Source organism: Trichosurus vulpecula, chromosome 4 (genome assembly GCF_011100635.1).
Source record: "Trichosurus vulpecula isolate mTriVul1 chromosome 4, mTriVul1.pri, whole genome shotgun sequence".
NCBI classification, from domain to species: Eukaryota; Metazoa; Chordata; class Mammalia; order Diprotodontia; family Phalangeridae; genus Trichosurus; species Trichosurus vulpecula.
In genome coordinates, this window is record NC_050576.1 from 25,441,458 (window position 1) to 25,494,877 (window position 53,420).

General features: G+C 46.5%; 2 protein-coding genes across 2 annotated transcripts; both read left to right on the top strand.

Moving 5' to 3' along the window:
• The first annotated feature begins 6,541 nt into the window (after positions 1 to 6,541).
• TTC22 (tetratricopeptide repeat domain 22) lies at positions 6,542 to 38,501 on the top strand. Its single transcript, XM_036753217.1, has 7 exons — positions 6,542 to 7,183; positions 26,631 to 26,686; positions 28,572 to 28,687; positions 33,737 to 33,855; positions 35,944 to 36,105; positions 36,674 to 36,826; positions 37,971 to 38,501. Exons 1-7 carry the CDS (start codon positions 6,542 to 6,544, stop codon positions 38,499 to 38,501), a joined length of 1,779 nt encoding a protein of 592 aa, XP_036609112.1.
• A 10,287-nt stretch (positions 38,502 to 48,788) lies between these two features.
• Positions 48,789 to 52,802, top strand: PARS2 (prolyl-tRNA synthetase 2, mitochondrial). Its single transcript, XM_036753408.1, has 2 exons — positions 48,789 to 48,837; positions 50,164 to 52,802. Exon 2 carries the CDS (start codon positions 50,191 to 50,193, stop codon positions 51,616 to 51,618), a length of 1,428 nt encoding a protein of 475 aa, XP_036609303.1. The 5' UTR covers positions 48,789 to 48,837; positions 50,164 to 50,190; the 3' UTR covers positions 51,619 to 52,802.
• Positions 52,803 to 53,420: the final 618 nt, after the last annotated feature.

Genomic DNA, 53,420 nt, shown 5'->3' on the forward strand with positions numbered 1-53,420 from the left:
GGAAGTGAGGAAGGAGGAGGACAGAGTGAGAGGAAGGAAGAAAGCGAAGAGGGAGAAACAGGAAGAAGGGTCCATCTGGGCTCCTCTGACTTCCCTTGCCTCCATACTGAGCCTTAACCCCCTGATTGGTGCTGTCCCTCCTCCATAACTCCCTATCCATCCCATTTCAACACTCTATAACTTGAAAATGCCCAACCTCAGCTTGGCTACTGCCAGTGTGCCAGACAGTTGTACTCTTCTCCACACCCCACCTCATCCCCTTCAGTATCCGTTCCAAACACTTGCCACTTTCCTTAAGTTTCTACCTTCAAATATAGATGACTTTTTGCCTGGAGAAGCCTGCGGCTATCAGACAGGAGTGTGCACAGCTTCTCTTGCATCCAAATCTCAGCATCCTCAGTCTTTCTCCTCTTTCCTCTACTTTTCCTTTCAGAGGAAGTTCATCCCTACTTCTCATTAGCACTAATCTTGTACCCCTTGTTCTATTTCCTTTGATCTCCTGGACTTTGGCTTTTTTTTTAAGCATCCTCCATTGTTTTTTTCTCCACTATCTATCTACGGATACATTCTTAAGTATCCACCATCGTCAAAGAACCTTCCCTGGACTCTCATTTGGGGGGGGGGGGGCATGGAACCATATATGTGATTTCATCATCAGAGGGAACTCCCATTGAGAAAGCTTCTTCAACCAGTCTTCTTCCAAGCCCATTGGTTCCTTTCAACATCCCTTCCAACTTTCAGTCTGGAGCCTCTCACCAGGCAGCACCGGTGTCTTTATCATTCATTAGAAGACAAGCCACACCCTTTCTCCACCTCATGGTGTGATTGTGAGCAAGTGACATCCACCCAGGCCTCAGTATCTGTAAAAATCTGTAAAATGAAACGGGCTACATGAGTTGGCCTTGGAGTTCTCCTCCAACTCTAGATGGGTGGTCTTCTGCCTGTGGTCCTAATGTATGCCAGGCACCATGGTGAGCATGTGAAAATGGATATACAATGGGGTGAAAATTTGGAGCTCAAAATCTTGTGGAAGTAAATGTTGAAAACTAAAAATAATACATGAGGAAAAGAAAGAAAACGGATTTGCAGCTACCATGATTTGCTCGAGCCCCCCGATTATCCAGGGAACCAAGAAAAGCTCCATGCAGACTGGCCATATCAGCTAAGATACAGAGTGGCTTGACATACCAACAATCCTTTGTGGTGACCAAGAGTAAAGCCAACCGGACGTGCAGAAAATCAGCAACGCTGAAGCCAATTAAGCTCACACCAGCTTTGAAGCAGACTGAGCCATTTGGCGGTTTATGGACCTTCGAGAGACCTCCTTATCTTCAGAGACTCCCCTAACTGCTGGTTATGGGGCTCTTGGACACATCTGGTTTTATGGTTTGAGGAGACAACCCCTATCTTACTGTTTGTTCTCAAGCCTTAAACTGCCAGGCCTGCTCGTCACCAAGAATGCCTTCTGATTTGTGCTTCAAAAGGCCACAGCTCTCACACCTGGAATTCCTCACTTCCCCTGTCTCGTGGGCTTCCCCTCCCTTTGGGAATGGGGCTGCCTCATTCCTTTCTGGGACCCGACTCATTCCCTGCCTTTCTTTGTTTGAAAAGATGCGGACCCTGCCTCACTGTTCTGGCTTGCAAGCTCCATCTCAGGCAATAAATGCATTTATAATCCGTGAATACTGTGATCAGATTCATTCCAGGCCACCTTCTTGGACCTGGGGGTTCTTCTGTTGTAACAGCTCACAGGGGTTTTTGATTTAGCAAGCACTACAGACAGAGACAAAAATGTCCTCAGGAAGCTTACATTCATTGAGAAAATACATGTGCACATATGAGGAGATATAGAATATAGGGTGTCCCAAAAGTCTTAATGCAGCGTTAGCCTATTAAAGCATAAGGGTAATACAATAAACAGAGCCAGGTGATCAGAGGAGGGATGGATCAGGAGGTGGCCTTTGAAGTGAGCTTTGAAGGAAGGGAAGGATTCTGGGAGGCTGAGGTAAGGAGGGAATGTAGGAGCATCAGGTATGAAGGAGAGAAATGAGGCTGGTTTGTGAAAGAGAATAAGGTGTAGCCAGTCTGGAAGGACAGGCTGGGGACAGATTATGAAGGACACTCAAGGCCAAAGAGAAGATACAATATTTGATTCTAGAGGACATAGGGAGCCATTGCAGCTTTTTGAGGTGGGGAGGTAGAGGTGGCATACCCAGCACTGTGCTCAGGTATGAGTTAGCATCCAGCACTTTTGGAAAGTATCACACAGGTCAGTGTCCGTGCTTCTGCGATTCTAATAGATTAAGGTATAAAACCAGGGGTGCATGAGGTCCACAAAACTCCTGAGTGCAACCAAATCACATTAAAATATCCTTGGGAAATGTTTTACAAAATAAACAAAAATACAATCTAATTTAGATAATGCTAATTTGTAGTTTTCTAAGTCAATATGCCCATGGCCGGGGTCTATTTTTCATTTGAGTTTGATGCCTTAGGACTCTTACATTCTAAGTGTTCTAACATTCTGGGGAAGGTTCTAGGATTCCGTGCATGGAACACCCATGAGATCAAAGACTTTTTCCTCCTCCAGGTGTGTGTTTGTTGATGGAGGGACTAAAGTAAGCTGGTTATTGCCCCCTCTTGGCAGTCAATGCTGGCTGGGAAGACTCTGCCCTAACAACATACTTGGGGTGCTCTCTTTGTAGCCCTCAGTGGGGCTGCCCAAGTGGGTTCCAGCACCCACTCTTGTTTCATCTGCTTCAGAATCCACCTTTTTCATTTGTCAGTCTCTAAAGTGCAGTGTGTGTGTGTGTGTGTGTGTGTGTGTGTGTGTGTGTGTGTGAGCCTAAACAGATTCCCTTTTCTTCGGTGGAGTCATTTCTGTCTCATGATGGGCTTTCTAGCCTCCCAGCTATCTCCCCTTTGGATTATTTATCAGGGGTTCCCTGCACCCCAGCCTCTCTAAGAGATCCCACAGGTATCTGAATCTGGGCCGCCTCCAATGCTCAATGGGGTTGCAGGGAGGCAGGAGGGGGCCTGAGGGGAACAGAGATCAGACAACAACAATCACCATAAGAAGTGATGCTCACAGAGTCTGTAAGGTCCACAAAGCACCCTCTATTCCACCTGCTTCTGGAAGCTTCATGTCCCGGCCCCAGAAGGGGGCTCGGGAGCCTGGCTGAGGGGCGACCCCCATCAGACCGCATTCCCTTTTTCCTCCCCCTACCCCTTTAAAGCCGATGCCTCCTTCGGAGATCCCCCCATTTCTCCTTCTAGCCTTTACCGTCTTGTCTTCACATCTCGTTTGTAACCAGTTGTTTGCGTGTGGTCTCCCCCTCCAAGACTGTGAGCTCCTTGAGGGCAGGGTGCTTAGCGCCATGCCTAGCACAGAGTAGGCACTTCATAAATGCATGTGGTTTTATTTGACTATATTATCTCGTTAAAGCACCTTAGAGACCATCTGGTTTAATTCTATCATTTTGCAGAAGGGGAACGTGAAGCCCAGGGCAGAGACTTGTCCAAGGTCACACTGGGTGGTAAGTGACAGATATCTTGGGGGAGCTAATTAGGAGAAGCGTCTCTCTGGGTAGTGTTGCACAAAGGCTCTGGAGTTGGAGGAAAGCCTCTGAGGGGGCCCTCAGAGATGCCCCTGGAAGGAGTCATTCTATTTTAACCGATTTGGAGGAGACCAGAAGACGGAGCCGGCCTCCTGCTTATATATTTATATATAAAAACATAAGGATCTATAAAATTTTAAAGATTAATCATTCTATAAAGATCAGTTATTATTTTCATAGGATTTAAATCTGGAATGATAACTAAAAGATAACATTTATAAAATGCTTTAAGGTTGGCAAAACACTTTTTTGTGTGTTATTTCTTTTGATCTTCGATAACAAGTCTGGAGGGGCAGCTAGGTGGCGCTACAGTGGATAGTGTGCTGGGCCTAGAGTCAGGGAGACCTGAGTTCAAATGTGGCCTCAGAAACCCACCAACTGTGTGACCCTGGGTGAGTCAGTTCACCCTGTTTGCCTCAGCTTCCTCATCTGTAAAAGGGGCTGGAGAAGGAAATGGCAAACCACTCTAGTGTCTCTGCCAAGAAAACCCCAGATGGAGTCATGGAGAGTCAGACACAACAACCCCGGGAGGTAGGTGTGGCTATTTCTCCCATTTTTCAGTTGAGAAGACTGAAGCAAACAAAGGTTCAGTGACTTGCCCAGGGTCACACAACTAGGAAGCATCTGAGGCCACATTTGAACTCAGATCTCCCTGACTCCAAGCCCTGCATTGTGGCACCTAGCTAGGAATCTCATCCATGCTCATGTTTGGGAAGGTACTGCTAATTCAATGTTGCTGAAATTTCAGGGGACTGGTGAGAGCATGCCAGGGCTCAGAGGCAGGGAATGGGCTCCATGTGAGGGGTACCATGGAAAGAAGATTGGGCTTGGCCAGAGGTGCGCAACACCCAGGGGCAGCATCTGGCCCCGAGTGTAGCCAGAACCAGACTCAAATATAATTGAGAAATATATTTAAAACATAAAATACAATAAAACGTAGATAACACATTTTCAATCTAAGTCAATCTGCAGTGGCAGGGATCTTTGAGTATAGAGTTTCTACTTGAGGTTGACACCACTGCCTTCTAGTCATGAGGACCTGGGTTCAAAACCTGCTCAGACACTTACAAGTTGTGTGGCCCCAGGCCAGTGGCCGAACTGCTGGGTGCCTCAGTTTCCCCATCTGAAAAATGAGACAGTCCAACTTTATGGCCTCAGGTCCTTTCCCAGCTCTAGATCTCTGATCTTGTGATCAGCCCCATTCGCCCCACAGACAAAGCACAGACAAAGCAAACTAGGTAGAGACCCACCCTTCTTCATTGAAGCAATCATCTACAACATGTTGAAAAAGAGAAGAAAGGCTCCTAGTCACTCTCTCAGAACAATCAGGCATCTTTGCTTGCTCCTGTCTATATCTCAGGCCCACTGCAAGTTATTCTCTGGGCATCAGCCATCATTATTGTACTCATGGTACAGAGGAGAAAACAAGGTCTCAGAGAGATCAAATGACCCACGGAGTGGATGTCAGAGTCAAGAGAAGAAGCCAGGACTTCGGCACCACTGTATCTCCAGCCCCTTGTCGAGTGTGCCTGACAGTCACCAAATAAATAAATAAACAAATGAATGACCAAATGAACACATGAATGAATGAATGAATGAACAAACAAATAAACAGGATTTTGGATTCTCAAACCAATGTTCTTCCCAGTTTCCCATTATTTGGCCTCCCTTCCTTATTCCTAGAAGCCAATTCTGTTTTCAGGTAACCTAAGATTCCATTAGGCTTTTTTGGTCTTGCAGTCCGCTAAGACCCTCAGACCTTTTCAAGGTGTACTTCTGTCTGGCTATTCCTTCCACGTATTGTGCTGTCTAGCCATGTCCTTATGAAATGAATTTCTTTTGTTTTCTTTTTTTTTTTTTAACAAAGTGTAAGACCCTCATTTACCCCTATTAAATCCACTACCCCCTTCAGAAGAGGACATTGAGGACACTGCTAATTCAATGTCGCTGAAATTTCAGGGGGCCCATGAGAGGATGCCAGGGCTCAGAGAGGAAAAAGGGTCACACACTGTTAGTGGCAGGACCAGAACTGGACTCCAGCTTGCCCAACAGCCCAGCCCCTGATCTTTCTACTCCCCTCAGCTGTCTCCCCCTCATTTCTCTCTTTCACAACACATCTGGCTTGGCAGGGCTAGTTTTTAATAGTTTGCCGGAACAAAAATCAAAACATGTCTCCTGTTTCCTAACTGTTCAGCCACACCTCCTTCTGCCACTTTGGGAATCACTCCCAGGAGGGTATTGTGGGTGGAGGACAGGGAGGGGAGTCAGCAAGCCAACAGTCAGCTAATCACCCCCAGCCTGGGTATTTTCCCACCCACCAAGCTAGGACTGGGGCTCACGTCTACAGTCTGCTAGTTCCTACTGTGTGACCTTGGGTGAGTGATTTTCCTCCTCTGAGCTTGAGTCCCAATAAGTGAAATGAGGGCGGCAGACTAGTCGAGGCCACCCTCTAGGTCCTCAAGTGCCACAGTTGAGGACCTAGAGGGCCACATGTGTCCTCGAGGCTGCAGGTTCCCAGACCCTGGACTAGACAATTGCCAAGCCAGCCCTCAGCTCTCACCCTTTCTGCTCTGAGGCCCCTCAGAGCACCAGATCCTCTCTGGCTGAGGCAGACGCCCAGCACCCACTGACCTTTACACTGCATTTCCTTTAGGGAGGCCCCTCCCCACCAAGCTCCTCCCCCAGACTTTGACAAACCTGAAGAGCCAGGTAGGAGGGCTTGGCCCTCAGCTAGAGGAGAGGTTGCTCCCTGCTGGAGCTGCAGCAACATAGGAGTGTGGGACCAAAGGCTGGAAGGACCCTTAGAAATTGTCTCCTCCAACCCCACTCATTGTACAGATGGGGACTCGAGCCCAGAGAAGGGAAATCACTCACCCAAGATCACACAGCTAGGAAGCAGCAGTGCTGGGGCCTTCTTCCTCCAGATGGAGGGCTTGCCTCCTGACACCATGCCCCAGGTCCTGCCTGATGCTGGGGCTCTGCCTCTGGGAGACAACATGGGGGAGATGACCGAGGAGGACATCGAAGCCCTCATGGAGGAGATGGATTTCCTCCCTGGCCACTTCCACTTGGACCTGAACCTGAACTTTGAGCCAGGCTCCCGAGCCCCCTTCCAAGGCCGGGACATGAAGCTACAGCGAGAGAGCCTTCGGACGGAGCTCGAGTTTGAGCCTGGGCCCCTGCAGTATGCAGTTAGGAACCTCCTGGGTGTCTTCACCTTCTACCTGGAGGAGCTGGAGCAGGCTCGGGAGCTCTTCCTGCAAGTGACCCAGGAGGCACCAGACAACCTTAATGCCTGGGCCAACCTGGCGTATGTCTATGATCAGCTGGGCCTGGAGCAGGAAGGGGCCCAATGCGCAGAGACGTTGTCCAGCCTCATGGGCCTGGAGGCCCAGGAGGAAGGGATGGCTGATGGAGACCTCAAGCTCCGGGCAGCCCGATGCCTGGCTGAGCAGGGCTATGCCTCGGCCTTCGATGTGGGCTTCATGAGCGAGAGTGACCAGGTCCAGAAGCTGACTGCCGGCATTGCCCTCTACGACAAAGGCCTGGCATACGGGCAGAAGAAGGTTAGTGACCCACCCCGGGTCCCTTCAGGGGGTTCTCTGGGGGATTTGGAGGGATAGTGGGATACAGAGGGGTTTACGAGGCTGAGGAAAAATGGAATCAGTGTTCCAGAGGCAGAGAACAAGCACTGATTAAGCACCAACTGTGTAGACTTAGGTACTCTTACATCTATTCATCCAACACACACAGATTCCTAAGATGGCGAAGCCGAGGGGGATCTTCCGAGCTAGAGCTCCATCGACTGTCAGAGCTGGAAGGACCTTGAACGTAGAAGATTAGAGCCAGGAGGCATCTTGTAGGGCATCTAGCCGAACTTTAGGAGTCCTTTGTATTTCATCTTTTACCAGCATCGTCCAGATGCTGCTTGAAGGAGGAAGGAAGTGATATTCAGCCAATCAGTCAGGAAGCATTTATTAATCACTTACCACATGCGAGACAAAGAGGATACGATGAAAGACGAGTCAGCCCCTGCCCCTAAAAAGCTGACCTTCTCTTGGGGTGTTACAAGATCTAGAGAGAGTAGATGGAGGGAACCTCAGTCTCTCCATCCTCACCTTTATCAGGTTATGTCTAGATGATTGTTCTTGATTCTGGGTGCCTATCATAGGAAGGATATTGACAAGCTATAGGACAACCAGGATGACCGGAGGATGGGAGAACATGTCTTACAGTCTATCTGTTGAAGGAACTGGGCCCAGTTAGCCTGGAGAAGGGGAAACTCCAGAGCCCATGGTCACTGCCTTCAGGTTTGTGGAGCAGACAAAATGTGCTCTCCTTGTCCACAAAAGGCAAAACCAGGAGCCGTGGAGGGGAAGTTTCAGAGAAGCAGATTTAGTCTGGGTGGGGGGAAATACTTCCTGCTGACTCCAGCTGCCCCCAAAGACTTGGGCTACCTCAGAAGGTAGTGAGTTCCTTGTCCCTGTCGGTCTCCAAGCCAAAGCTGTCCTGCTACCCCTCTCCATACACTCTGCAATCTAATGACACTGGTCTCTTTGCTATTTCTCAAAAAATACTCCCTCCATGGCTTGAGCCCATGCATTTTCACAATCAGATAATATAATGACCGTAATAGCTAAAGTGCACACAGCACTTCAAGGTGTACGAAACATTTTCTATTTATTATCCATTTATTGTCCTTCCCCTTCCCTGTTAGTGCCTTTCCTCTGAGCTAATTTGCCATTTACTATATAGATATAGACACACACATGTTTGTATGCATGTATGTGGGTATACATATTTCTATGTATCGTCTATACACAGTTGCTTGCATGTTGTCTTCCCTAGTAGACCATGAGCTCCTTGAGGGGGACCATTGTTTGTGCCTTTCCTTGTATCCACAGTGCTTAGCACAGTGCCTGGCAAACAATAGGAGCTTAATAAATGCTTGTTGACTTGATGACTTGATTCTTAAGCAGGTTCAAGGCTGGACAAGATTGCTATGACATCGCTTCCAGCTCTGAGATGCTTGGGTTCTGTTGGGGGATACATTTCATCCCTGAGGCTGAGATGTTTTGGGTAAAATGATTAACCGTTGGGAAAGGGAGGCAGAAGCATTCTATAAATGTGAAATGCACTATTCCTAGATTATATAGAGTATAGAACCTTCAGTGGCTCCCCATTGCCATTCCCATCAAGTCCAAACTCCCAAGCCTAGAATGCAAAGCCTCCCCACAATCTGGCCCCACCCAACTTGTCCAGCCTTGTATCTCACAATCCCCCTTCATGAGTTGTAAACTGCAGCCCAGTTGGGATGCCCATTGCCCCTTTCTACAGCCCGTGGTCTGCTCCCTGCATGGTACTCATGCATTTCCTCCACAGAGAATGACCTTCCTCTTAGCTCTGCCTGGTGAAGTGTTTTCCATCACTTAAGGCTCAGCCCGGGTGCCTCCTTTTCTGGGGAGCCTGCCTTTGTTCCCCCTAGCCAACAGTGATTTCTTTCCTCCTCAGAAGTCTCACAGTCCTTTGCCTGTCCTCTCTATTGCTCATTTTCAGCAGATGCCCACGGATTGCAGGAAAATCTCTGCTCATCATATGTCCCTGACCAGACTGTAACACCTGAAGGTCTAGGATCCTGGTGCATTTTTCTTTGTATCTCCTCTGCTCTGAATGCAGGGCCTTGAACATGGAAGTAGTCTAAGACATACTCATGGAAATAAATATACTATGTCCTATTTTCATAGTTATAGGGACGAATCTGTGATTTCCCAAGAATAGGGCACTCTCATATGAGGATACTCCTGCTACCGAGGCAGGCTGGAACCTTCTCTCTCTGAAGTGTCTGGTCTTAGAGAATTGCCTGGGGCCTTGACAAGTGAAGTGACTTGCTTATGGTCATATATACAGAGTCTTGCTGACTCAGAAGCCAGCTTCCTATGCGTGGTTCCAAGCTGCCTTTCCATTCTGGGTTCTAACCTTCTCTAGGCTAAGGACCTGAGGAGCACAGCACAGGGCACATAATAACACTTGGTAAATGCCTGTGGCCGCTTATTGGCTCTAGCATCTTATGAGTCTCCTTTATAAATATTAAACAATAGAGAAAGGTGACCCCTCCCATGCACTCTGAAGTCCTCTCCCTTTCCTATGTTCCGCCCACCCCAGCCTGGGTGTCACACTCTCCCTGGGTCAGAATGGCAGGGCTGCAGTTGGCATTTCAGAGGTCACCCAGTCTGACATCCCCCTTTTTACAGATGAGCAAATAGGCCCATTAGGTGAGGGACACTCAGTCAGATAGTCAATCAAGCATTTAGTGAGTACGCGCGTGCACACACACACACACACACACACACACACACACACCCCATCAGCTTCGGGCAAGGGATGATCAGGGCAGGCTACCTGGAGGAGGTGAGGGATAGGGACCACACGGGAGGTCCTGATCTTTGAACTTTTTAGAGGCTGCTCAGTACAGACCTCACATTGGTGGGGAGGGGTGAGGAGGGAGATAGTAGAGAAACCTGTTTGCAATGGGCCCCAGGAAGATACTGGGGAAGTGGACTGAGAACAGCTTAGTGGGGTGTGTTGCCCTGGGGCCCTGAAGGAGGCTGACTCAGGCTGGGTGGAATCCCCAGGAACATCTCATCAAGCTCCCTATCCTTTCTCTGGCCTCTTCAGAAGACCTGGGTTTGAGCCCCGGCTCTGACACTCACTGACAAGGCCCTCAAAGCTCTCTGGGCCTCAGTTTCCTTGTTTGTGAAATGGGCTATAATAATCATAAAGGCCATGGGGGTATTTCTGGGAAACTCCTCTTCAAACTGCAATGTGCCATTGAAATGTGAGTTATTATTTCAGCTGTCTCCATCATTGATCATAAGGGGCCACAGTACTGGAGGAGGAGAGAGGGAGCCCCTTGTCCTTGGCGTGGCGGCCTCTGGCCCCGAGGGACATTACTGCTCCTGCACATTCATTCATTCATTCTGTGTGGGATGAAAGACCCTCACCAATTAAATTTATAATAAGGAGCCATCTCATGGTGGAAACAGAAATAAATTTTATTCAATTCTCAAGAATAGGGCATCCTCTGCTAGAACATATCCAGCAAGAGAGGCACTTTACAAGAGGCAAAGCACCAATAATTATATCTAACACAAGAGAATTCCCGCCCACCTTTGACCCTTCTCACCTTTGGCTGGGAGGTGGGCTTACCATCTGAGCACGAAAGCTAGACAAAGAATCAGGAAATTGAGGCACAGAAACTCCAATTCCCATTCCCTTAGTTAATGATTACAACTGAAGTGACATCTATAAATCTGAAGAAGGAGAATAGGATAAGGGGAGGGGGAGACCCTCTCCATTCTTCTACAGTACTTTTACAGTAAAGGAAAGCAGGTCACAGTGACCCTATTCTTACTGAGCAAATCTTTAAGCCAGAACCAGAAGAAAGAACAAAAAGTTTCAGGGTAAACTTTCCCAGAGGCTGAGCCATCAGACTCTCACGGCCTCAGAATTTTTCTACTTCCCTTTTTTCTTGATTTTAAACATTTCTTAGTATTGAGATAGATACATATTTATACATATCTTCCCTGCAAAGTCTTCACTTTTTATTTACCTCACACGATTCCCACCATTAATTAAAAAGTTCAAAGCTGCCCTCTGTGGCCACTAGTGTCCAATACAAATTCCACTCCTTGGCATTTCTCACAGTCTGGTCAGAGAGACAAGACATGAACAGGGTGACTCATTTCTTATTGAGGATATTACATCCTAGGGAATTGCTTGAGACCAAGAAAGGTTCCATGATTTGTCCATGATCACATGACTAGAGCTTGTCAGAGACAGGATTTGAATTCAGATCTCCCTTCTGCTCTAAGTGTGGCTCCCGAGCTACACCTGGCTTTCTTTTGCAATGGACCAAGGGAGCTAATGTAGAAAATGGACTGTCAGAAGGACATCCAGAGAGAGGCAAACAGTGCTGCAGAGGTCAGAGGATGATGATGATAATGATGACGATGCTGGTGATGACGATGATGGCGGTGGTGATGATGATGATGGTGGTGGTGGTGATGAAGATGAGGATGATGATGGCGATGGTGATGGTGATGACGATGATGACGATGGTGGTGGTGATGATGATGGTGGTGGTGGTGGCGATGATGGTGATGGTGGTGATGACGATGATGATGATGATGGTGGTGGTGGTGATGAAGATGAGGATGATGATGGCGATGGTGATGGTGATGACGATGATGACGATGGTGGTGGTGATGATGATGGTGGTGGTGGTGGCGATGATGGTGATGGTGGTGATGACGATGACGATGATGATGGTGGTGGTGGTATGATGATGATAGCTTTTTTACAGTCTTTTGCAATTTGCAAAGCACTTTACAAATATTATTTCATTTGATCCTTGTAAAAACCCTGAGAAGTAGGAGCTGTTATTATCTCCATTTTACAGTTAAGAAAACTGAGGCAAAACAAGTTAAGTGAATTTTCTAGGGTCACACACTAAGTGTTTGAGGCTGAATTTGAACTCGGATTTTTCAGACTCTAGGTCCAGGGCTCTGTCCACTGCACCACCCAGCTGCGCCAAGAAAGGAAGGAGAGAGCCTCTCTGGCTAGGGGGGTCAACAGGAAAAGTTTCATAGAGGAGGTGGCACCCAAGCTAAACTTGAAGGAGGAGGAGGAGATGAGGGATGAGAGTCAAGCACTCTTGCCTGTGAGACTAGCGTATGCAGAGATATGGAGGTGGAAGAATATGAGTTATTTTCAAGCAGAATGAGTCATGCAGTCTAGAAACTAAGAATGACTGTAGGGAGGAGTGAGAGATAAAGCTGAAAGGCTGGGTTGAGGGCAAATGATGGGACATGAGGCTAAGGAATGTGAACTTCATCCTGGAGACAGTGAGGATTTCTGAGAAGGCAGATTGTAAATTGGTCATCTCTTTGGGTGGGTTAGTGAGGAGAGAAAGAAGGAGACTAGTTAGGGGGCTAGTACCTAGCCTACTGAAGGTTGAGAAGGTTCCATTGGTGTGGATGGAGAGGGATGAATGGGAGATATATCATGCCTACAGTCTGCCAGACCTGGCAACCAATTGGATGTGGGTAAAGAGGAAGGACAGGGAAGAGTTGTGCATGATTCTTAGGAGGCAGAAGTAGGGTGTGTTCTTGGATGCCTTCTCCAGTTGGGCGTTGTTCCTTTCTCTTCCTTTCCCTCTCTCCTCCTACCCTTCTGTTTATTTCCTTTTCAGTAAACATGACAGGTGGCCTGGCATAGAGGATAGAGATTTGGCCTTGGATCCAGGAAGACCTGGGTTCAAGTTCTGACTCTGACACTTATCTGTTGGCTGGGTGACCCCAGGCAGGTCCCTTAACCTCTCAATGCCTCCAGGTCATTCTAAGATTAAAAGTTGCAGGCTTTGAGAGGGGGAATCTCCTGATCTAAGAGTTCCTTATACTAGTGAAATCATAAGCCCAGTCCCTCTGCCCCTCCAAGAATGAAGACTGATACAACATAATGAAGGGGAGGGCACTTGAACTGAGCCCTGAAAGAAAGTAAGAAATCCAAGAGATAAAAATATGGAAGAAGAGCATTCCAGGCATTGGAGGACAGCCCATGCAAAGGGAGATAAGTGGGACATAGATAGAAAATAGGCCAGTTCAGATGAAATGTGTTATAGGTTTGGAAAGGCTACCGACAGGCATTGTAAGAGGGAGTTTCCACACTGGGAATTACTTCCCAGTAAAGCACTTTTAACCAACTACCTGGCATATAGTAGGCACCCAATAAATGTTTGTTTCCTTCCATCCTTCCAAACTCAACCTCCAACACAACTAAGCATAACAGAGAGAGGTAGCCTAGCGTGGTGAATTTCCTAGTGTCAAGGAGACTTGAATCCAAATTCTTTGGACACATACTGTCAGTGTGACCATGGGCAAGTCCCCTAACTTCTCAGTGGACCTGGGCAACTCTCTAAGATGGATAGTTAACATCTTCACTTGACTGATGTCGTGGGATAACTGATCTGGAACTAGAAAGGACCTTACCAGCTGCCCAAGTCAACTCCCTAATTCAACAGATAAGGAAATTTGGGCCTGGAAAGTCACCCAGGTAAATAGAGTCCTCATGTGGAGAGTTTCCCATACTGATCTGAATTTGGACATGAAACAAATAAAAATGGCAAAAATATGAAATTGGCATATTTGAAGATCTTGGCTGGATAGACTGAAATTAGTTTTAAAATTACAGCGTTCTATCTGAAATCAGTTGGCTGAAACTCACCTCATTTTCTTCATCCTTTGAGGGAGCCACAAGGCAAGCCCTACTCACAGCTGTATATCCCAGCCCGTGCAGACCCTTCTCCTCTGTTCTGTTCCTTGACCTTGTCTTCCCGTAAATGCTCTATGAAAAAGCCCCAGCAGGCCCCCAGATTGGCAGCCTGCCCCTGGCTCTTTTAATATCTTATGGACACCACTGCAGTCCTTGGGGTGTTATTGGCACAACTGGCCACCTTCATCTTCTACTCACACATTTCCTCGAGAAGGACTTTTGGTCAGTTTTTCATGAGAGTTACCTCCTCACAGGGAACACCTCTCAGCCTGCTGACACCCACGATACCCTTGGGTCACTTATGGTTTTTAAAAAAAAATTAAAAATTTTATCTTTTCCAATTATACATGAAAACAATTTTTAACCTTTTTAAAAACAATTTTGAGTTCCAAATTCTTTCTCACACACTTTCCTGCCCTCCCTCCTCATTGAGAAGGAAAGCAATTTGATAAACGCTATTATACATGTCCAGTCATGTAAAACTTATTTCCATATTCGTCATGTTGTGAAAGAAAACAGACAAAAACCACAAGAAAAATAAAGTTAAAAACCAGTATTCTTCGATCTGTATTCAGATTCCATCAGTTCTTCCTCTAGAGGTGGTTAGCATTTTTTCATCATAGGCTCTTCAGAATCATCTTGGATCTTTGCATTACTGAGAATAGCTAAATCATTCACAGTTGATCATGTTACAATGTTTCTGTTACTGTGTCCAATGTTCTCTTGGTTCTACTCACTTCACTCAGCATCAGTTCATGTAAGTCTTTCTAGGATTTTTTGAAACCATCCCCCTCATCATTTCTTGTGTCACAAGAGTATTCCATCACAATCATGTACCACAACTTGTTCAGCCATTCCACAATTGATGAGTGCCCCCTCAATTTCTAATTCTTTGCCACCATAGAAAGAGCTGCTATAAATATTTTTGTACATGTGGGTCCTTTCCCCTTTTTAATTATCTCTTTGGGATACAGACCTAGTAGTGGTATTACTGAGTCAAAGGGTATGCACAGATTTATAGCCCCTTGGGCATGGTTCCAAATTGTTCTCCAGAAAGGTTGGATCAGTTCACAAGTCCACAAACAGTGCATTAGTGTCCTGATTTTTCCCCAGCCCCTCCAACATTTATCATTCTCTTTTTCTGTCATATTAGCCAATCTGATAGATATGATGTGGTACCTCAGAGTTGTTTCAATTTGCATTTCTCTAATCAGTAGTGATTTAGAACATTTTTTCACATGACTATAGATAGCTTTGATTTCTTCATCCAAAAACTGCCTATTTATTCCCCATTTATCAATTGGGGAATGACTCGTAATCTTATAAGTTTGACTCAGTTTTCCAAATATTTGAGAAATTAGGACTTTAGCAGAGAAACTTGCTGTAAAATGTTTATCCCAGTTTCCTGCTTTCCTTCTAATCTTGGCTGCATTGGTTTTGTTTGTGCAACAACTTTTAACTTTAATCATTCAAACTTATCCATTTTATATCCCATAATGCTCTCTATCTGTTGTCACCTACAGTTTAGGTTCTTTTGAGAGTTTATACAAGCATGGGCTGAAAGTTGGAAGGCACTTCAGAATTTATTTAGTCTATCTCCTTCATTTTACAGATGAGGAAACTGAGGCCCAGGGAAGTTAGTTGACTTGCCCAAAGTCACACAGGTAGTAAGTGGCAGGGCTGGGATTCAAACCCAGGTCCTCTGACCCTAAATCCAACACACTTTTTTTGTCTCTTCATGTTCAGGTCAGGAATCCTATGAAACAGTTATTTCATTCATACACACACACACACACACACACACACACACACACAGAAACAAATACATAAACCTTCCCCCAAACATATTTACTTGTTTCTTATTTGTGATTAGCCCTTAACTGATTTTCCCCTTCTGTGAGTTAGCAGAACTTAGTTTTGAAAAAAAACCCAAAGCCCTCCTGGCCCCATCTCTGCTAAGAGAATGGCTCAGACCCTATTCCTGTCAGAGGATGAGTCCTGAAGATGAAAATCAGACTCTCCCCATTATTAGGGTCAGCAGACTAGAAAGGGGAGGAGGGCTGGAGAGCAAGAAGGAGCTGTTTGTTGGATTCTCAACTTTGCCTCTGGCAGCTGCACAAATAAAGGTGTGGCTGGACCAAACACACTCAGCCTGTTGGGGAAGGCAGAAGTCAACCTCTCAGGGTTAATGTCCCAGTGAGACAGACTCTGAGCCATGGTTGTCAAGGAAGTAGCTTCTGAGCTAGGGGAGAAAAGGTATAACACAGACCTATTGGATATTCAAGGGGGAAGGGAGGAGGGAGAAGGAGGAGAAGGAAGAGAGAGGTGAATAGAAAGGGGATGGTGAGAATAAAGTCACAGGGAATGGTGGGTCCATGGGGTCTTTGGCTTCTAAGACTTTTGAGCTGGGAGAGAGGACCCTCAGAATTCAGAATGTTGTAGATATCAAGTCTGTCCCCCACCCCATTCCTGACCAAGAATCCCCTCCAAGACCCTGTGGACAAACCTACAGTTGAAGGACCTCACTATTCCAGTGGGGAGCCAGCCTACTTTGGAGTAGCCTTGATTGCTAGCTCCAATTTACTGCCACCAGCCAAACATTCGATTCATCTCAGCACCAAGCATACCCAAGCTGCTTAAAACGCTCATTGTGGATCTCAGTTGTCAAGTGACCTTCCCTCTCCTCAAGGATGCTTAGTGACAAGGAACTCACTACCATTTGTTCCATGGTTGGACAACTCCAATCAGTAGGGTATGTAGCCTCTCTGTGGCTTTCACTCTCTCCCACCTGCCATCCCCATCATTTCTGGTTCTCCCCTTTGGGGCCAAACAAGACTGTGGTCTCTTAGCCTCAGCTTCCTCATATGTATTATGATGGAGCATGACAGAATGATATCCAAGGTCTCTTCCAGATCTAAAACTATGATCATGAACATGTCTGACTCTAGGTGACCCTATAGACTTTGTCCATGGGGTTTCTCGGCAAAGATACTGGACTGATTTGTTATTTCCTTCTCCACTGTTTCCCCATTTTACAGATGAAGAACTGAGGCAAATAGAAGTTAAATGCCTTGCCCAGGGTCACACAGCTAGTAAGTGTCCGAGGCTGGATTTGAACTCAGATCTTCCTGACTCCAGGACCCATGGTCTATCCACTGCACCACCTTCTTGCTCAATTATCCACATGACAATCCTTGAAACATTGATCTGTACCACCCTCCTGCCAGTCTTTTTTCTCCAGGCTAAAAGACCCCACATCCTTCAGTGAATCCCTGCATGGCATTGTTTCAAGTCTGTGCATCATCAGTCAGTCATTTAGTCAGTGAGCATTTATTAAGCGCCTACTATGTGGCCATCAAAGTTGCCCTGCTTATCAGTATCCTTCCATTCAAAATGGATCAGATCTGACCATATTATTCCAGATACAGTCTGGCCAGGGCAAAGGACAGGGGGAGTGTCACCTTGGTGGTCCAAGACATCACACCTTTCTCAGATGTCATTTCCTTTTCAGGCTGCCATATTGATTTATACTGACTTTGCAGTCCACCAGAACTCCCAGATTCTGTTCAGATGAGCTGCTTTCTAGCCATGCCACCCTATTTATGAATAGGTGCCCTTTAATAGGTAAGGAAACTGAGGCCCACATTTGGGCCATCATATATTTTAAAGATTGGTTTTATGGAGCTTTAGATTTATCATTATAAAAATCACCAAACCAGGAAGCCTTCGGGGGAATGCAGAGAAGAAGAAGAGGGCTTCCCATAGTATTCCAATGGGGCTGGGAAGGTGGCTGGTGGTTTCCAGAGCTGAGTGAATTAGGACAATTTCCCAGTGAGAGCTTTGGGGATCCCAAGTCTTTTTCTGAGAAAGTTTTGCTACTTTCTTCTTCCTCTATTGTCCTCCTCTGTGGATGCACGTGTGCGCACACGCATACACACACACACATCATTTTCCATGCTGACCCTGGTCCTTCAGTGGCCAATGAAATTCGGAAGAGTGGAGCCATTCACAGTTGGCCAACTCAGAATGCTGGCAGATCACAGGTTCGATATTTTCCTTGGCTGGCATACTTAACTGAGGCTTAGAAGCATCATCAGTGGGTACCCAAGAGGCCAGCTGGATTTAGTGGTGGTCTTTCCAGAGGGAGAACTGAAAGCTGGAAGGGATCCTAGAGGTCTCCTAGTCCAGCCCCTTCCTTTCACAAGTAAGAAAACGGGGGCCCAGATGTGGAAAGGTATCGCCCAAGGTCACACAGGCAGCAAGGAGCAGAATCAGGATCGGAACCCATTTCTTCTGACCCAGTTCAGTTCAGTTCACCAAACCTGTATTAAGCACTTATTATGACCTAGGTCCTGAGTGTACTATGACAAAAATGGAATGATCCCTGCCCTCATGGAGCTTACATTCTACCAGAGGGGAAACATACACACGTAAATACCCACATATTCAAAGTCAATGCAAATTAATTTTGAGGGAGACGGTGGGGAGCAGGGGGCAATCTGGGAGGCTTTATGGAGCAAGGGGCATTTGAGCTGAGCCTTGAAAGATTTCAGAGAGGCAGAGATGAGGAGGGAGACTGACATGGGCTTGGGGGAGAAAGAATGTGGCTTTGCTTGCAAATGGTGAGGAGATATTTCCATCTTCCTAGTTTGTGTCTTGAGCATTCCTTGCTCCATATGTCGTCATCATCCCTGTTTTCTTATCTTTACTCATTTTTCTGGCCTTACTTCCCAGATTGGGACTCCTTGTCATGGCCAGGCTCTGTGTACTTCTAGAAGGGATGGGGTGGGGGCTTCTTTGATACAGATCTGTATGATCTGGGCTCTGGGGAACGAGGTAATGTTCTTTGAGGATCTCAGCGGAACCTGCAATCAGGGGACAGCATCTGTCCTCCCTGAGCAGGCTTTTCCGGCTGAACCTCTCCCCTAGTGTCCCCAGGCTTCTCTTGTGCTGACCTAGGCTGACAAATGTGCTTACTGGCATTTTTCTTTGCATTCCTAGATCATTTCTCAGCCTGGTGCTCTTTCTATCCTTGCTGGAGGAGTGGTTTTGAGGGAGCTCAGCTATTCTCCTCTATGTATTCTGTTCTGTTTCTTCTTTGCCATCTTAGGGAAGAGAGTTGAGAGATAAGGCATGTGCAAAGGCATGGGAAATAGAATGTCATGTATGGAGAGCTAAAAATAGATAACTTTGGCTGGAGCCCCCAGTGGAAGGGAATGATGTGGAAAGTTGGACAGGTGAGTTGGAGTCCAGTTGTGAAAGGTTCTAGATACCAAACAGGAGAGTGTGTATTTTATTGTATTGTATCACTTGGGGTAATAGGGAGCCCCTCAGATTTTGAGGAGGAAAGCAACATGGTTAGACTTATTCTTTAGGAATGTCAGTTATCGGTGTGGAGGATGGACTGCACAGCCAGGAATTAATCACCAAGGGGCTAGCTTCCGGGGGTGGGGGGGAGCCTCCCTGGGCTTAGTTAAGCTGAACCTTGAAGATCAGATGACACTGGTCACTAGACCCACACTCAAACTTGTTCCAGTATGGTAGAGCCTGCTTTTCCGTACTGGCAGAACGGGGTAATCTTCATAGAATAACGGGGCATCATATAGCAAGAGCAAAGGATAACCATGGATGGTCAGAGAGCATCCCTGGAATCTTTACCATGCCCAGAGAAGACGACCAAGGTGCTCACCATGTTGAATGAGCCTGTGGTGAACTCGTGGGTATGACATGAATGAGAGTTACATAAGACGTTGGCAGGCTGCAATCTGCGTCAGTGCCCACGCCAATGAGCTCACAGACCCATTGGCATCTCTGGAGTATTTGACTGGAGGAGAAACCAGAGAGGAAAGAGACTCGAGGCCAAGAGGCCTGTTAGGAGGCTATCACAGTATTCCAGGTGAGAGGAGATGACCAGAGAACCAGAGAATTATGGAGTTAGATGTAATAGGGATCTCAGAGTCTAGCCCCCTCATTTTACAGATGAGGAATCCAAAGCATAGAGAGGTGAGGGTTGCACAGTGACTAAGGTGGGACTTGAACCCAAGTTCTCTTGACTCCAGATCCAGCACTCTGCCCGTTTTTCTTCTCATAAAAAAGGGAGGTGGCCATTCAAAAAGCCATGAGAGTCCAGAGTAGGGCAGGGGCCCTGCGAGTGGAGAGAAGGGGATGGAAAGAGAGATGTTTCAGAGACAGAGATGAGGAGGTTTGGTGAATGAGAGTGGGGTGTCACGTTTGACACTGAGGCGATGAACACGACTGCCTGGAGGAATGGTGTTTGCATTGAAATTAGGATAAGACAACAAATTCCATTTTGGAAATGTGGGCAGGCAGCAATCTCCAGGTGAGAGCTGAGTGTGTAGATCTGGGTGTCATCTGATCATTGAATGGGTGGGAAGTGATGAGGTTGCCCAAAGAAGGAAAATAAGGGGCCAGAGAGCTGGGGGCTGGAATGTAATAGAGACTGAAAGAAAGAAGAAAAGAAGTTATAAAGCAACCACTATGTGCCAGGTACTATGCTCAGCACTTTTACAAATGTTCTCTCATTTGACCCTAGTGACTCGACAAGGTGCTATTATTATCCCCATTTTACAGTTAGGGAAACTGAGGCAAATAAAGGTTAAGTGACTTGCAAAAAGTCATAAGTGAGGGAGTGCCTGAGGCTGGATTTAAACTCAGATCTTCCTGACGTTGGGCCCAGAACTCTATCGACTACGGACAGAGGGTCAGAAAAGGAAGAGAATAAAGTCAGGAACACTCAGTGAGATGCAGTGTCAAAAGCCAGAGGGAAGAGCGCTGGCCTGGTAGTCAGGAGGACCTGAGTTCAAGTTTGACCTAGCTGTGTGACCCTGGGCAAGTCATTTAACCCTGATTGCCTCAAAAAGAAAAAAGTTGTAGGGTGGTGGTCAAGACAGATGATGCCTGAGAAAGGTCCATTGTGTGTAGCCAATGAGCCATTATTAGCTACCTTAGAAAGAGGAATGACTGAGAACAGAGATTCCAAAGCCATCACTGTCTCCAACATCCAACTCAACGTGTTACAGCTTGTGCTGCTGACTCTCCAAAGCAGGCTGAGCCACGCCTGCTTTCACTCTTCAATGCATTCAATTTGGGCCTGTGTTCCAGGCCAAGGAACTTCTCTTCCTGCTCTAATGAGGTGGAGGCCCCAGTAGACATCTTTTCTTATCTGCCTCACTGGCTTAGGGAGGTGGTATAGTATATGATAAAGTGTATTTACCCTGAAACTGGAGGATCTGGGTTCAAATCCTGCCTCTGACACTTACCTGGGTGACACTGGGCAAATCACCTGACCTCTCCAGGCCTGTTTCTTCATATGTAAAATAAGAACATTAGGCTACATGGCCTCAGAATTCTATTTCAACCTTGTAACTATGATCCTATGAATCTTAAGTGATCAAACCTGCCTGGGTCTCATTTTCTTCATCTGTATGATAAGGGAATTACAGATGATGGCTTCAGAGGTTCCCCCCACCCATTTCTAGAATCCTAGGATCCTAGTACTCCCAGAAACCTTTTGATAAAGCCTTTCTAATGGGATAGAGGCCAAGTCACTAGTCCACCCATCTGAGGCCTCTGGCAGCTTTCTGCTCCCTGCCATTGTCTGGAAATAAGGATCACACCAGCAGCAAAGGCCTCCTTGTGGCTCCATTGTGGCCACTTTCACATCTGGAGCATGCCCAGGTCCTCAGCTGTAATACTGTGTTCAGTCCCAGATACCACATTTTAGGAGATGACATTGACAAGCTAGAACCTGCCCAGAGGGTGGTAACGGGGTGGGAAGGTAAATGGAGACCATCTTGTACAAAGACCAGCTGGTGGAATCCTTCTAGACTGGGTGTGCGGCCAAGAGAAGACTTTGGCACCTCAAAGTATACCGGAAGGGGTGTCATCAGGAAGAGGGAGACGATTGTGCTCTGGCCCCAGAAGGCAGAACTAGCTAGAAACAAGGGGAGCAGTTAAAGAGATGCAGATGTTCACACTGATACTGGCACTCCTTGCCGATTAGTGCTGTCCAGCAATCATTCAACAAGTATTTATTTGGTGCCTACTATGTGCAACAATGGAATAGGCTGCTTCCTAAGGTGGTGAGTTCCCTGTCATTGGAGGTCCTCAAGCTGGGCTCAGATGGCCTCTTAAATTCAACAGTTACAGTAGTAACTGCCCAGTGGATGCAGACCTCTGTGCCTAGTATGGAGTGGAAAACAAAGATTAGATAAGGGAAATGTACTAGGTATAACAATCCTTGCTGTTCTAAAAAGTTGGCATTGGCTGCTCCAGGTGGTTGTGGCTTCTGTTCCACCTCCTTGAAGTCTAACAGAGCCTGAAGAAGTGCTGGTCTAGAATGGCACAGGGACTTCCTGCTGAGTGGGGCTCCATGGCCTCTGGTGACAGAGCACTGGACTTGGCATTAGATGCCATGGGCTCACACTCTGACTCAGTTTCTTTTTCTGTATTTCTTATTCCCCCCCCACACACACACAGTTGCTTCACTTGGTAACTCAATCAGTGAACAAACATTTATTTAGCTCCTACTGTGTGCCAGATTCCAAGACTGTCTGTGCTAGAACTGAGAATACAAGTACAAAGAATGACATACCCCCTCCTTGCAAGGAACATGCACATTAATGGAGAAAAGACAACCTAGAGGCAAGAGGAATAGAACAGTCATAAAGTTCTATGCAAATCAAATTTATTATTGCTATTAAGAAACAAGTTCCACCCCTGCCCCCACCCCGTCCACCCAAACCAGTAGATAAGACTCACAGATGACAGATGCTATTATGATCCCTGTTTTACAGATGAGGAAACTGAGGCAAGCGGAAGTGAAGTGACTTGTTCAGGGTCACACAAAGGTCTGAGGCTGGATTCAAACTCAGGTCTTCCTCACTCAGATTCAGTGCTCTGTATTTGCCACCTAGCTAGCTACCCCTAACTCTAACCCTAATTCAAAGAAAATGTCCCTTTAGAGTACCTCTAATGAAACTCCTAAGGTATGTATATACATACACACATACATATACATATACACACTTACACACACATATATGTATATATGTGTATGTATATATACTGGTATCCTTCCTAGCTAACTCAGCTGTCCTTATTCTTGACTGACTCCTACTTTCAGATAATGGGTTACATTAACCATGAACCTCTGTTAGAATGTAACAAGTAAAAATCATTTTGAATCTTCATGTCAAAGCCTTTGGCAACTTGAGCTTGGCTCCTGGAGATTCGTGTTAACTTGACATCAAAGTCTCTGTGGAACGGTTTCATTCTATTCCTTGACCTTACTCAGGAGAGTGACCTCTGGTCTTTCTTTCTTCCTCCAGCTTTTTTCTCAGATGCCCTCCAGTCATGGGGGGCTTTTCTTTGGCTCCCACTCTAAGAGAAGAGTGAAGCAGTTCCCTCCCATCTCTCCTCTGGTAGAGGTCAATTTCGCTCAGTGGAACCCATAATAGCTCTTTAGTTATGGAATAGCCTTTTCCTGGTTGCTCTTAGCAACAGTTTCAGCAACAGTTTCTGTTACAACCAGAAAGATTTGTAAAGACACAGTCCTACCAGAACAAAAGTTGAGCTTTCAATTAGAATTCTAAGGTATTTCATCCCTGGGACTGAGCCGAGTGGGTAGCAGAGCTTTGCTAATGAGGTTAAAGGCGTGAACCTATATGGTCCCAGACTGTAAAACCCAACCTCAGCCAGCTGCTTAAAGAATCCCAGGACTCTGAACTGCAAGGGACTATTCCCTCTTTTTACAGAAAGGGAGGAGTGTGCCCAAGGTCACACAGCTAATCAGTGGCAGAGTAGGGCTTCATACTTGGGAAATTCATGCTGTTTTGTCCAAAGAGTGAACTGACAGCATGAGTGGGTTTGGGAACTGTCGCGAGACCTTTCCCCTCATCATTCTTACTAACGAAATTGTATTCTTCAAGGGGTAATGCAACCAGTCCTGCAATTTAAGCATGTTGCCACCAGGTGGCAATCAAGCATGCATCATGTAAACCCATCTTCACTTTTATGGAAAAGACTCCAAAAATGCTGTCCTCTCATGGTGATCACGGCAGTCTTTTTGATTCTGATCAACTTAACTCATGTTTACTAAGCGCCTGCCTCATGCCAGGCCCTATGCTAGGGGGCTGGGGATGCTGAGATGAAAACTGGCACTTTTTCCTGCCTTAGAGAATAATACAAGATAATGATTACAGGGAATCTGTGTTGGTAGAAATGCCAACTGATATGTACAGTCATATCGTAAAAAGAAGAGGTGAAGGGACTGTGTCTGTTTAGACTGAAGAAGATACAAGGAGGCGGGAAGACACAATTGTCATCTTTAAGTATCTGAATGAAAGGTTGGCTTGGGGCAGAGAGCAGGGGTCTGTGGGGACCTAGCTGGCTGACATCCATTGTCATCACATCACATGACAGCAGCTACATTTACATAATGCTTAAAGGTTGACTTTTACATTGGTCTTATTTGGTCTTCTTCCTTCTCTGAATCTGATCATAAACCTAGTCCCCTTCAGCGATTTTTCCTGGGCTGATCTGGAGAGAGAGACCTGGGGGTGGCCTAAGTCTTTGATAAGAATGATGCAAAAAAGGTTTTAGTGCTGGGCTTTGTTTTAGAATTGATACTTTTTTTTTAAAAGATTGATGAAGCTTCTCATTCAGCTTAATCCAAAAATTTCAGACTTGGATATTGAGGGAAATGCTTTCTTGATATTTCGAAGAGAGGTGGGGGAGGGGAGGTGGTAAATGGACCTTAGTGTGTGTCCTAAACAAATTTGATGAGCGTGTCATGTGCAGCAGTATACTGGTAAATGTTTAACAACCGGCTCTTTGGGGTAAAAAATGTGTACCCACAGCACACTTTTGAGTTTAATGTGCATAATTATCATTTTACTGCCCCTAAACAATAAACAGAAAAACAAATCAAGCCCTGATTTTTAGTGTTTGCGGATTTCTGAGGCATAAATACACTGAAAATTTAACAATCAGCTCACTGTTTGAGCTGCTTCAGCACATCCCTACATATATTTATTCAAGTCATTGATAAAAATAATCAACAGCTCAGGGACAAGCATAGATCCCAGGGGGAATTCCACTAGAGACTTCCTCCCAAGTTAACATAGAATGACTATTCATCGTTGTCCAGCATCACCATTCAATCAGTTCTGAATCTATCCAATCACTCTGTCATCTAGTCCACTTCTTTCCATACTGTCCACAAGAACAGTTCTGCTACTGTCAATTACTTGATAAAGTCTAGGCAAACTTTATCTCCAGCATTCCTCTGATGTAGCAGGGAGGCAGCAAGGAAAGTAGGAAGAGTCTTGGATCTGAATCAGAGGATCTGGGTTCAAATCCTGGCTCTGCTACTTATGGACTCATAGGACCTTGGACAAATCACTTGAGTTCTCTGGATCCCAGTTCTCTTACCTGTAAAATGAGGGGCCTTGAAGGTCCCTTCTCGCTCTAACTCTATAGTCCTTTGATGCCAGCTGAATAACCCTGTCAAACATAGGTTAATCAGACTAACAAGGTTAGTCTGAAATAATCGGATCTGGACCAAGCCAGACTGGCTCTTTGGCATGGTCCTCTTTCTTTTCCAGAATTTTAATAAAAAGCGTTCAATGTTTCTAGCAATCAAAGTTAGGATCATGAATCTCTTGTCTGCAGATTCTATTTTCTTCTCCTTTTTTGAAAATTGGAACAGCACCTATCTGCCTTTTTTTGCCATCCTGCCTTCCTTCTCCAGAGGCTCTCAGAGGTCACCGATGGGGGCTCAAACATCACATTTACCTATTTTTTTTTTCAGTGACCAGGGAGGCACCTGAGTTTGCCATGATGATGTGAACTCATTTAGGCCAGTTCAGTGCCCTCACTGACTCCTTGCCCACTTTGAGCTTCACTGCTATACTGGGCATTTTTATACTTTCTTGTCCTGCCTATGAAGAAGAGTCTTCTTCATAGAAAAAAAACAGATGAAAAATAAGGGCTGAGCTCTTCCACCCTCTCCTATATCATCCTTGGCCCTGTACAGCTGCACTCTTATAGGGCAGATAAGTCAATCAGTCAGTCACTTAACAACAACAATAGCTGGCATTTATATAAGGTTGGCAAAGTGCTTTACAAATATTATGTCATTTGATCCTCATAACAATCCTGGGAGGGAGATGTAATTATTATTCGCATTTTTCATATGAGGAACTGAGGCAGATGGAGGTTAAGTGACTTGCCCAGGGTGACACAGCTAACATGAGGCAAAATCAGGATTCACATCCAGGGCCTCTGATTCTGAATTCTTTTTGCTATACAATACCTAAGATGAGGAAACTGAGGCCCAGGTGTATGGTAGAGGCTTAATTAATTAATATTTGTTTGATTCACTGATAGGACAAGTAACTTTTCTGGGTCACGCTGAGTATCAGAAACAGGGCTGGGATTTGAACTCAGGTCTTGAGGCTTTAAATGTAGCACTGGATATTGGGGGAGGGGTGAAGAATATAGGAGATAGGTTTGAAAAGGGGGAGGCCCATTGCTTTCTCTTACAATGAGAACAGGGGTACAGGGACATCATTTCCAGGTAGTGAGGAAAAGGAGTGGAGAGATTTCACAGGACCCACAATCTGGGGGATTGTTCCTTTGACCTGCCCTTGTTTGTGCTAGATCCCGCTGGAGGAGAAACGGAGCTGGTACTTCACAATGGCAACGCTGTTCATCAGGTAAGATGGCCAAGGACCAGTGGAGGGAGGAAAGCCTGGAGATGAGGAGGGGGCCTGCATACACACAGGTTTTGGCTATCTCTCAATCACCTTCTGAAGAACTGCAAAGAACAGCAGCCCAGAAAGGGCTATCCCAGGGAGTTGGGCTATCCCAGGGCACAACAAAACATCTTTGCTGTCCTTGATTTTAGTCCAGGGCCCAGCACCGGGGAGGGAGCTTTTAGCAAATGCTTGTTGCTGGATAGATGGATGGATGGATTGGCCAAATGATGGAGGGTGGGGCTGCTGAAGCATTAAGAAAGCTTTGGAGGCCCAGAGCAGAAATTCAGAAAAACAAAACAAGACACACAAACAACAACAAAATGTGGCCATTTAATTTTTTTAAATGTATTTAACAACTATCTATCTTTTTGTACGAAGGTGCTAATTAGGAGGTGTAGAGGACCGAGCATTGGATTTGGAGTTACATTTAGAGTCTGTTACTGTGTGGCTTAGAGCAAGTCCTTTCCCCTCTTGTGGGCCTCAGTTTGCTTGTCTGTAAAATGAGAAGGTTGGATTAGAAGCCCTCTGTGGTCCATTCCAACTTTACAGCTATTACCCTCTTATCAAATCTTATCTTATCTTATTCTATTACTTATCTTATCAAATGAAGCAATATAAGTAAAAAGCCCTTAGCTCAGTACCTAGCGCATAGTAGGCATTTTTTTCTTGTTGTTGTTCAGTCGTTTCAGTCATGTCTGACTCTTCATGACCCCATTTGGGGGTTTCTTGGCAGATACTGAGTTTGCCATTTTCTTCTCCAGCTCATTTTACAGATGAGGAAACTGAGGCAAATAAGGTTAAGTGACTTGCCCAAGGTCACACAGCCATTAAGAGTGTGAGGCCAAATTTGAATTGAGGTCTTCCTGACTCCAGGCTGGTGCTCTGTCCTCTATAGCACCACCTAGTGACCCAGGAGGCACTTGATAAATGTTTATTCCCTTCCCTTATTCCTTTCTACCTTTAAGTCTGTCTTACAATATTTGAAAAGGTTGGACCAGATCAAGATTTCTTAACCTAAGGTTCATGAAATGCTTAAACTACTTGGCTAACCATATTTCCCTATAATTGGTTTCCTTTATAATCCTGTGTATTTTATGTCATTCATTTAAAAAACCTGGAGGGGTTCAGTGGCTCCCCGACTGCCCAGGGCAGGTTTCAGAAGCCCTCCTCCAGAAGTCTCCTGCAATGACAGCATCCTTTCCTCTGAATTCTAGGGGGAAAGTAGAGGGCTCTGAAGAGAGGGATGGCCCCACTTTTGCCTGTGGGGCTGGCTCCTAGTAGCCAATCAGTAAATATTGCTTAACTGAAAGTGAGCCAGGCAAGACCAGGAATGAGTCCTTGGCCCCTAATTGTCCTTTGGGTCTTAGCTGCTCTGGTACCAGCTGGGTCACTCTTGGCAAGTTGCTTTAAACTCTCCAAGCCTCGGTTTCCCCAATTGTAAATTGGAGGTACTGCTACTTGCTCTCTTGTCCTCACAGGGTTGTGTTGCGGAAAGTGCTTTTAAACATCAAAATGCTCACGAAATGGTGTCTTTGATTGTTATTTTAATTTGAGGTCCCTTTGAGCTTGTGACCATAAGGCCTCCCTGCCTCTCATTGGGCTGGATCCCAGGAGCCTACGTCTGGAGCTGGAGTGGCCCTCCATTCTAAACCCCCACTTGACAGATGGGACAACTGTGTTGGGTAGAGAAATGGGTTACTCTCCTCCTAGAAACTGAACCCCAACCCCTAAGAAATAAACTTGGAGGGTCCTAGGGAAGGAGACTCGTTTGTCAGGGAGAAATGTCCTGCTCGACTCCAAGGGAGAGAGGGACTGACCCGCTATATCCTGGTGCCCTCCACAGGCTGGATGGCATCTTACTGAACCAGAGCGCTGAGGAGCAGAGGAGGCTGGCTCCTTTTAACCGCACCCTCAGGCTGCTCCGGGAAGTGGTGAAGTCCTCCAGCACCCACCATCGAGGTAATCAGAGCCTGCCAACCCGTCCAGGCCCAGAGCCCCCACCTCCACAGCCAGTTCCTCCAGCCTCTCATGGCCCCAGCCCTTTCCCTCTTCTGTGCCTCTGCCCCGTCTGTGCCCTAGTCCTTGTTCTCAGTTTCTCTCCTTGTCTCCAACCTTGCCTGTATCTCTGAGATGCCAGCTCTGGCTCTGGAGTGAGATGTTCAGATCCTTCCTCCGGCTGCTGGACAAGACTTCCCGTCCCTCAGCTTCGGTCTCCTCATCTTTACAAAGAGGGGTGTGGGCCATCTGGCCTCTGGGTCCCTTCCTGTGCTAGTGAGAGCTGGGTCCTTTCCTTCATTCGCTCTTTGTTTCCCTTGCTTTCTCTGTCTCTGTTCCCATGACTCGGTCTCTCTCTGTCTTCCTCCCTCCTTAGCCTCTGGTTTTCTCTCTGCCTTCTTCTTTTCTCTCTGTCTCTCTGTTTCTGTCTCTTTGTCTCTGTCCCCTCCGCCCCCACCCCGAGCTTCTACTTTTGGAAAACAGTAAATGTTAGGAAGTTTTCTTTTTGTTTTCCCCCTGATCTTAAGCAGGTAGGGGATACAGTAGTTAGAGCTAGAGGTGAAGTAAGGTAAACCTAAGTTCAAAATCTGCCTCAGACACTTATTAGCCAGCTGCATGACCCTGGGCAAGTCACTTAACCTCCCTCAGCCTCAGTTTCTTGGCTGTAAAATAATAGCATCTACCTCCCGGGGTTGTTGTGAGGATCAAGTGAGATAATAATTGTAAAGCACCTAGTAGGTACTTTAGTAAACCTTTATTGGCTGACTTACTATTAAGCACTGACTGTGTGCCAGACACTGTGCTAAGCTCTGAGGATCCAAAGAAGAGGGGAGATATAGTCCTTGCAATACTCTAATAGGGGAGACAACACGTAAACAAACAGCTCTATACACAGAAGGTATAGACAGTGTAAATAAGAAGGTCATCTCAAAAGGGAGTTCCTGAGGGGAAGAGAGAGATCATCAAAGACCTCTTCAAGGAAGCCAAGGAAACCAACCTAGTGATGTGGAGAATGAAGGCCAACAAGCAGGAGGCAGAGATGAGGAAGGCCAGCATTTCCTGAGGGAGCCAGGGAAAATGCCCAGAGGACGATGAGAGGACCAACCTGGAGGTCAGGGTCGACAATCACAGAACAGCTGTCCAGGAGTAGGGTCTGAGAGGCCTGGAGGGACAGGAAGGGCCAGGGCTGAAGGGCTTTAAAAACCAAACCGAGGATCTCTTTGATCTTGGGTGTAATGGGGAGCCGCTGGAGTTTTTCTGGGAAGGGGAAGTGATGTGGTCAGACTGGATCTTTAGGAAGATGTCAGCTTGAAAAGACATCAAAGCTAGCATCCCAAAGGCCCTTGGCAGGCGAGACCACGAGGCAGAATCAAATAAGATGGAATTTTTTTATCTGATAAATTCTTTTTTAAAGATCATATCTTTTTAAAAGAATTTTAAGCTTAAATACTGAAACTTAAATATACAATAAGAAAAAAAGAAACATATTATAGACTTATATATTAAAGCTTAAATACAAAATAAGAAAAGAACAAAAAAGCATCACCATGGGCACAGCAGAACATGAGAGAGGATTCAAAATATACAGCAATAAATTTCCATTTCAAAAAAGCCTGTAGAATAAATACTATGCATTGCATTGAGAGCTGCCCATCTTTGCTTTGCTTCCTTGTAAGTTTCCTTTTGTTCTCTGCTGTGCACTTTTTACTTTGTTCTTTTTCCCTCTTTCTCTCTGCCCCGCCGAAGGCTACAATTAAGCAGGAATATGTATGCGTGTGTATATATACACATATGCATATACAAACATACATATATACACATACATATACTTAGATATTGATAATCATACTCATATGTAAACATATACATTCTTATGCATCTATGGAAGACCGTACTATACGTACTTGTTCTGTTTCTCTGAGAGTAGATGCCCTCTTCCTTCACAAGTCTGAGTCTTTCCATATTTTTCTAAGTCCACCAACTTGTCATTTCTTACACCACAGCAACATTCCAACTTATACTGTCTAGTTATTTTAGTCTAAAGCAATATTGATTAATATGGCTGTGTATCTCTTATTTCCTATCCCTCCTGACTCCTCTACTTTACTTCTAACTGCTACCTTGCCCTCCTATCACTTAACCTACCTCTCCTCCAAGGATCCCTCCCTTATCCTCCCATTCTCATGAATCTAAACACCCTTCTATACCTTCTTTATCCTATTCCCTCCCCTTCCCCTGTAGAGATCCCTCCCTTATCCTCCCCCATTCCCTTAGCATTTAATTTCTTTCTAACTTTAGAAGACTTTCATACCCTTATATACATACATACATACATACATATATATATATATATATATATATATATATATATATATATATATATATATATATATATATATATATATAGTTCCCTCTTAAACCCATTCCCGATGAAAGTTGGGTTCCAGAACTACCAACCGTCCTTCCCCATCTAATTCCTCTGTGTTAGTTCTTCCTGTCACAACTCATTTGGGTAGGATAATTACTCTTAGAGATACACACAAACATAAAATAAAGATCAGGAGTAGAATTTGTTAGGGAAAAAGGAGCAGGGCTGGTAATCATGATCTCAGACAAAGTTAAAGCTAAAACAGATTTAATCAAAAGAGAAAAATAGGGAAACTATTGCCAGCCATATTTATCAATGTTGTTTTGGACTGTTTAAAACAATCAGATAGTATAAGGTGGGACTATTACTGTGGTGTAGGAAATGACGAGTCGGTGGACTTGGAAAAATATGGAAAGACTTGAACTTATGAAGGAAGAGGTTATACACCTTCAGAGAAACAGAGGATAAACAGGTAGAGTACGGTCTTACATAGATGCATATGAATGTATATGCCTATATATAACTATGATTATCGATATCGGAGTATATGTGTAAGTGTATGTATGTATGGGTAATATGTGCATATGTGTATATATGTATTCTTTGTGTGTATGTCTATGTATGTATGCATGTGTGTGCATGCACACATGCATGTGTGTGTGTGTGTCCCTGCTTAACTGTAGCGTTGGTGGAGGGGAGAAGAAGAGGGAAAAAAGAACAAATGCACAGCAGAGAACAAAAGAAAACTTACAAGGAAGCAAAGAAAAGATGGACAGCTTTCAATACAATGTGTAGTATTTATTTTATAGGCTTTCTTGCAATGGAAATTTATTGCTTTATATTTTGAATCGTCTCCCACATTCTGCTGTGCACATGGTAATACTTTTTTCTTTTCTTATTTTGTGTTATTTTATTTTTGATATTTAAGTTTGTTTCTTTTTCTTTTCTTATTTTTATTGAAGTTTAAAATTAAAAATTTGCATATTAAAAATTTTAAAAAGAAAAAAAGATAATTACTCTTTTTAAGATGGAATTTAGTTGGCTTAAATGTGAAGTCTCACAGTTGGATAATAAAAACCATCTTCCCAAGTACCAGAAGCGGGATACAGGGATAGACATCTGTGTGTCTCCTCTATTTATCCTGTCTATTCCCTGTTCTGGGCAGCTAGGTGGCGGTACAGTGGATAGAGTGCTGGATCTGGAGTCAGAAAGACCTTAGTTCAAATCCAGCCTCAGACACTAACTGTGTGACCATAGGCAAGTCACTTCACCAGTTTGCCTCAGTTTCCTCATCTGCAAAATGAGCTAGAGAAGGAAACGACAAACCACTCCAGTTTCTCTGCCAAGGAAGCCCCAAATGGGGTCATGAAGAGTTGGATAGTACTGAAAATGACTAAACAACAAAATTTTTTGTTTGTATGCAGCCATCTGTATGTTGTCTCTCATATTAGAATAAGATCTTGAAAACAAGGATGGTTTTCCCCTTTCTTTGTATCCTGGGCACCTAGCACAGTTCTTAGTCCATAGCAGGCACTTAATAAATGTTTGTTAGACAACTATCAGGGAAAAAAAAGTCCTGGGGGATTCAGGCCACTGCAAATTCTGCCCTAAGCCATAGTGTCACGTAGTGGCCAAGAAACTTATTGCAGTCTGAAGCTGCTTTTAGAGAGGCTGCATAGTGAAGGGGACCAGGGAGGTGAGGAGGGTCCCACTGTCCCCTCTTTTGGGCAGAGGATGGTGTAAAACTCTGGTCACCAAATGATAGGAAGCTATTTGCTAGACTGGAGAACACCCAGAGGAGGGCAGCCAGAGTGGGGGGGGGGGGGGTCGTGTGTGGCCCAAGGAATTGGGGCTGCTGAGTTCTGAGAAGAGAAGACCTGAGGAGAGAACAGAGGTGAGGGAATGTAAAAGGTGCTTTCAGGCAAGTGAAGTATAGAACCTGCCACATGGAAGTGGGATTAGGTTTATTTAATTTGATCTCAGGTACAGAACCAGGGACCATGGGTAGAAGCTACAAAAAGGCATGTTTAGGCTGGATACCAGGAAGGACTTCCCAAATGACCAGAGCTGTCCTGGAGAGGAAGGACTGCCTAGGGAGGTAGTGAGTTCCCCCTCCCTAAAGGTCTCCAAGCACAGGCAGGCTCCTCATCCCTGAAGGGGCTGCTGCAAAGGGGATTGCTGTACAGGGATGGGTTGGACATCCCATTTCATGATTCTATAAAGCTCCTGGCTGCTGCCTCAGAAACATCTCCTTCCTTCCTTGGGTCTCTTTCATTGTCCCCAAGGATGGAAGAGCAGGGCAGCTGGACAGTCCAGTTCCAGAGGATTCTGAGGGCTTGGCTCCAAGTGAGCAGAGACTGTTTTAACTTATGTCTTTGCTTCTCTACCACCAGGCACAGTGCCTGGCACGTAGTAGGCAATTATAAGAAATGTTTATTTGCTTGATTAATGTGAATGAATGAAAGCATCTATTAAGTGCTTACTGTGTGCCAGGCAGTATGCTGAGTAGGAGAGCAGTTCTTGAGGCCTGAGCTCCCACCTGCCTAAACTTTACGTGGGCCTTTCCCAGATCTTGGAGCCAAGTTCAAGGTCTGGCTGGGGTCTCCTTTGCTCAAGTGTCACTGAAGTCTCTTTCCCCCTTTCAGCTCTGGCCTGGTGCTACCTTGGGATGCTTCTGGAAAGAAAAGACACCTTCTCTATCACCCCTATGGGCGTGCACGACTGTGGTTACTCGGGGACTGACCCTCTGGACTGTTTTGGCAAGGTATGCAGCCTAGACTGCAGGGAGAAATCAGAACCAATCCTCTGAGCCCCTTGAGGGAGAGGCTAACAGAACCAGGATGAAGTCTAGAAACCTTAGCCTGTCTGCCTTCGCAGGGCAGCATTCTCTGGGAAGTTTTGGTGGAGAGATCACTGACTTTAGAGTCAGAAGACCTGAGTATAAATCTTGGCTCTGCTGCCATCTGGATGACCAGGGTCAAGTGGCTTGACTTCTCCAGGTCTCAGCTTCCTCATCTGTAAAGTGAGGAGTGGTCTCCAAGGTCCCTTCCAGCTCTGGGACAGTCTTCTTATTTTCTTCTGCTCTTCCTCATACATTCTTTGCATCAAACACATAGCCCGCAAGCGCATGCATGCAGTCCAAACCAGATTAAAATGTGGTTCCTATCTGGTTTGAATGTGTTGAATTATTGGGGGAAAAAAGCAACAGATAAACACATGGTTTTCTAAGTCAGCACATGGCCCCCCCAAACCTTCTGTACAGTTCAGCAGCCCCCGTTTCCATTTCAGATTGACCCCCCTGCTCGACAAATCAGACCCATACAAGTTGTATCCCTCTTCTCCCTGGGTGTGGAATCCCTTCCTCCCTCATCTCTATTTGTCAAACATTATCTGTCCTCCAAGGCCAAGTAGAAATGGCAACTCCTCCTGGAAACCTTCCCTGATATCCCTGACAGAAGAGAGCTCTCCATCCTCAGGTCTGAGAATCAGAGAATCCTGGATGTGTCAGGATCTTTGAGATATGGAGACTGAGAACCAGAAAGGAAAAGTCCCAGAGAGGTGGCACAGTAGGTAGTGTGCTGGACCTGGAGTTAGGAAGACCTGAGTTCAAATCTGACCTCAGACTTTTACTAGCTGTATGACCCTGGGCAAGTCACTCAGACTTTGTTTGCTTCAGTCACCTCAACTGTAAAATGGGGATGGATAATAACAGCACCTGCCATCATAGGGTTGTTGGGAGGATCAGTTGAGATAATATTGGGAAAGAGCTTGGTACCATGCCTGGCACATAGTAGGCACTTAATATTTGTTTGTTTCCTTCCTTATGGAAATTCTATAATTTCTGGATTTGATCACTTACTGAATTTTACTTTTTATTTAGGGCATATATATCAAGTATTTATTAAGTGCTATATAGAGATCATGTGTATATATCTGTAACTATATGTACACATGCATATATCACTTAATAAGTGCTTGTTGATTGACTGAGTAACCACAAAATAACATTCCTAAGGCACAGATTCCCAAGTCACTCCTCTGCTTGAAAATCTTCAGTGGTTTCCTGTTGACCCTAGGATAAAAATTCCTCATCCTGGCAAATGGGACCCTCCACCATCTGGCTCCCACCCACCTTTCCAGTCTCAGCTCTCACCAGTTCCCTTTACATACTCTCCCTTCCAGTCAAGCTAGACGATGTATGAGTTCTTCCACAAACTCAAAATTCAATCTCCCGCCTTGGTGCATTTGCATGAGCTGGAAAGTCCTCCCTCCCTCCTTCCCCTCTAATCTGCACCATTCAGAGTCCTTATGTTCCATAAAGGCTTCCCTGAAGACCTCCTTGATCTCCTCCCTAATTCATATTTGCTCATCTGTGTACACTCTATGTACCTGCCTGCTGCCTGCTGCTTGTGGGGGTGCAGCCTGACCGGGATGTTCCTCCTCCCCTAGGACAGCACAGCTCTACGCTCCTGACACTGCTCAGAAAACAAGGCATAAGCTCATGGACGGCAGGGACCATTTTGTCTTAGCCCCCCATATCCAGCAATGAGCCATGCAGACAGTAAGCACTTGATAAATGCTTGTTGAAATGAGTTAAACTGAATGGCCATCTCTTATTAGATTATAAGCTCTGTGAGGACAGGAGCCAGGTCTTATCCTTGTATCCTCAACAGGAACTAGCACAGGACCATACATAGAGTAGGGGCTTTGGAACTTTGTGCTGAATGAATGAAGGGACGGAGAGAGTGAATGAATGAATCCTAGCTTCCTTTCTTGACTTCCACATCCTTCTGCTGCTGCATTTGCCTACCTGCCCAATTAATGGTTTGTTTGCCAACATTGTCCTCTCCAGGCCATAGAGATTGCCAAAGACCATGCACCCATCTTGAACAGACTGGCCAAGATCTTCCATTTCCTGGGGAAGCAAGACATGGCCATCGGCATCTGCAACATGGCTCTGGACATCCTGCCAGATCCTGAGCTCAACTGGCAGGCTTACTGCACCAGGGCCAAGGTGCAATGGAAGGCAGGGTGGGAAAGGGGCAGGAGGGCCAGCATCAAGGGCCCCTCACTTGATTAATGCAGTGTTTATGGGCTGGATATTCATAGACCCTCAGAAGTGGTGGGTAGCACATGAGAAAGCATTTGGGTGCCTGTTCCCTAGGAGTCATCCAGCCTTTATTAAGCACCTCTAGGGATGGGGAATGCACTACATACTTTGGTTGCACATTCCCCTTGGGATTGTTAGGAAGTTTTTGCCTGGTATCAAGCTTTAGTTAACCATCTGTGGATTTCTCCTGGGTCTGCTATCTGGGGTCAAGCAGGACAAGTCTAAACCTTCTTCAGAATGACAGCCCATCAGACACTTGTCACATCTGTCACATTCCCCTGGGCTCTTCTCTGGCCCTTTCTGAATCCTCTGTTCCTCCAAATCACAGGGGATCATTGGAAGCTGATTTGGGAGGTTTTCCTGGAGGAGCTGAAAGTCCCAGGAGGGAGGAACAATGTCACCTGAAGGGGTAGTAGGTGAATAGCTGCTATCACTTCCAGAATTCCCCTGAATTAATTCTCTTTACCTACAGATCCACACCAAGGCATACCTGCGTGACTTGGAACGGGCCAAGGCCGGGCTGGGAGGTCTGCCAGATAGGAATCACCTCACTATAGCCAAGGATGACCTGGAGGAGGTGGTCAAGGTGTGTCCAGGCCTAAAGACCTACCTGGACATTGGTCAGGTGAGACAATAGTCAAGGGGTCTCCCAATACCCCCATTTCTCTGCAAATCAGAGTTGCCTAGAACACAAGAGGTTAGATGACTTATCTAGGGTCATGCAGCCAAGATGTCTCAACACTTTGAACCTAGGTCTTCTGGTTCTGAGGCCATCTTTCTATCCAGTAAGCCATGTTGCCCCAGAGTAAATCATAAGAACAAAATAGCTTCTCTTTACTTACATTTTAATAAAGTACTGCACAGCTAAGAGTGACAGTATTATTGTCTCCAGACGCTCAACATTGGGAGGGACCTCAGAGGTCACCTGGTCCAACCTGAACCTGAACAAGAATCCTGTCTTCAGCAACCCCAGTGAGTGGCCATCCAGCCTCTTCTTGGATACCTTCTGTTATGGGGAGCTCCCTACTCACCAGCTACTAGAGAGGCATCATGGGTCACTGGAAAGAGCTCTGGATTTTCAGTGCTGCAAGCTATACATGTGACTTAAGCTCTCTAGACTTCGGTCTATAAATGGGGGTTGGACTGGATTACCTTGGAGATCTCTCTGGACATTCTTCCAGCTCAAGATCTAAGATTCCATGATTCCGCCTCCTGAGTCAGCTGGTCCCACTTAGCCATAGACTAACTATCAGGTAGTTTTTCTTCAAGTTCAGTTGAGGTCTCAGCTCCCCCAATGTAATTGGAACTGGTGAAATCCATGTGGCTGGTTAAAGTCTCCAGAGTCATGGCTAGCTTGCCTGCTCAGTCTATCATACTGTCCCCCTTCTTGACCCAATCAAAGAGGATCTCACTTCATAAAGTCCCCAGCACTTAGCACAATGCCTGGCACATAGTAGGCTCATTGACTTGACTTACTACGTGTCAGGCTGTCTAAGCAGTAAGGATACAAGAAGAGGCAAAAATATCTTCCCTGCCCTTAAGGAGCTTATAGTCTGATGCGGGAGAAAGTTAGTTGGATGTTAGAGGCCACTTAGTCCTATTTGCACTCATTTTAGAGGAAGCTGACAGAGAAGTAACTTGCCCAGTGTAACACAGGTAATATTAGTTGCAAAGTTGGCACTCGAACCGGTGTCCCCATCCTCTAAATCCAGCTTTTTCTCCCACACTGACCATCTGACTTGCCTCTGGCTCCACTCCTTTCTCCCCAGGTCTACTATTACATGGGGGTGGACGCCGTGAAGGAACTGCTGGCCGTGGATGAGTCCGCCCTGAACAAGGCCTTGGTTTTCTTCTCCAAGGCCATGGAGTTGGACATGGGCGAGACTCTGCCCGAAATCCAGCTACTCCGAGGCAAGTGCCTGAGGATTAAGGGCGAGGAACCCAACGCCGTGGAGTGCTTCAAACGCGCCATCGAACTGGACGAGAGCGGGTCGCGCCACACGGAGGGCTTCCGCTGCCTCCTGGAGACCCTGCTGGCCCTCCTGAGCCAGGCCCGGCTGAGCGTCAGCGAGCTGGGCCAGGAGGTGGACCTGTGGGTGCGCAAGGCCGAGGGCAAGTACCCGGCAGAGCGAGTGAGGCAAGAGCTCCAGCGCGTGTACCGCAGCCACACAGCCGAGGTGGTGGCCCTGTCCAAGGCCATGGTGGCTCAGGGAAGGCTGCAGCTGGTCCGGCTGCTGTTTGACAGCATGGGCGACACCTGGAGGAAGCCGCAGCTGGGCGAGAGGTCCTTCTCCTTCTGAGTCACCGGAGAAGCTGAGACTGTCGTGTCCAGGTCTGGGGCCACGTTTTAGGACGGCCCAGTGGCCATGGGAATGTCAATACAATCCGGTGTCCTAGATGGGCGTCTGGCAATAATAAGGCGCTGTAGGATGCTCAAAGTGTAACCAGTGTGTCAGAAAGACGGACCCCGCGAGGAAGCCTTACAAAGGATCCACAATCTATCGTCTCCTGCGGGGTATCAAAGACTGGCATCTTCGACTCTCCAAATAGCTGGCCAGACTTCCGGTGTCAGAAATGGACCGCCCTCATTCCTTCTGCCGCCTGGACTTTGGAGCGTCCTTCACTGCCAGAGGACGGTGCTTCCTCCTCCTTATTACATTGTATTACTTTGTATATGTCTCCTTTACTTCACCGTGTCTCTAGAGTGTAAGCTGGCCGAGGGCAGTTTCATTTTCGTTTTTGTCTGTATCCCCAGCACCTTGCACATAGTAGGCATTGAATAAATGTGTGTTAAATTGAATTTATATGCTCATAGAGCCACAGATCTTGGAGAGGTGGTCTTGGAGACCAGCCTGAAGCAAGATGCTGGGGAGGAGGAGTTCAGACCCCTAATTTCATTAGCTCCAAGCAAATAAATGCTCTATTAATTGAAAGAGTTACTTAGTACCATTGTGAGGTTGAATGCCTTGTCTGGGGGGGGTCCCACGGAGGCAGAATTTGAACCCATATATCTCCAGCCCAGGGGCCAGCTCTCTGGCCACTATATGGTACTGACTCTCTACCTCCAGCCTGATGCTATCCCCATTTCTGTGGCACCTTCTTAGACAACTCCCTCTATCAAGGAACTTATGTAAGTATAACATTATCCTTTTTACAGATGAGGAAACCGAGGCTCATAGAAGGGAGTTCAGACAGCTAGGAAGTGACAAATTCAGGATCCGAACCCAGGTCCCCCCAACTCTGAGTTCATCATGCTGCTTCTGCCTAACCTCTCACCTTTATATACAGCTTTAAGATGTACAAAATGCTTTCCCTACAAGGACCCTGGCTAATGTGATCATCTCGATTTTTTTAGATGAGGAAATAAATGGACACTGACAGAGGTCAGGTCCTGTCCCCCAGGACCCTCCATGTGCCTTTTCACTGGCTGTTCCCCATGCCTGGAATTTTCTCCGTCCTCCCCTCATCTCCTAATTTCTCTGGTTTCCTTCAATTCCCAGCTCAAATCCCACCTTCTGCAGGTCTTTCCTTGTCCCCTCCCCACCCATCCTCTCCTCCCCCCACTGCCCCCCTCGCCTGTTTTCCCTCTGGGATTACCTCCCACATACATTGTCTATATCTTGAGTGTACACAGCTGTTTGCATGCTTTCTCTCATTGAAATGTGACCTTTTTGAGGGCAAGGACTGTGGGGTTTGCCTTTCTTTTATCTCCAGTGATGGTGCAGTGCCTGGCACAGAGTAAATATTTAATAAGGACTTGGTGGCTGACTAACTGACGGTTTGGGTCCAAGCAAATACATTCTTAGGCTGTATGAGTGAAGGCACGGGCTGGGGAATGGGGTGAGAATGCCTCCTCTTGGACTCTGCCTTGCCCGGGCCATGTCTGGGACTCTGTGTTCAGAGAGTGACATTTTCAGTGTGACCACAGTACTATACAGACCAGTGACCATGCCATTCTTGGAGGAACAAGAGGGTTTAGCCTGGACAAGAGAAAGCTTAGGAGGGACCTGATACATGTCTCTCAGCATTTGGAAGCTGTCTCTAAGCATGTGAAAGATGGACTTTTCTGCTTGGCCTTATATGACAGAATTAAGAGTGATGGGTGGCAGTTACAACAAGACAGATTTAGGCTTAATGTCGGCAAACACTTCCTAAAAATGAAAGCTGTCCTAAAGTGAAATGAGCTGCCTTGTGGAGTAGTGAGTTCCCTGTCACAAGAAGTCTTCAGCAGAGGCTGGACAAACAGTTGCTAGGTACATCGTAGTCAGGATTCTTGTTCAGGTCTGGGTTGGATTAGATGAACTCTGGGGTCCCTTCTAGGTCTGACACTCTGTGGTTCTGCTTCCGTTGTACTGTCCCCTCCCATGAGTTGTTTTAAGAAAAGTCCTCGGTAAACCTCAAAGGGTTTATGGAGATGCAATTTCTTCTGGTTTTTGTAGAAACTGTCGGAGCCAGGCTGAGAGAATGTCTGGACTCCAGGGACATCTGGCTGCTGTTACTATTTCAGAGGATTTGGGGCCTTGGGTCATCAAGAGAAGCTGGTTCGGGGTATGAGCAGAGTAGGGTGGGATGGTGTAGGTGGTTATTCTTTCATTACAGCTGAGAAAACTTCCCAGCTTCCCTACCCACCCAAACCTCTAGGGAAGCTGCCGTCATGCCTCGTTAGGCACCCAGAAGCCTCCTAGGAGGTGCCTTATGAAACCCCTAATAATAGAATAATTAGTGTAATGATGATTAATGACACCTTGAATTTATCTCTCTCCTACATCCCTCCCTCCAGTGAGATCTGCCCCCTCAACAATCTTGAATGGGGGGATGGGGCTTTGGGGGGCTTTGCACTTGCCTCTTCTTCCCAGATGGCCAGCACATTTGAATCCAATCTAAGTATTTATTAACCATCTTTATGCATGTAGGAAAGGGCATGTAGAGTCAGAGGAGCTGGGTTCAAATCCTGACTTTGCTTCTTAATTACTAGCTATATGACCTTGAGCAAATTACTTACCCTCTCTGGCCTCAGTTTCCTCACCTGTAAAATAAAGAGATTGAACTCAATGATCCTTAAGCTTTAAATCTGATCTCTGATCTATGTGTAATACCAAATAGAATCTATACACACAGGTAAAGTATAACGTGGCAGGAGATAGGACGAGGGAGAGATCACACCCAAATGTGGGAATCAGAGAAGGCTTCATGGATTTGGAAAAATATGAAAGATGAATGGGGAGTCAGTATGTAAAGACTAGAGGTGGGGGAAGGAGGTGTGAGCAAATGAATGTCTGTTCCAGATACAGACAGCCAGGAAGAATGCCCTTCCTCCATTTGTGCAGCCCCAAGGGCTCTATGGAGAGATTTCAACGGGTCCATGAACTTGGAAGGAAAAAAATCACCTCATTATTTTCACCAACTTCTGGCTAAAACTGAGCATTTCCTTCCATTATGAATGTAGGCTACAAAACATGGTTTTGAAAGGATTCCGTAGGTTACCAAAGGGGTCCACGAGACATGAAAAAGGTTAAGGACCTCGTACCCAAGAGCCTCCCTCCCAGAACAACATACTTTTGTCTCCGGATGGTTTCTAACAAATTTGGGCCAGATGAACAAGGATAAGGGCATAGGGGTTGGAATGGGGGGAGGAGGGGCAGAGGGATGACAACGAACAACTCAGAGCTTCAAGACCAGATAGAACATATTCCCTTTGTAACTGACAAAGAGTCATTAGTGTTCAATCTTGATGAAATATGCAGAATCCAAATGGAAAAGGGATTCTTCCCCATCGATGGAAGTCTCTCCAAATGCTCCTGTGCAGGGAAGATATTGAACCTCAGAATACTACAGCATATCCTCCATGAGCCTAACAATACACACTGGAAAAACCAAGAGGATGAAGAGCCCCTGTTGTCCAGACTAAAACATGCAGTCAGGTTAGTCTATCAGTACTTGCATTTTCAGGCACTATAAACAGACAGTGAGCTGATCCCAGAATTCAGAAGGAAGAGAGTGGGTGGGATTACATTGGGGAAACTTTATATACTTTGGGCAGCTAAGTGGCACAATGGGTAGCACATCCCTCTTGGAGTCAGAAGGACCTGAGTTCAAATCTGGCCTTGGATACTTACTATGTGACCTTGGTCAAGTGATTTAACTATTTGCCTCAGTTTCCTCATCTGTAAAATGCACTGGAGAAGGAAATAGTGAATCACTCCAGTATCTTTGCCCAGAAAACTCCAAATGGGGTCACAAAACAATCCGACATAACTGAAAGCAACAAAAGCACTTCTAGTGATCCCAAGCTACTTTCTGACACAAAACTCCATCTTTTTACTCCAAAAATTCTCCTGGTGATGGTACAAGGCTGCAAATCATGGAGCTGTGCAACCTCCAAAGGCTGAACATGGCAGACAATTCCCAGAGCAATGGAAAGTTGCATGGCAAGCGTATGGAGGTTGCGGCCTATTACCAACCATGATTCACATGCAAGAACAGCGTAAGATAGCGCGTCAAGGGCATATGCAGCTTGAAAGGAGGCAGGCCAGTCAGGTAGTGAGAATGAAGAATAACAGATGGACAGCCCAAGGGTGGCAATGGAATCCATGCATGGGATATTCAAAGACCCAGAAGAAGGCCTCGAATGTATTGGGTAGATGATCTGTGGAGGACTAATGGAAAAACATGGCCAAGAATCACCCAGTTGAGAATGTGCTGGACTGCTTCAGTGCCTTGGAGGGAGCAACAATCACGGAGCCATCGAAGTATTGAAAGATGATTATGAGTGGCTGGGGGCAGATTTCTTCTTCTCTCTGAGCCTTCATTTCCTCCTCTGTGTAATTAGAACAATCATCTTTTCCCTCCCTCCCTTAAAACACTGTTATAAGGAAAAGCAGTTTGTCAAGTCAACAAGCATTTATTAAGCACCTACTATGTGCCAGGCACTGTGCACAAAAAGCAAAGACAGTTCCTCTTCTTAACAAACCAACAGTTGGAATGTGGGAAGACAACTTGAAAACAGCTATATACAAACAAGACATATACATAGAGCAAATTGGACATTATCTCAGAGGGAAGAGGCTCAAATTAAGGAGGCCCGGGAAAAGCCTCCTGTAGAAGGCAGGACCTTAGCTAAGACTTGAAGCAAGCCAGGGAGGTCATTAATCAGAGCAGAGGAGGGAGAGCATGAGGGACAGCCAGTGAAAATGTCCAGATCCAAGAGATGGCATGGAACAGCCAGGAGGCCAGTGTCCCTGGATCGAAGAGTATGTGCAGGAGAGAGACTGGAGAGGGAGGAGAGGACAAGGTTATGAAGGGCTTAGAAATAAAACAAAATTATAAAAGGTGAAGTACATCATGTTCAGTGAACCCAGGGATGATCAGAGGTGGAGAACCTGCGGCCTCGAGGCCACATGGTCCCCTATAGGTCCTCAAGTGCAGCCCTTTGACTGGAAACAAACCTCACAAAACAAATGTGAAATTTGGTTCCAGTCAAAGGGCCGCACTTGAGGACCTAGAGGGCCACATGCCTGGCTCTAGCCAAGCTACCTTGGCTTTCTTCTCCCCACCATGTCATGTCCTCCTCCCGTCCCCAGAAACACATGGCATGAGCTCTTCAGCACCCCAAGATGCTCGTTTTAGCACAGGTAACAAATCCACAGGCTATGGACTGTTCAGGGGTGAAGAAAACCAAGGACAAGAAGTGTTTGTACATCCTAACATCTCCGAAGCACTTTAGCAGTGGTAACTAATTAATCCTCATGACACCCTTGGGAGGCAGCAAGGAATAATGCTGCCCTTTATTGGGTGTTTGCAGAAAAGTTCACTCAGTTTTCCAGTGACTTCTGAAGTTAGCTTTAGGCCAAATTTCCTGCCCTTGAGGCAGCATGGAATAGTGAGATAAACTCTGGGAGATGGGAAGCCTGGCTTCTGGTCCCAGCTCTGCATGACCTTGAACAAACCTCTGCCCTTCACAGTGCCTATCAGTGAAATAAAGGCCTGGGATTCCATGAGCTCGCAGATCTGTCGCAGCTCTTACATTCTACGGCTGTATGCTTTGCATTTCTCTCCATGCCAAGTTGGCTATTGCTGTGTGACCTTGGGTAAGTCATTTCTGTTCTCTAGGACACAATTTCCTCATTTACAAAATGAAGGGGTTGAGATCTCCACCATCTTTAAAGTTTCTCTTCTCAGGCCCCTCCCAGCTCTGACCTCTCTGTTCTAAGGCCCCTTCCAACTCTGACATTCCCTGTTCTAAGACTCCTCCCAGCTCTGACATCCCCTGTTCTGAGGCCCCTCCCAGCCCTGACATCCCCTGTTCCGAGGCCCCTCTCACCTCTGGCATTCCGTATTCACTGTGGCACGGTCCCAGCTCCAAAGAGCCTCCAATTGAGTACTGTTGTTGCGTACAGCTTTGGTCTAGAAGTAATGAGGCCTGGGTTCTTGTAGCTGGAGTAAAGTCAAGCCGATGAGCATTTATTAAGCACCTACTACACTCCAGACACTCTGCTAAGCCCTGGTGTAACCTAATGTCTAAGGGTGAGGAAATCATCCCCTGTCTCTGTAAAATGAGGATAACTCCTGACCTGCTTGTGTCCCTGGGGTGTTGTCAAAATCTGTCCTGGCCAGAGTACTGCCCCTGGAGCCATGAAAACCTGAGTTCAAATCCTGCCTCTCTCTCACTTACCACCTCTGTGACCTCAGTCATGTCACTTGACTCTGGGCCTCACTTTTCTCATCAGCACAATGGGTCCCTGCCTCAGAGGGATATGATGAGACTCCAGTGAAATAACGTAAGGAAAGCACTTTAGAAACTTTAAAGCACTATCTAAATATTGTGCATCATCATCATCATCATCATTATTATTGTAACATTTCTATACTATTTTAAGCTTTACAAAGCTATTGGGGAGTAGAGTTTTGTTGATGGGCATTTATTAAATACCTACTGTGTTCCAGGCACTGGGAAGACAAAGCTACAGTGAAGCAGTGGCTGCCTTCGAGGGGCTTGCGCTCTTACAGGGGGAGCCGACGTGTAAACATGTAAGCGGATGCAGAATGGACGTGAGATGAAGCAAGGCTGGTTTGAGGGGGAAGGACCCACCAGCTGGGAGGGGAGGATCAAAGGTTGTTGTGTCTGTCCTTTGTTCTCAAAGCGGACATCAGGGAGACGATGACACGACTCACAGGTGACTTTGATTTGAGTGAGGGAGGGCTGAGCAAGGACACCAGCCTCGCTTTCTCCTCCAGGGCCCTCTGGGTGCAGCGGCCTGATATTCACCAGGAGGACTGGAGATGGCCCAGGATGCCATGGGAGACCCCAGCCCTTTTACGCTAAGATCTCTTCAGGTTCTCAGTGTGAGTGAGGTAATGCCCATTCAGTGAAACTGATCAGGGGAGGATCACAAAAGGCTAATGGAAAGAAAGGCCAGAGTCCGCAGAGCTGGTTTTGTCAAGAGTCCAAGGCAAAGAGAATCATCGTTTCACAGTTCGTGGATTCTAGGGCTCGTGATGGATGTTTGCAAAAGGATCACCATGAAAATGATCAGAGATTAGGGGCCAACGTCTGAAGCGCAGGGTGAAAAGGCAGAAAAATGCTACAGACACTAGATAAGACCCTCGAAATTAATTCAACACATACTCAGAGGGTCGATGACTTCAACGCAAAAAAACGGGGGAAAATATGGGTCAAAATCAGGCTCGAGAGACGCCAAAGACTTGTCCGTCACATAGAAGCCTCATGTCTCTATGTCATGAATATTTTCTCTGAGAAAAGATTCAGAGGACTGCAGATACAGCAAGCACCAAACGCCTTCTTCCAAAATGAAATCGTTTACACTCCATCAGTCAGTAAACAACTTGTTACTGTGTAGGAACTGGTCCTGGATCAGGGTACAGTCAGACTACCGACCTGTTGAAACAAAGATAAAAATGTGTAAAAGAAAATCAAAAGAAGGAAGGAAGGAAGGCAAGGAAAAAAAGAAAGAAAAAGACAGACATAAAGCAAAGAAGCAAATATTTATTCAGTGCTTCCTATATGTCAGGCACTGTGCTAGGTACATTACAGATTCTGGCTCCTTTGGTCCCCGCAATCCTAGGAGGGAGGTGCTGTTACTACCCTCATTTTACAGGTGAGGAAATTGTGTCTGAGAAAGGTAAGTGACTGGCTTCGAGTCACAGAGCTGGTAAGTGTCCCAGGCTGGATTTGAAGTGGAGTCTTCCTGACTCCAGGCCTAGCACTATCCATTGCCCCATCTAGCTGCCTAACAGAGAGATACATCAACCAAGAGCAGCACAGGTTTAGAACATAACTTTGTTTATAGGATTTTATGGAGAAGGATAGCAGAAGATTATGACTAATATTGCCTCATGAGACAGAGAAAAGAAGTGGAGGATAAAGCAGATTTAAATAAAACATGGTAGGTAACCCAAATGAGCAAAATTGTCCGGAGGGATGATGAGTCTGGAAGAACAACAAACAGGAAGGACATGGGCTCTAATATACCAATCAAAGACGTACTTATAGAGGAGATAGAAATGACACCAAAGAGGCCAAAAATATAAAAATAGCTGGATTAGACCAAAGCTACACAAAAGAAGTCTATGCAGGAGATGACACAATCTTGGAGGCATCGAAGAAGAGGAAGATATTAAAAGCATTGGAAAAAAAAGACATTACCCAAAAAGGGGAGGGGAGATGAAAGAGCATCAAATATATATTGACCTATAATATAGGCCTACTTCCATCATACGAATAACCTACATATGCATCAGGGCATCTTTGATGAGAATATTGAAGGAAAACAGGAGAATTTTGCAGGTGACACTTCACAGTAGGCCACATATTACCCATCACACAATTGACTGAAGACGTGGAAAATCCAAGGCAGTTATTAATGCTTGTGGATTGAAGAATTAAAGTCTAGAGTCACTGAAGGAATTTTAGTTAGCTGTAATACATTACAAAAGAAGTATACAAGTATACAAAAGTATGATAAACGAAGTCATTAAAGAGATATAAGATATATGACAAGAAACAAAAAAGATAGGCTGGTCAAGTATCGAGAGTTTAGGATAGGGAAGCTAAGTGGGCAGTGAGTAGAGCACTGGCCCTGGAGTCAGGAGGACTTGAGTTCAAATCCAGCCTCAGACACTTGACATACTTACTAGCTGTGTGACCTTGGACAAGTCACTTAACCCCAATTGCCCCACCTTCCCCCCTGCAAAAAAAAAAAAAGAGTTTGGGATAACCAAAGCTACTTTGGCATCCATACAATAACAAGGGAAATAGAAGATCCTCAAAGCATTGACTGGATGGACTTCCTGTTGAGGATTTATCATTCGATTAATAAGTTAGTCAATAAGCATTATTTTCTATGTGCCAGGTATTGTGCTATCAAAGGGGCTACAAAGAAAGAAAGAAACATGGTCCCTGTCCTTGAGGACCTCATTTTCCAAGGGGGAAGACAGCAGGCAAACCACTATGAAAATGAATCAAGTTGGAAAAGAGAAAGTAATAAGCGGTTAAAGGAATGGAGGAATAGAGGAAGGCAATACCTTGGTCTGTAGAAGGGGTGGAATGACAGGAGGCTATGGTCAGATGGGGAAGGGCAGAGTGTCTGCTTAGCAAGTGACCCCCTTGTGGCTAATGGGAAGCTCTTGCTGGGACCCTCCTCGTGCATGGCTGATCAGGAGTGAAGGTCATGGCACTGGGGGAGGTTGAGGAGACAGAGGTTCAGGGGTTTGAGGGAGCAGCCCCATGGATATTAAGGTCCTCTGGTGTAAGGGTAGGGCTTGGGAGAGAGATCAAGATGGTGAGCCAGGTGCTGAACTTCAGAAAGGGGGGAGGGACATGGGCAAGAGCTCCTTGGAAACGCCACAATAGGTACATGAAATAACTGGTCTGGTGCGAGACAAAGGCAAAACTAGACTTCCATAGAGGAACTAGAGTCCCAGAGGATGGGCAGGCAGGGAAGGGTTGAGATTTGCACTGGAGGAGGGCTTCCTCACATGTCTGAGATCTCAGATCTGTGGGACTATCAAAGTCTTCTCTTTCTTCACAAGACATCCCCTTTTCAATGGCCACTCTCCAGTAGGGAAGAACTCAGGCGCTGATCGTTTGCTTTCCGGGGTTTAGCGTCACATTTTAATGACCATTTTTGGCTTTGCGTGAGATTTGCGGCTAGATTTTGTTTTGTTTTTCTAACAACAGAAAGAAAACAAGATTCCGTCGGAGGCGGGGCTCGAACCCGTGGTTTCCTCAGTCACCTCCATCTTCCTGGTGCTACCTCTCCACTCCGCACACAGCCCTGAGGGGGGCGGGGCAGCCTGACTCTCAAGCCGACTGGGAGCATTGATAGAGGCCTCCGGCTGCCTAGAAGAGACTTCCTGTGGGGGTGGAGTCTGACTGCAACCCCTCCCCTCGCAGTCTCTATGGTTCCGGAAAGGGCCAGCTTCACTTCTCTTTCCCCCGGGCCTTTTCTCCGTTTGCGAGAAGGGCGGGGCCTCTCCTTCAGGACTGGCCTTATAATTGGCTGGTTGTGCCGTGGGAGGCGGGGCGCGAGGAGCTTGAGCCTTCCCTCTTCGGCTGGCCCCGCCTCCCACGTCCCGCGCATGCGTCCTCCAGCAGGAACCGCGGTCCTGCGGTGTTAGGTGAGTGAAGGCGTGGGGGCGTGGGCACATGGGGCAGAGCGTTCGGGGTCTAGCTCGGTCTGTCCGCCCGCCCGACTTCGAAGAGGGGCGGGGCCGATGAGGTTTGGGGTCTGGCTAGCGAGAGTGCCCTTCGAGCGAGGCACACGCTCGCATCCCCTTCCGTGACTCAGTTTCCCCCAGTGATTAGGCTCCTCCGCCGCGTGGGAACGGGATTGCGGAATCCCAGAGACCCGCAGGTTCGGACTGCAAAGCCCACTCCCGTTTTATAAATGTGGAAACTGAGGCTCAGACAGGGCGAATGACCCATCCCTAGACTCGATGGCCGACCTCCTGACCCTCTTCCCATTTCACAGTTGGGGAAACCGAGGCCCTCTTGGCAGAGCCCATGGGCGGTGGGTGTCCTCTGCTCCAGGGAGGGGAGCTGGCGAGGCTCCCTCTTCCCATTTCGCAGGTGGGGAAACTGAGGCTCACAGAAGGTGAGCTAGTCATGTAGAGATGGCACAGCCCATGGGCAGTCTCCGTCCTGGGAGGGGCGCCCCAGGGCCCTTCTCACACCAAAGCTACGATTCCAGGAGGTTTCCTCTTCCCATATGATGAGGGGGGTGGCCTAGGACGGGACCCTGGGAAGGGCGACCCCGGTGATGGGGACCAGGGACACGCGGAGGCTCGGGGCTGGCAGGAGCCCCCTAAGTGCCCGTCCTCCTTTTGTGGATGGGGAAACGACCTGAACGAATGAAGGCTTGTGCTGGTCCTGGGGTCAGGCTGCCTTGTGGACTCATCCTGCCTTGGTGCGAGGGGAAGATCTGGAACAGAGAGCCTGGGTTCTAGTCTGTGGCTGCTGATGTGACCTCTGGGCTAGACCTCTATAAAGTGAGGGGGGTGCCACTAGAGAACCTTCCAGGTTCTTCCCAGCTCCAGACGGTAGGATCACTTAACTAGTCTGTAGTCTCCCCTCCCCCAGCATAGTAACTCTTGGCTGGACCTGTGATTTCCTCTGTGAAAGGTAAGGAACACCTGGAGAGTCTTAAGTGACTGTGCCCCTGTCTCCGGGTTTGCACAGCAGCCCTTTGAGGCAGATAATCTAACCCTGTGGTGGTTGTTCAGGTGTGGCTGATTCTTTGGGACCTCATTTGGGATTTTCTTGGCAAAGATACTTGGCCGTTTCACAGATGAGGAAACAGAGGCAAACAGGGTTAAGTGACTTGCTCAGGTTCTCAGGCCTAATTTGAACTCATCTGCCTGACTCCAGGCCCAGCACTATCCACTGTGCCACCTAGCTTCCCTATGGAGTGAATGCTTAATGATGAATAACTCATTTTCTGACAGATCTGAGTGGTTCCTGTCGGGAGTAGCATGGAAGGGCTTCTGAGAAGATGGAGGAACTTTCCTGGCATACTGTTGGCCAGCTGCCCGCTGTCACAGCGTCCCCTTTGCAGGCCTTACCATCGTCCACCAGGCAGAGTGAAACGCCTGGCGCTGTCTCATTTTTTCCAGCCTCAGAACCTCCGAGAAGATCAGGTGGTCGGACTAGAGAGTAGGTCTGCCGAGCTGACCTGTAAGAGCCAGAGGCTGATGCTGCAGACCGGGCTGATTCACCCTGCTGGCCCTGGCTGTTACCACTACCTGCCCTACACCGTTCGAGCCATGGAGAAGCTGGTCAGGGTGGTAGACCAGGAGATGCAGGCCATCGGCGGGCAGAAGCTAGACATGCCCACCCTGAGCTCAGCCGAGCTCTGGAGAGCCTCTGGCCGGTGGACCCTAATGGGCAAGGAGCTCTTTCAGCTACTAGACCGGAATAACAAAGAATACTGTTTGGGACCAACACATGAGGAAGCCATCACCTCCCTGATAGCCTCTCAGAAGACCCTGTCCTACAAACAGCTTCCCTATCTCCTCTACCAGGTCACAAGGAAGTTCCGGGATGAGCCCAGGCCCCGCTTTGGCCTCCTTCGAGGCCGAGAATTTTACATGAAGGACATGTACACCTTTGACTGCTCTTCTGAAGCTGCTCACCAGACGTATGACCTTGTGTGTGATGCTTATGGCAGGATCTTTAACCGGCTTGGGCTTCAGTTTTTGAGGGTGCAGGCAGCCGTGGGGAGCATCGGTGGAACCATGTCTCACGAGTTTCAGCTCCCCTCGAACACTGGAGAAGATGTGCTTGCAATCTGCTCAAATTGCAGGTTCACAGCCAACGTTGAGACGCTGGACCCCAAGCAGCCAAATTGCCCTGTTTGCCAGGAGAAGCTGACGGAAACCAAAGGTATTGAAGTGGGGCACACCTTTTATCTGGGCACCAAGTACTCTTCTGTATTCAATGCCCAATTTGTTAATGCTCAGGGAAAGCCGTCACTAGTAGAGATGGGGTGCTATGGGTTAGGCGTGACCCGCATCTTAGCTGCGGCCATTGAAGTGCTTTCCACAGAAGATTGCATCCGCTGGCCTGGTCTGCTTGCCCCTTACCAAGTCTGCCTTATTCCTCCAAAAAAGGGCAGCAAGGAAGAGATGGCAGTAGAGTTGATGGAGACTCTCTATGATGATATCTCTGAAGCCTTGCCCCAGCTGCAGGGGGAGGTCTTGCTGGATGACAGGACACATTTGACTATTGGAAACAGATTGAAAGATGCCAACAAACTCGGCTACCCCTTTGTTGTGATAGCTGGCAAGAGGGCCTTGGAACAGCCCTGCCATTTTGAGGTTTGGTGTCAGAGCACTGATGAGGTGGCGTTCCTCCCCAAACAAGGGGTGATTGATTGGTTGCGGAAAGTACAGGTTGTCTAAAAGCCCAATCTCTGATTCTTACCAAGTTAAGTCCTCGCATAATTGGGTGGCATGCTATTCTCTCTAGATGCAGTGCAGCTGATAGAGGATGGATGCTGGTTAGGAGTGCAAGGCTTCATCATTCATTGATTCAGCGAACATCACTCATTCATATAAAAAGAAAGGAATATGATTTCTCTTTCCACCGACTGCCCATGTGCTCTACTTTAAATCAACAGAACCTTCTGTGATGTGAGAAAGATGCTCACGTCTGGCAATTCTTAGTCTTCAGCTTGAAGGCTAAGTCTTCCCATTCGGAGCCAGTTGGAAGATTGAGATGATTGGATGGGAGAGCAAATGAGAAACTTCCTCCAGAGACCTTGGCCCTCATTAGGCTGGACTAAATGCCTGAGCTCATTTTTCTCTTGGTTCACGAGGCCAAGTTTTTGGATTATGAGCCTCAAGTATAAAAGTGTTCATTTTTAACCTCAGTAATGTTTAGCCATCTTAACAGGTTCAGCCAAGTAACTTGGGAAGGTATGGAGCCTGGGTTAGAGAGCCAAAGCCTTCTGACTTCCTACCCAATGTGTCTGCCGTCGCTCTTATTGTGATTCTGAAACCTTAAATCGTGTTCTCTTGACTTGCTGCCTACCTCAGGGGAAGGCAGTGACCACAAATGAGATGCTGTCTGTAAAATTATTCCATCCCCTTTGGAGGAGTCAGAAGGGACACATGCACCGTGTTCCCAAACTGTTGTCATCCTGGACTTGCGAACTTTGTTTCTTGCCATTGATGGATGGCATGGGGATGTTGGCAAAATTTCAGGTACAGGCTGTGTTATCCCTGCCCGTTCTGAGGGACGTCTGAGAGGAGAGGCAGAGAGAATATTTAGCAGAATTAACAAAGGGACAAAAATTGGCCAGCATTAGAACACCAGTAATGGACTCCTTCCATGTTTTAGTGGGAGTGAGGCTTGTGTTGCCATGACACTTCCAGGTTTACAAAGCCCTGTCCTGACAACAACTCTGGGAGATGGAGGTGATGTGAGGATTTGTTCTTATTTACAGATGAGAAAGGCTCAGAGAAGATAATGACTTGCCCCAGTCTCCTGATGAGTTAGCGTCAGAGCTGGGCCTCGAACCGTCACCTGACCCTGACCAGTAATACTTTCATCTTAGCAATAAAGGCTATTTGCAGAAATTGGTAAACTTTATGTGTTTTTAACTGTTTAAGGGCTGACCTTTTCCTCCCTGCTCTGTGTCCCTTCTCCTGTCCTCCATTTGCATCCTGGATACTTGGAATGATCAATGAAGGACACTTAAGGGTTTATTATCTCTGAGATAGGTACAGGGTTTTTGAAAGAAAATGAAGCAATTTCCTGTTCTCTTATAAAGGGCCATTGACCTTTATGGTTTACAGCACAAACTGATGACTAGGAGAACCTCCAAAGTATATCATGACAAAATGAGGAGGTCCTTCTGAACACAGTTGTAGGGCACTCGGATGAAGGACACCGTTTTTAAGGTTTAACCACTGAGCAGCCAGAGCTTCATACAACTCCAGATGCCACCTCAGCCCTGGGCAGCTCAAGCGAGAGGCAAGAAAAAAGGAATCCTGTTTCCTTTCTTCCTTTTCCTTTTATTTTCCTACAGTGTGTATTAAGATATGCTGTAGAAGTCAACCTGATAATTGAAGAGGAAAATCATGGATAAATGATTATCTCTGATAATCTCAAAGTAGTCTCTTCAGTTTTATTAATGTGTGTGGGAATATAAGATTATTTCTCCTAATTGGTTCTATTTGGTTAAGTTTTTTGATAATTT

Bases quoted from the DNA above. Each gene is read 5' to 3' on its own strand.
- TTC22 (XM_036753217.1), top strand. From the start codon at position 6,542: ATGGAGGGCTTGCCTCCTGACACCATGCCCCAGGTCCTGCCTGATGCT. The intron at 28,688-33,736 runs GTAATCAGAGCC...TCCCCCTTTCAG, and splicing joins CTCCAGCACCCACCATCGAG to CTCTGGCCTGGTGCTACCTT. The intron at 36,106-36,673 runs GTGCAATGGAAG...CTTTACCTACAG, and splicing joins CTTACTGCACCAGGGCCAAG to ATCCACACCAAGGCATACCT.
- PARS2 (XM_036753408.1), top strand. From the start codon at position 50,191: ATGGAAGGGCTTCTGAGAAGATGGAGGAACTTTCCTGGCATACTGTTG.